The sequence below is a fragment of the Podarcis raffonei genome, chromosome 2 (genome assembly GCF_027172205.1).
Source record: "Podarcis raffonei isolate rPodRaf1 chromosome 2, rPodRaf1.pri, whole genome shotgun sequence".
NCBI lineage: Eukaryota > Metazoa > Chordata > Lepidosauria > Squamata > Lacertidae > Podarcis > Podarcis raffonei.
The window spans coordinates 63,621,309-63,690,139 of NC_070603.1; the positions used below are offsets into that span (position 1 = coordinate 63,621,309).

At 44.0% G+C, this 68,831-nt stretch overlaps 1 protein-coding gene across 3 annotated transcripts; it reads left to right on the top strand.

Annotated features, from left to right (window-relative positions):
- Positions 1-30,505: 30,505 nt before the first annotated feature.
- On the top strand, positions 30,506-60,275 carry NDST1 (N-deacetylase and N-sulfotransferase 1). Of its 3 annotated transcripts, XM_053377027.1 has the most exons (14): positions 30,507-31,062; positions 35,649-36,131; positions 37,742-37,829; positions 38,157-38,311; positions 40,559-40,744; positions 40,988-41,116; positions 43,632-43,814; positions 44,432-44,528; positions 46,061-46,184; positions 48,792-48,966; positions 50,055-50,225; positions 52,611-52,720; positions 53,768-53,870; positions 55,539-60,275. In XM_053377027.1, exons 1-14 carry the CDS (start codon positions 30,556-30,558, stop codon positions 55,656-55,658), a joined length of 2,631 nt encoding a protein of 876 aa, XP_053233002.1. In that variant the 5' UTR covers positions 30,507-30,555; the 3' UTR covers positions 55,659-60,275. The 3 variants fall into 3 exon arrangements, with proteins under 3 accessions (XP_053233003.1, XP_053233004.1, XP_053233002.1); XM_053377028.1 differs by lacking the exon at positions 43,632-43,814 and having other exon boundaries at positions 30,506-31,062; XM_053377029.1 differs by lacking the exons at positions 50,055-50,225; positions 52,611-52,720; positions 53,768-53,870; positions 55,539-60,275 and adding an exon at positions 49,723-50,027 and having other exon boundaries at positions 30,506-31,062.
- Positions 60,276-68,831: the final 8,556 nt, after the last annotated feature.

A 68,831-nucleotide genomic window follows, 5' to 3' on the forward strand; every position in this document is an offset into this window, starting at 1 on the left:
TTCATGGTCCATTGGACGCCAGCCATTGTGTGTATTTTACCCTGCTCTAAACTTTAAAAGGGAGAATGACAGCCTGATTGTGTGACTATTTACTTGGAAGCAAGTCCCATAGAGTTCAAAGGGGCATACTCAAGTATGCATGCATAGGACTTTAGCCTGAAGATGTGTACATTTTGCTTGCCAAATCCGTTCTCTGCTTGCGGTAGCCCCAAGCAGCAATCTTTAGCCATTTAGAAGCTTTACAGATGAAGCTTTCTTCTTTTATATTCTCTGTATTGGTCTTCATCATCTGAGCATCACTGTGAGATGGAAGGGAAATGTAATATGTATTCACAGGGAACCTGTGACTTATCTTCAGATAGGGGTCACTTAGTTGCCCCCCCCCAAGGGAAAGAGGGGAAGTAGTTACAGAGGGGAAGAGCACCTCTTAGGCTTCAGGCTTGGGGGCCTGTGAAAGAGCAGTGCCAGTTGACCGATCTCTTCCCTCTGCTCACATCCAGTTACTGGTTTGTGTCAAGCTGGTGATGGAGCATGCAGCCAAAGGCAAAGGTTGGCTCGAATCTGCCAGGGAAAGAACCTGCCATGGGGAAACAGTGAGTCATGCTCAGAAAAGACCCTGGACAAGGGACAATAACTGCCATGCGTAACAGACTTGGAAGTAAATGGTCAGCGCGCAGGTGACAAGTTGGACCTGAAACAGAATGCTGCAGTTATTCTGATTTCTGAATAGGAGTGGTCCAGTTCAGGATGCCAGCCCTTACCTTCCTTTGACACACTATGAGCCAGGATGGTTTCTATGGTTAATGCTTGGAGAGATGGCCGTGGGTGGGGAGCCTTAGGAAAACAGAGAGAAACTGTGCTACTGCTAATGGTGAGCCCCACCCCTGAGAAACTGTTGGAGAAATGACCCCCCAATTTCTCTTCCTGTAATGAAGGTGGAAGTTTTGTGATGTTACCTGGACACAGTTCTAGTCCATACAGTGGCTTTGTTTGCACATTACAGTTAGCCAAACTAGGAGCTCAGTGTGAAAAAGTGTGCTGATGCTCATTTAGAAAACCATGGTCACTTGGCTCCTCTCCTGTTTCTGCTGCTGCCATACTACCAGGACCGAAGCAATGGTTTATTTCATTCCAAACGCATCAAGCATAGTAGGCCAAGAACAGCTTGTGGTTTGTTCAGAGAGAAGCAAGTCATGGTTCACATATAACACTAAGCCAAACCATTGCTTAGCACAGCAGCAAAATGTCCAAGGGAATAGTGCAGCAGGCACAATTTTCACAGCAGCAGCATATCACCCTTAAACCAGAGATTTCAGGGTGGTTCACAAAATAAAAATACAGGATAAAATCACAAAATAGGTAAAACAAAACAAAAAAGATTTTAAAAAACCACTCCCACAAACTAGCATGCTTGCTGGTTCACGCTGAGCCATAGTTGTGCTTCACATGTCATGCAAACCAAGCAGCTGCCTTGTAGGGGGCTACTTTCTTTTCCTTTGCAGGGATTCAAACACTAACATGATGTGGAAGTGAAAATTTGCATTGTAATTCATTTATATATATTCTGAATGGTTTTCCTTTCCAGTTTTTGAAAGCTTGTTTTGCAAGCACTTAGTTTTGGGTCAAATTAGCCTCCCCACATCCTCTTACAAAAGAATTAATGATGTCCCATTGCTTAATGGATAGTGATAAATTGCTGGCTAAAGCTAAGCCTGCTGCAATGTCGATCTGATATTATTCTAATCTATGAAATTGTTCAGAATGATGTAGGAGAGAATACTCTGTTTATTCTTTGACATGATTAACTGAGACTTCCAATATGACTCTCTTGTGCGCGCACACATACAGACACGCAACACAATCCCTTTTAATGAGAAACTGTCAGGGAAAATGAAGTACAAAAAAACAGTTAGTGAATCCCCTGTGCACTGTGCCTCTTGTCATGGTGTCTGCAAGTCAAGTACTGTGAGCGGTATTCTGCATTGTTGTAATAACCTTAATGCTGCTTGTATTGCTCATAATGTTCCACCACTCAAGGTTGTTGAGATGATTTGGAAAATTTTGATAAATGAAGCACCGCAGCAAGGGGACCCAGCTTTATTATCTGTGTATTACTGATGGGTTTCCCCCTCTCTGAGACTGCATTTGTTTCCCCATTATGTCTGCTTGCACTCATGAAGGAAGTCCAAGCTGTCTTAAAAATGCAAGCTGTGTCTACCTTGCAAAAATGTGGGCAAGCAGTTATAAAATGAGACTAAAATCCAAGTTTATTAAGAAGCCAAATAGTAATTGCATTTGAATTAATTCAGTCATTCTTCAGATATAAATGTTATAATAATGGTATGTGTTGAGTCTCACTTTTCTTGAGTATAGAGACCCAAACACCAAATACATGAGTGTTGAATTAGTTGTGACTGAAGCAAGCATGTGTTAAAAGAGTAATTTTCCTTGCAAGCTAGGGATCTCTAGCCTTTCCTGATTGCTCTTTCTATGTAGCTTGCGGCGGGAAGTGACCATTTAAAGGGCTTGCATGAAATCCACAACAAGCTTAGATCACTCACAGGCAGAGAGGTGTGCCTCTGATTTGGCTAAGAAATTGTTCAATAACAAGAAAAGAGGCAAAATTTGACACAACTGATGCTTCTGATGGAGAGAATAAATAAAAAACATATAGTAAAAATGAGGCATACACAAAATCAGAATGCATTTCAAACGGACAACTTTTTTGAGAAGGAGAGAGTTCCTGTTCAAGTTACTGGGCAATGCGAAGCGTGAAGCTTCCTGAATTGTATTTAGTATGAGATACAGAAATGATTTGAATTCCTGCTTACATTTTAAAGAAGATGATGTCTGAGACCCCTTTATCCACAATGATAAAAACATTTATCAATAATTTGCCAAGCTCACTGAGTAATTGATACAGGGAACTATAACTCATTGTATCTGTGACTTATTCTGACTCCAGACGATTTGAGTGGCAACCAACCTTATGTAGGCACAGTTCCATACACACAAGACTTCTGCTTCTTATATCCTTGTAGACCCCTGTGTGCTCCAAAAATCTGCTCAGGGGTGTCCCCCAGCCCTCTGAAGCAGATTCTCTTGTGTGGTGAATACAGAATACTGCCTCTTGGCCCTCATAGTTTTATATTTTAAAGCCCTAAACGGCCTTGGCCCAGTATACCTGAAGGAGCATCTCCACCCCCATCGTTCTGCCCGGACACTGAGGTCCAGCTCTGAGGGCCTTCTGGCAGTTCCCTCACTGCAAGAAGCGAAGTTACAGGGAACCAGGCAGAGGGCCTTCTTGGTAGTGGCACCTGCCCTGTGGAATGCCCTCCTATTAGATGTCAAAGAAATAAACAACTATATGACATTTAGAAGACATCTGAAGGCAGCCCTGTTTAGGGAAGTTTTTAATGACTGATGTTTTAATGTATTTTTAATCTTTTGTTGGAAGCCGCCCAGAGTGGCTGGGGAAACCCAGCCAGTTGGGCAGGGTAGAAATATAATAATAATAATAATAATAATAATAATAATAATAATAATAATAATAATATTTTGTACCATTACAAGCATCTTTTTTCATCCTCGTCTCTTATCTCATCACTTTTTCTTTTGCTCTGCTTTCTTTATCTCTACACCTACATGTGTATGGTGGTAGCAGCAGCACACAAGGCTTTCACTCTACCAGCAATTCATACCAGTGGAGGAGTCTTTGACTCAGGCAGATTATGCAGTTTGCCTAGATGCCCCCCCACCCCGGAAAAACTGGGCCACTATCACCATGCATCTCTAAATCCAGAAAAGAAGCAATGCAGATGCAATGCTGTAAAGGCATTCCATCTCCCCTTTTGGATGAGCCTGTGTGAACCATAGATGTTCCTACAGAGGGCTACAACAACAGCTCTTTGGAAGTCACTGTATGTGTGTGTGTTGCAGCTGCATTCAAATGGGGAGGGAGTGTGTGTGGGGGGGCTTTCTATTTTGCAGGCCTGTGTTGTTGTCATATGGATTGCCAGGTGACTAGGAAGGAGGCAAGGTCTAACATGTACACCTAGCACAAAGAATTTGTCTCAGGGCCACAGACAGGTGAAGTGTGGGATTTTCCCCAGCAGCAGCTGAGAGGAGTCTGAAGAATCAGAATGTTAATTATTCTAAAGTAATTCTTGTCCTCCTTTATTCTAAAAACTTTGGAGAGGGTCTTCTCTACATACCTAAAATTGAGTTTGACTTTGCTGCACGACATCTTGTCCTCCATTCTGCTTCTTTCACGTGGATTTCAGAAAATGAGGGAGGAAGCAGGAAAGCGAATAATAAGTACCATGCCACAGTTCCTCATTATTATTTTTTGGCTTTGGCTGTGGTTGGGAGTGACTGTGAATGCTATAGATCTCAAATTCTCTAACAAGAGTAGAATGGTCAGATTTGTATCACATAACGTGCTGCTTTGCATGCTCATTTTATTTGAAGCATTTGGCTTTTTCTTCTTAAAGAAAAAAGAAAAAAAATAAAGAAAAAAATTCTAATTTTAGTGGGCATTTGTGGGAGGGAGGAATAAGGTAGGAAGTCATTAATTGGAAAGGATGTGGTAAATTTCTAATAGTTGTACTACATTGTGGGATAGCATATAAGAATTGCGTAACTAAAATTCCTGGTGATTTCAGGATACAGGTAAAAAAGGCAATTACTGTGATATCTTTTAAAGAATAAGTTTTAGTCAAATGCATCATGTGAATTAAGGAGTGAAAATCAAAAGATTTACTCTTTGTTTTTCTTTATTTGAGAACATTTTCAAAATTGCTAGAATAACCTTTCATCAGTGTTTACTGAAAGGAGGGGAATGATAATGTGTGAGACCATGCCCTTTTCTGAACGGAAAGAAGATGACAATATTTTGGTAATCAATTTCAGGGGGAGATTTTATTATAATTTTTCTTTTTGTCTCCTCCATTAAAACAACAAAGTTATTTGGAAGGTTGGGGGCTAGATCTGTTATGGAAATAATTAAGCTAAAAATGCAGAGCACGAGGCACGCCAAAACGACCATCTGCTGCAAAATGCTTTTCTACAGTTGTGCAGACTGTGGCATTTTTGATAAGATTTGATGCAACGGCACTATCAAGTCACATGTGTAATCTTATTACAGTAGTAATAAATACTTCCTGGGTACGATATTTAATAAATGAGATTTGGCATTAGAATGTGTAGAGGCAAAGGTCAATTGCAGATTTAAAGTACTCAAGATGTATCCAGCTTGAAATCACCCATTGGTGACACTCAAAAATCTGGAATACACACTCAACAAGAATATGTAGAAATTCACATCATGTTTTTCTGCCTGGAATTCACAACTGTAAAGGGGTGTGGTATATAGCCTGTAGATAACTTGTTGGCAAAGAAGTTTCTTACAATTGGCTTGGAATTAGAAGTCATGGTATTTAACATTTCTGTATGGGTTTTTAATATGAAGCATTTCACACACATTAAGGTAAAAAGGTAAAGGACCCCTGGGCAGTTACCGATAAGTCCAGTCAAAGGCAACTATGGGGTTGCAGTGCTTATCTTGCTTCAGGCCGAGGGAGCTGGTGTTTGTCCACAGACAGGTTTCCGGGTCATGTGGCCAGCATGACTAAACCACTTCTGGCGCAACAGAACACCATGACGGAAACCAGAGCGCACAGAAACACCATTTACCTTCCCGCCACAGCAATACCTTTTTATCTACTTGCACTGGTGTGCTTTCGAACTGCTAGGTTGGCAGGAGCTGGGACAGAGCAACGGGAGCTCACCCTGTTGCAGGGATTCGAACTGCCAACCTTCTGATCAGCAAGCCCAAGAGGCTCAGTGGTTTAGATAACAAGCTCCTTGTCTGGGGCTAGTGCTACCTCTATTTATTGACGCTGAATTCAGGATGAGTGTCTTGCATAAGACCACCTGAAGAGTTTGTAGCTGGAAGAGATTTAAACTGTATATATGTGGAATGAGCCGATCATACTTTCAGCTCCTCTGTTAGAGGCTCTAAAAGTCTCTTTCCCCAAGTTCCTTTAGTGATGATGCATTGCAGACAATTCCACAGAATCGTTGCCACCGCTGGAGGCAGTATGCCTTAAAATACCAGTTGTTGGGGGAACAGGAGTGCTGTTGCGCTCAGGTCCTGATTGCATGCTTCCCATGGGCATCTGTGAGAACAGGATTTTTTGTTTATTTACTTAGTAAAATTTATATATCACCTTATTGCAGAAAAACTCAAACTGCTTTACTGGCCTAGGTGGGCCAAGTCCTTATTCTGTGCCTGAATCCTGGTTAGCAACCTTTGCTGGATTTACATATTTGTCCAGGAGCTAAATGGGGTGGGGTAAATTGCCAACCCATAGTGAGATTAGCCTTAATATTTAAGCGCTTGCTCTGTGCTTGTCTGGCTGCCTTGCAATCTTCTAAATGTGCTTTCCAAATGTTAATCCTTAAATAGGCTGTCTTGTAAGGAATTCCTCGGCTTCCCATTAAGCAGTTAGGAAAACCCGTGTTTTTCTAAACTGATAGATTCAGAAGCTACCTATGTTTCTTGTGTATTGCAAGAATCTAGCAAGACTAAGTTGGTGTAGTTAGTGCTTTCTGAATGGGAGTAATCATGTTTACTATTTAAAATATTTGAAAACCAAGGCCAGCTTTCAAATTAACTCCATTGTTGTTTGTGAACATACAGTACTGCCCAGTATTTTTTGCTTCAGTACAGTGTGCTCCATTTTAGTGTTGCTGTTTGCCCTTCCTACATCTTCATTAGACCAATGAGATTGAGGGTAGAGGGAAAAGAAGAGAGGGAGAGAGAGACAGGGAACCGGAAAGTCACTTGGATGTCTTTGTTTAAACACAAGCATTTCTCCCCTGCCCTTTCCTGGCTGGATGTTGTTTGTTTTATCCCCTGAACCCTGTAACTACTGTTTGCTAAGCACTTAAGCGGGCTGTGTAATCTATTGCTAAGATGTTCCTTATCTGCCTTTTATAAAACTCCTCTGACAGACTGCCGGAAGCGTTCTTATTGCTGTGGGAAGAGTTAGGGTGCTGGAAAAGATGGTTCTGTTTGCCTGCCAAGTATTTTCAGAAATGACAAGCCTGGTGACCCTAGCTGCTGTCTTTAGAAATGGTAGGATTACACATGCAATTAACAAGGCTTTGCAAATATTGGTCACCTCATATAGTATTTACAAGCAGCAGCATGAATGAATGTTTTATGGCAACAGCTGACTTTACCTGCCATAGGCTACTGCTTTTATGTATCAAAATGTGACGATGGTGAGATTTAGTGGTAGGTGGGCCAGAACTTTAATTGAGTAGCTTTTTCCCTTGACCTTGCAGATCAGTTCCTAAGATTAAATGTTTACCTGAAAGCGGCTGGCGAGAATGCCCATAAGCTCTTAAATTCATGTCTCTGAAACACGAGTCTCTCATTCAAAGCCCAACTGAATGATAGAAAATATGGGAGCAGAGTAACAGAACATTAGCTATATGCAGCTACCTAAAGAGGTGATTTCTGTAAAAAGAAAGCGCCATCTCTTTTCCTCTCCCGCTGTTCATACAGAGGATATGCCTCTGTTGGGCAGTATACATTGATCAAAGAAATGTGTTTTATTAATGAAGGCAAACAAACCTTCCTTGCCTTGAAGGGATGGGTACCAGTGAGAGAGGTGCTGCTCATGTCTCATCCAGCAGCTACTGCGCTCTCCACAAAGGCTGAACGCACCTTGGCTATAGGGATCCTATTAGTGTGCCTTCTTGTTATGTCTCTTCAGTGGCCTAATTCTAGGAAGGCACCTTGATCCTTTGCATATCCAAAAGATATCTCCCCTGCCTTTTCCTGCCACCTGCAGCTCTGTTCTGTAAAAGGAAATCACACAACCTGTGAAAATCCGCCAGTACCACACCTGTCCCTTTTATGCCTCTGTGAGAAAGGGGAATAGCTCCAGAATCTTGGAGGCTGATGGTTTTGAGGCATCCAAGCTGATTTAACATAACGATGGCAAATGATCTATGTGGCCTAGCTTAGGAGGAAGGATAAATTCTGAAGCCTCACGTGGAGTTTTATCTTCACAGTGCCCCCAAATCCCCAGGTTTTTGTTATCCAGATCTGGAGAAAAAACACCCCCAAAAACTTTCTTCTTTATTGGCTTCCCTGGTTGTCTTGAGGCTGTGTAATTTCGCTTTCTATTGATGCCTGACTGCTGGATTCAGCTGCAACCCAGGATGTGAAATGCAGCCAGCAGCCGGGGAAGGAGGGGGAACACCTGAATTATTTATTAAGAACAACTTACAGGCTTGTGGCCTAGCTGTTAACGATCAGCAGAGAGAGTGCAGAACAGGGATGGGTTGCGGGGTCTCTATCTCTCATTCTGTCTGGGAGGATGTTATTGTCTTGCCCGGATCAGTGTCAGTCGGGCATTGTGAAATGCTCACTCAGAATTTGCAGAGACTGCAACATTCTAGGGCCAAGGGGGCTTCGTTCTCAGGGGTGTAACACCAGCTATTCAAACTCCTTCCCATCCCACCCCCACCCCCACCCTCGCCCTGGATTTGCTTTCACTCCCCACTGGCCTGCCTGGAACGCACTTCTCAATTTCTGCATTTTCAAAACGAGAGGTAAATCCCCAGTATGGTGTGTTTAAAGGGATCTATGCAGATGTCAACAACAAGCAGGAAAACACCCTGCCATCGTGCGGAGAACAGCCAGTTAGAAGCTGAGCGTGTGGCACAACAAATGCTTCTTTTTTGTTCCATTTGGGAACATTTAGGAGCTGGGTAGCAATTAGTTTTTCAGCAAAGCGGGCAGCTGACTTCCTGAGGCTCAGATGCTCTGCTCCTAAAAGTTATTTTCCATGTCATACTGATTTCAGCGGAGCTTGCTTTCAGGTAAGAGCTCAGGAATGGAATTCCAGCAACCGGCATCAGGCTTGCTGTGTGTGGACGGACATCTTGACTGTGAACCAGTGTGAATGCAAGCAATAACGCACTGGGGTTAAGGGAGACATTGATCACGCACCTTTCTGCTTAATTAGAAATGACAAAACTTGTTAAATACTGACTCAGAGCCCTTTTATGCATTTTGATTGCAGTTGGCTTTCACCCTAAAGGTCTTTCTTCTTCTGCTCATCTTATCTGATCTTTGTGAGGTCTACCAATCAAGGGTGTTAGTAACTAGATCTCCCTATCTGCCATTAGCTCTTGAAGATGGAAGGGCTCTGATTGTATTATCCTTAAAGGTAAAGGTACAGGACCCCTGACAGTTAAGTCCAGCCGCAGATGACTCTGGGGTTGTGGTGCCGCTTTACAGGCTGAGGGAGCCGGCGTTGGTCTGCAGACAGTTTTTCCGGGTCATGTGGCCAGCATGATTAAGTCGCTTCTGGTGCAACGGAACACTGAAACCAGAGCAGCGCACAGAAATAGGAGCAGTACCTATTTATCTGTTTGCACTTTTTGGCATGCTTTCGAACTGCTAGGCTGGCAGGAGCTGGGACCTAGCAATGGGAGCTCACCCTGTCACGGGGATTCGAAATACATTATCCTTACCCAGTTGATATGCATAATATCTTCAGGCTCCTGGATTATGCTTGGATAATAATCCTGTAGCATTTGTGCAACACTTCAAAAGTACATTAGAAATGCACACCACACATAAGGAGCAACATTTTTTTTTATGAGGGTAAAAAGAGGTCTTGAACATCTGGGGCCAGGAGTGGATCCTATATTCCCTCCACACATCTGTATAGCATTTGCACTTTGTAATGGTTTTTCTTCTTAAAATGCTCGTGTTTTTCAATTTCTTACAATGTGTTTCCAAGTTGCTGATTTAACTCCCTTTTTTCCTAGGCCAGTTTCACACACCATTTGCTGTCTCCTCCTTACTAAGTAGAAACTCTGCACACTTTGTTTCTTTTCTATAGTTTCAGTTCATGCTTTCTTGGGTTTGAGCCCATGGCATCATTGAATAGATCCCCTCTCCAGCCCTAAGGATGCTTGCTACATTTTTCAATCATGTTGTCAATCCTCTGTAGCTTGTTGGGGAACATGCATCCTCTTTCTACATGGTGTTATCTCCTGAGGCTCTGAGTTGTTGACTTCCTCTCTCTTCTATACCTTATCAGTGTACTCTTTTATTTTTGTCTGAGAAGCATCATGGAAAATCTTTGAAATCCCTGGCAATGGAATAGGTCCCCCCCCTTTAAAGAATTGTATGCTATTTCATCTCCCAGACTTTCCTTATCCCACCCACTGTTCCATTTTTAAAATGATGCAGCAAGTTAGTTTCAGAGTTAGGAGGTATTATTCAATGTGGAAGGGAATACAGACATTTTGAAGTGTGTTTCAAGTGGAGTGCTCAACACTATACTCCCCACAATAAGCATTCATAAGGAAAATATGTGCTTTCAGGTTGGTAATTGTGGCATCAGAAGAGAAATAAAAGATGGAGAGGTATATTATTTATACATTGCTTCCTGGTGAAGCATCTTGAAGTGACTTCACAATACAATAAAATACATTAAAAATTGCATCATCGTCATTTTTAAATTGCACATATATTTTTAAAGTTCAAATCCAATGCAGGTAGCTGGTAGGAGAAAGCTCTCCACCTTTAAGGCTTGTCCCCCCCCCTTCAATTCTATACTGCTTTATATTTTTAAGCAGTTTAAAACAAATTAAAACATTAAATAAAACAATCCAGAATAGAATCATAGAATTGTAGAGTTGGAAGGAACCCTACATCTAATCCAACCCACTGCAATCCAGGAATCTCAACACTCAATCACACATGATGGCCCATCCAGTTTGAAACCATACCCAACCCTGCTTAACTTTTCAAATGTTCTAGGAGTTTTATTGTTGCGCCACTAGGAGGGAGTTCCAAAGGGTAGGTACAGTCACCGTAAAGGCTGATTCCATCATTGGGTGAAACAGTCTTCCTGACAAGATAGTATCAATCTCAGCCCTCCAGCTGTTTTGGGACTACAGCTCCCAGCATCCCTAGCTTACAGGACTAATGATCAGGGATGATGGGAAATGTAGTCCCCAAAACAGCTGGAGGGCCGAGTTTGGCCACCACTGGACTAGGAGATCTGTGCACAGTGGAAATTAAAAGGAGGAACTTTGAAAGCAAATCATGGCTTCTCTCCTCTTCTCCTTGTAGGGCGCCTGGGTCTCCAAGGTTGTGAGACGTACAAGAGGAGTAGCATTAGGTTGGTTCCTCCGCCACAATGTCAAAAGCCTTTTCTGCTTCATGAAAGTTCATGTGTGCTGCTGCTTTCCCTGTCAGTTGTTGTGCTAATTTTAGATAGGGAAGAGTTGAGGCACGTTCACACTTGCCTTGGAGCTGCTGAGAGAGAGACAGAGTCGGCTAACCCAAAGGATGGAGAGATGGCAAATGCATTAAGTAATTTATAATATATTTTATTTATTCTTGGCATTGCTATACCTCCTATTCAACAAAGAAGACACACCCTCAAAAATAGTAGTTTCAGAAAAGACAGATCACACTGGCTTTAAAAGGAGATTGTCCAGTCCGGGAGGATGAGTATCAATGACTCACTGGTCATGATGGAACCTTTATGGGACCTTCCTGTTCAGGGTAATATGCCTCTGAATACAAATTGTGGAGGAATAACAACAGGAGAAGGTTTACTGCCTCCCTGGCACACCTGGCTGGCCACTGTAGGAAACTGGATACTTGACTAAATGGCTGTTTGGCACAAGAATGTTGCGAAAGATGTTTTTGAATGTTTTTGCCAGGGATATGTCTGCGGAGGAGAAAAACAATAAATTCTTCACCCTGTTTAAATTAGGGAAGCTGGTGCACGTTTCCTTATTTTGTCTATGTTACTGTACTTGTTCTGGAAAAACGCTTGGAACTATGCAGGGTGCCGAAGCCACCCTTTCTAGCTTCTGAGGCTTCCAGGCATTTGGCAGTCATTGCTAATGGGTGTAGAATTCTGGTGTTAAAAACAAGGCCGAGGCTGTAAGGATATATGTGACTGTGTCTTTAAGGGCATCACTCAGGCCTAGTTGAGCAGGTTACGCCCAAGCAGGAGGCAAGGCAAGAAGCCAGAATGAGAAAGTAGCTAAAGGAGAGAAGACCTGTTGCATGTAATTCTTGTTCAACTCCTCTGACCTGCTCGAAATTAATCAGAGAACATTATAGAGGCTGACAAGTTCCAGAATCCTGTGGTTGGAACCCCAAAATACATTTGTGCAGAAATCTAAAATACACACAACCTTGGTTGCTGGTGAAATTTTTGCAGACTTTTACACAAGCAGATTTTTCCTTTTGTATCAGAGAAGCTGCTTTGCCGTTTTTAGGAAGGTGGTTCTGTATGCTATGTTCTTTTCCAAATTTATATTCATTATGTTATTAAAAAAACCTGGTTCAATTAAAATAAATGAAAATAAATGGTCTCAAGGTACCACAGCACGCTTGGTTTCTTTGATAGCTGGATATCACTCTGTGGGAAGAGACATTAAGTCAAACTCAAGAGTGCACCTGCTGGAATTAATATTTATTTTATTTTTATTTATTAAATTTGTAAACTGCCCTTCGTCTGAAGATCACAGGGTGGTTCACAACATAAAAATGCAAAATGAGAACGCAAAAGGCATAATAAAACCAATAACAAAAGCAAACCAATAACCCCCTCCCACAAGCATATTTAAAAGGACATAGTATCATTTATTTATTAAATTTTGTATAATAGAATTGAGTCTATGGCTAGCAATAATATTTGGGTGCCATATGCTTCTGCTGCGCAGGATTCATCTGCCAGAAATGGTGGGTAGTTATGTTCATCCACTCAAAAAAAGAAGAATCTATTCTAGCCTAGCTTAATACCACCTTCACTCCTTCCTAAAACTGTTATAAACTGCAGATGTTATGGGCTTCAACATCTCCCCACCCTACTTTCTGTCGCTTGCTTAATAATGTCCAGCCTAAAAGAGTTCTTAAAAGCCTCAGTGGCTTGCTCAATGCCATGATGTTTTACCTTATCGTAATAAAGGTATTGCCCTACTGTGGATTTTGAATTTTGTCAGCCATCGCTGAAAGCCAAATCGTTACGCACTGTGGCAGTGTGCACCTAGCTTGTCAGGGTCTGGGGGAGCAACATGTGCACATTTTTCAAGAGGCTGCCAGACAGAGGCCCTAACATTGCAATTTCCACCAAATAAAGAATGCCGAAGCTCTCTGTGCACTGCTATATATAAACTGCAAGCTTTTTGGATGTTGCTACTGCAGTTGCCAAGTGGGATTCATTGACCTTTCCCCTCAAAACTTTTGCTTTGCTTGTTAAATTCTTCTTCAGGCAAGTAATCCGGGTATAAAACGCAATGGATTTGTGGAAAGGAGAAGCATAAACGGAAGGTGGGGAGGGGAAGGGTTATGCATCTCTTTTTTTATTTGTTCTCTTTTTTAAAACAACAGCATACTTTTGAGAATCTGAAGTTAGCTTAACAGTAGTCTGATTGGAAGCTCTGAATTGGGGAAACTAGCCAATATGTCACCTTTTCTCATCTCTGCAGCGGACCCCCTTCAGTCATGTTATGTGTGAGAAACCAATCCCAGGTGCCCAATTAACTGTTGAGCATCCTTTTCTGGCACAGCTGTTTGGATAAGCTACCTGAATGTGCAGAAGAAGTCCAGGCTACCTGCTTGATGGCTGCCTTTGGGATTTAGCTGAAGTGGAGTAAACTGCGCTAGGTAAAAACGGTGCTGCTTCTGGTGGCTTCCCTTGACAAACGGTGACTAATGGATTGGGGCAAGGAGGTTATTTGGCTGTTGTAGACAGTGGTGTTATCAAGCTATTTTTAGTGCAACCTCTCTCTTATTGTGTGTGGGGGAATGATGGATCTTACAATGTGTGACGGGGAGGGAGGGAATAAAGTAGCACTGTGGCGTTGTAGGTTGAAACTACCTTGGCAGGCAAACAAGCTGATAGAGGAAGCCAAAGGCTGAATTTGACAGTGTTATTTAGCGGTAGCCGAAAAACGTGTTCTATCTTTTCCTCCCTTGCAAGATTTCAAGCAGGTAAGCACCACTGCTAAATAAGCAAAAAGCACATGTTCTGCTGGCCTGAATCTTTCTGAGCACAGCATCCAATTCTGCCATTGGGGCCAAGTAGCTATTTGTGGGTGACCAGAGAGACATGGCACAATGTGCATCATCTGATGTTCACATGGACCCCATTTTGTAGCTTGTTCTCCTGTGTAACCTTGCTGGGATTTTTATTTTTATTTGTTGTGGGGAGGGTGTCTGTGGGCCATCTCAAACAAACAGTATAGTTTCATAAAGTGGGGTATGTCATCTCTCACCAGACCTTAGATGGAAAATAGCTAGTATAACACCTATTTGCCCTTTTATTTTCTTATTTAGAAAAAAGGCACAGGCTTCAGACCCTGGAGTTGCTACTGACAGCAGGCCAAACTACAGTGGTACCTCGGGTTAAGTACTTAATTCGTTCCAGAGGTCTGTACTTAACCTGAAACTGCTCTTAACCTGAAGCACCACTTTAACTAATGGGGCCTCCTGCTGCCGCCGCGCCGCCAGAGCACGATTTCTGTTCTCATCCTGAAGCAAAGTTCTTAACCCGAGGTACTATTTCTGGTTTAGCGGAGTCTGTAACCTGAAGCGTATGTAACCTGAAGCGTATGTAACCCGAGGTACCACTGTAGATGTGAGGCTGAGCTAGTCTTTCAATAGAAAATGCATACTCTTTTAAATAAGAATTGGGACCGAGGCCTGTGCTGTTTAACATCATTGTAAACAAATAAACCTGCGATAAGAGGTTGAAAAGGCAGAGGTTCTGGATGATGGAAAGTACGATAGATTTTAGATAGGATAGCTAAATATAACCTGTACTGAAAGGTAGCCTAATGCTGGGAGAATGGGTGTCAAATTGACCAGGGAAATGAACAAACAAGAGTGTGCTTGTATGAGAAATTCCAGAATATGTACAATTAGCTACTTCCCCTTGAGAAGGGCTTCAAGGGTGCTATGAGATACTCCTCATTAACATGTTTTCTCCTACAGTTTTTTCTTTGTGTAAAAAAAATTAGTGTGGCTGTGGAGAGGAATTTCCGAATCCATGTGGTTGAATTATTTGGTGGAGTCTTGCTTATTTTCAGCCAGTGGTAGTCATTTTGAGATATTGCATAGTTGTTACCTCCAGTTATCAAAACTGGTGCACAAAAGGAAGTGTAGAGCAGCCTTCCCCAACCCAGTGTCCTCTCACTGTTCTGGACTACATTTCCCTTCAGCTGCAGTGTGGCTTTCCTGGCTCCGACTCATGGGAGTTGTAGTCCAAAACTTTGGGAGGGCAGCAAGTTAAGAGAATTGTTAGGGTGGATTAACTGAAATCCTTTGACTGACATTTCCCATGTTGAAATTCATAGGTTTCCTGTGTACTTAAATATTTGCTATAGCAATTTAGACATATCGGGTGGTATTATGTTAAACTGTACTCAGAGTAGACCCACTGAAATTAATGACCATGACTAAGATAGGTCCCTTAGTTTCAGCCGATTACTTCCCAACGCTTTGCAGATAAATAAAGGAGCATAATCAAAAACCTTTGGTCCTGCAGCCTTTTGCATTGGAGATAAATATCTGCTTAGTCAGGGAATGAATTTTTCTGTTCATATGCAAGCATGCTATGCAGAGGCAGTTGTTTATAAGGCCAGAGTCTTATCCATATATTTGGAAATAAGCCCCATTTAACAAAATGAGGCTTTTGAGCTGATATGATTAATTGATATGCTTAGTGATGTGCTGCAAGTGTCAACAATTTTCTACAAGCAAAGTCTGGTAGCAATTTGACAAAATATTGCTCTCCTCCGCTCCCAGGAAATGTCCATGCTGTCTGTTTGGTAAGAATCATAAGTATCTGGAATTTGAGAACTGAACACATTGCTGAGATAGCAGGAGAGCATAAAACAGGTGTACCTAGCCTTCCATTTGACTTCTGTGGATGATTCTTTATAAAGGATATCATTGCCTTAATTCTAGCAATTGTGGTGACTTGCTGGTTCCTGGGTCTGGTAAGAAACCCACAGTACTAAATAGAATAAATTATGTATTGGATCACTTATCTGGCTTCTGAAGTTAAGCATTATATTCCTAGTTATGCCTCTCTTTAACATGGAAAGCCTGACTTTTGGTTCAGTCTATTTGATAGACGCTCAGCATTAAGTTTTAATAGACTGGTTGACATTGTGTTGCGTTCTTTACGTTTCATTTTAAAACAAGCCGTGTTTATAAACACTCTTGAAAATGTAAACTGCTTTTATTTTTATTTATTTTAATTAAGGAGCTGGAAAGAACAAGCAGTCTCATGTATATTAATGCTGAGGGCATATGCATGCATTCATTTGGCTTAAACTTTAAAAGATGATGGAGCCTTTTGGCTGTGTCAGTTGCCCATTAGCCGTGCTCAGTCTTCCTGACCTTAATATGGCATGTTAGTCACTCCCTTTGCCCCAAAACTTTCAAGGATCTGCTGCTTTCGTTCCCCTCTGAAAAGCTGGTGGCCTAGATTTGTGAGGGGAGGGGAGAGGAATTGAGTTTGGAACAAATGCTTCATGATGCCTAGCAAGCTGGAACTGGGGTGTGTGTGTGTGGTGTGGAGGTTGTGGAGAGTTTGCCTAGAAAGCTGGCTTGATTGTAATGCTGTTTGTCAGGGATCTCAGATTAGAAGAGGCTGCATTAAGTACAGAGGAGAGCCTGCCTTCGGGGGGACTGAGCTGGGACATTGTTAGAAGGTGAGCCTCTTTCGTCTGCATGCCAAGCACGGGGGCGGGGGGGGGGCGGGGAGAGGGAGGATAAAGTCTCCCCCTCTTCCCACCAGCATTTTGCTTTAGTGTTTTGGAGGCAAAACACACTTGACTGAATGCTTGAAGGAGTTATATCCGCTGTCTTTGAAGCTACAAAGATGAGAGATTTCCTGCACTCTCATGTTGTAATGTAGGTGGATTTTGTAAACGTATGACAGGTTCCACACCAAGCATGAGCTTGGCAGAGGATAAAGGGATGGGGGCAGAAGGGGGGGGAGTGGATATCAAAAGAACATTTGGACTCATCTGTTGGATAATGAAAGGCAGGCTAGAGATGGAAGGCAAATAGCCTTAATGGGTATTTCTGTCGCAGGCCACAAATATGCATCAAATCTGTGTTATGATTGAAGCTGGCCTGCCAGTTGTTTGTGAAACCTTGCTTCTTTTGGGTGGCGCTTCTTGTACAGAATGCAAACCTGGATTCTTGAAACTATTAGCCAAAATCTTCTCACCCCAAATTAGCCCAATGAAAAGTTCTGGAGAGCTTGAAAGTTTGCACACTATTCTGTGATAGTGTATTTTTATTGACTTAATAAAGGAATGGCTCCATAGGGATTTTGAAATGGAAAGATACATTATTTTAAGATTAGTGTTTTAAATTAGGGTATTTTGCTTTCTGATTTTGCTGCTTATGATAGCCTTGTTTGTGACTTTATGACTTTATAGGGAGCGGGTGGTGCTGTGGTCTAAACCACTGAGCATCTTGGGCTTGCTAATCAGAAGGTTGGCAGTTCGAATCCGCACGATGGGGTGAGCTCCTGTTGCTCTGTCCCAGCTTCTGCCAACCTAGCAGTTCAAAAGCATGCCAGTGCAAGTAGATAAACAGGTACCGCTGTGGTGGGAAGGTAAATGGCATTTCCGTGTGCTCTGGCACTCGTCATAGTGTCCCGTTGCCCCAGAAGTGGTTTAGTCATGCTGGCCACATGACCTGGAAAGCTATCTGCGGACAAATGCTGGCTCCCTTAGCCTGAAAGCAAGATGAGCGCTGCACTCCATAGTCATCTAGGGCTGGATTTCACCGGCCAGGGATCCTTTACCTTTCTTTCTTTGTGACTTTAGGAGTGAGATCGTAAGTGATAAAGAATCTGGATTGTGTCACTACTTTCATTGCAAATAAACATGCTCTAACACCACAAGGAAATTTGTAATCCAATGTCTTCCAGTTTGCGCAATAGATACTCTGAATGCTTCCAATAGCCAAGTAATGAGTCCTTTTGAATGCCATTGCAGAGTTTGGTCCTCCCAAATGTTTAAAAGCGGGAGCTGTGGAATCATTTGGACAGGAGTCTTATATATTGCAGAAACAAAAAATTTTTTTCCTTCCAGTAGCACCTTAAAGACCAACTAAGTTAGTTCTTGGTATGAGCTTTCGTGTGCATGCACACTTCTTCAGATACACACACAAAATGCAGATATGCACACTTCTTCAGATATGCACACGAAAGCTCATACCAAGAACTAACTTAGTTGGTCTTTAAGGTGCTACTGGAAGGAAAAAATTTTTTTGTTTTGACTATGGCAGACCAACACGGCTACCTATCTGTAACTGGAAATATTGCAGAAAGTTCATGATACACCTCTAACCAAAATTCTTGTTCAGGCAGGCACTCCCACAATAAATGGAAGAATGTACCTTGCACCCTACAGCCTCTCCAACCACATGATGTCATCTGTGAAGTTATATGTGAAAGCTGAACTGGTTTACGATGCCACCTGTGGGAGATTTTTTGATGAACAGTTCCCATATAAAGGGAGATACAGATTGGTGACATAAGAGTTCCATAGTTTCTTCCACTTACTTTCTGGTGTAATTGTACCCATATCTGTGTTCCAAAGCAACTTAATTCCTTTTAGGAATGCAGTAGACAGATCCAGAATGCTATAGTGGTGAATAGGTGTCCTGTGGTTTAACTGTTCTACAGAACAGAGAAAGAGGCTTCTGGGAAGGTGGTGGGCTTGCTTTTCTTTGATAGTCGGGGCACTTTTCGCAAGAAGCTTGAAACCAAAACTGAAACAGATGCAAGGAATAGCAAAAATCATTGAAGGGATGATTTCACTTCAGAGGTACTATTTCTAGCTTGGTATGTTTCTCTTGGGAATCACGGTACAGTTCTTTCCCCAAAGTCTTCAACCTTAGAAAGCATGTAGAAGGCTGCTTGTTCATTTTAAAAGACAAACCTCTGCAGAATTAAAAATCTGAAAAACGTTGTATTTCCGAAATAAACTCCCTTCCCATGTGCATTCTGAAGGACTCTACTCCCATCTGCTAATGTTCAACTGAAGCATCTCACAGTTAGGAGGAGCACAACTAAAGAGAATCTGGCCTGTTTCTGTGTGTTATGTTAAGCAGATCTTTGGTAAGGAACAGGATTATCCTCCACATAAACAGAGAGTGTAATCTGGTAGATTGGAAGCGGAAGTTAGGTAAAGGAAGACAGAGCATGGAAGATAAAGGCAATAAAATCGACTATTTAACACATGGCTGGATTTGAGAACAGAAAGCTTCTGTTTACCAGAGGCATACAATCCTAGATTAGTCTCCCTACATGGTTATGGTATTAAAGAGACTTTCTGCTCCTGAGTTAAGGCCCGGTCCCAAGGAATGGTGGGATGGACTTGTAGTGTATTAACACACTCTTTCTGTCTCTTTGTACATAGTCTGATTTCTTTTTTAAAAAATTATTTCATCCTTGGAATAGAACTGCCATATTGTTCTGGTGTCTGACTAGTGATCTTGTTCACTGCTTAAGTCCTCTGGATTTTGCCAACCTTGTCTGGTGCGGTTGGTCATATCTTCTTCCCCTGTGGCATGGCCTGCTGCCATTTGGTTTCCGTGCATTGCCTGCAACCTTTCAGACTCCTTGAAAATGATTACGAGATGGTTGTCAGTGCCCAAGCCATGCTTTGGAATGTGGAGTGTAAGCAGATAACGAAAGGTGCTGTGGTCACTCACGCTGAGTGTGTGTGTGTTCTAGTTCATTGCTTCTCGTACAGTTTGCATGCAGTAGAATTTGTTCTACAGGACTCCATGGGATGGAATTGCCTTGGTCTCAAGGAAAAGGGGCATCGAGCAATAGTGGTGTCTCGGCAGAAGGAAAACCACGCATTTCTGTTTGTCATGCTGAGCTAAATTCCATTCTGTACAGTATGCTGAACTAGAGTGTGCGTGTTGGGCAGTGACACGAGACGGCCAAAAGGTAAATTTAAGCTGCTACTTCAGCAAGCATCTAAAGTTGTAAGTGATTCCCCACCCTCACCCCCGTTTTCTTTTTGTGCCAGAGCCAATCCTGTACACTGGAATATTTCTTCTCCACCTTTTCTTTCTTCTTTCTTCGTTTTGCTGTTCGTTGAGAGCGGGTTGGTGAAAGGAGGAAGGGGAATTCCTGTAGCTGTTACTAAGTTAATGGACCTCAGATCTAACTCTGCCACCTCTAGCAGTTTCCCCTTAATATTCATCTGTTCCATTTGAATGCTTCACTGTCTGATACTTCATTTCAGCACTGCTCTGAATTTGGGAATAAAGCAGTCATAATGTTCCAGTGCCTGTGAACATGGGATTGGAGGAGCAACTATAATTCTGCATTGCTGTGATTAGGGTACTTATGCATACTTGTGCTGATAGGGCAGAATTCTGCTGCTTGTGTATGGGGATTATATGCATGGTTCCATAAAATAATTATTAAAGATTTGGAAGCTAGAAGGTGATTGGGCTTTTGTGATGGTTGGATGTATTCTGCACCAAACCAAACTCCTTGACTCAGTTTGCACCTCACAGAAAACCAGAGTTAATGATTTACCATGAAGATGCAGATTGCTCCTGCTTTGTTCTACTCCTAGTGTGAATGTAAACAACAAATCACAACCCCTGGCCCAGCGCCATGTCCAAACTGGGGGTATTTGTTTGTTTTGCTCCAAAATTGCTAAGCCAAGGACAAACCTTTGCTTCACACTGTGTGGAGCAAAAACAAACCATGATTTCTTGTTGGGAGGTAAAACTACGTGTGGGTTTGTGGTTTGTTGTTCTGCTTCTACAAGGGAAGGAGTGAAGTAGTACATGTTCACAGCAAGTGATTTACCATGAAATGCGAACACAGCCTGAGTAGAAAATTCTGTAAAACCCATAGAGCCAGGTATTGAACACAGGTTTTGTTATGTTTCCTAGTTTGTGCTTGCATGCCCAGATCAGCAATTCATGCCAGGCAATTCTTGCTCTTTCACGGTCTAGCTATGAAGCCTTCCCCTACTTAGTGATTAAAAAATGCCCATTGCTTATGAAAAGTTTAGGAAACACTGTCCTAATAGCTTTATTTCCTTTATAAGCTGTTTAGATCTCGTTAGCAACCTCTTTATTTCCCTTCCCATGACTCTGGGAAGTAAGTACAAATTATATGAAGTGAAGGAAATGCATTATTTCCATATATTCTTCGAAGTCCTGTTGCTACTACTTCACCCTTGCATCCCTTTCCCCTCTGGATTGGCAACTGGGAGCTGTTTGGAACTGGGTTTGGATTGGGGAATCAGCACATGGAGGTCCCAAACATCAGCTCTGAATTGCACAGAACTTTTTTACTAGGGTGGACCCTATTAACCTTGCTGCATAAGTAGCAGGAACAGCAGCATCGCTCACTGTTATTATTACTATGAACAAAACCAGCACAATATGATGAGAGCACCTTATTAGAGCAAAAGTTGATTTGCGGGTTGTGTGTGCATATGCACCGTCACCCAAGCCCCTTTCTTGTTGGTGATTAAAGATGAATGCCTAATCTTTTCCTGTCAGTAACTATTGCCTATCCTGCCTCTCCATGCATTGACATTAAATCTGTTGGCTGTCAGTTCTCTGTGTGTAGCCATGGGAACTCTGATGTCACTAACGAGAGCTTGTGACTTTCCTTCCATGCAGGAAAGATGACTAGTGAAGGCAGCAGGCGGCAGGTTGGCGGGATGTTAATTATTGTAAATGGTAGAAACGGAGTAAAAAAAACCCATCTGGTGGTTCCAAGGTGGGATTCTTGATTAGTTTTATCTCTTCCCCCCACCTCACACCCGCCTTTTATATTATAAATGCTAATTTTTCCTGCGGAGGAAGAAATGCTGGGGGTGTGCTCTCTTTGTGGGGAGGGGAAAGGGAGCTTAATGGTTAATGTCTAGTAAGCACTTTGGGAGATTAAAAGGGCTATTTATTCTTGCAGTTCCAGCAGAGGAACTTGTTGAAACGTGGCAGTGCTCCTGTCACTCAAAAGCAACTGCCTTTGGGGAAAACTTCTGATTGACAAACGAAGGTGCTGAGCTGGGTTTAGGAGAACAAAATGCTTCTTCTGGGGGAGAATCTGCTGGAAAAACATCTTTCTTAGGAAACTTTGAAATGATTTCTCTTGCTGATTTTTAATACAAAAAATGCACTCCTCTGGAGATTGGAGCCTTGCCTGCAAAGGTGTGTCTTACAGAGACAGGTTGCAGTTGAAACCAATGCTTAGTTAACCCTTTGCAAAATAATTGTTCAGTTCTTTCATTCTATATTTCTTACACAACAACCATATTCTTTTTTGAACTTTCATTTGAATTGAACATATACTCCCTGCCTCCGACCCTCAAATATACATTAAATAGCATGCTTGCAGTACTGGGTTTCTTTGTGGGGCAGTGGGGGTGGGTTTCAGAGAATTCGCAATACTGCTTCACTGCGCAAAAAGTCACCTTCTTGCCTAGCTATATTGTGTCTTAATTACAAAACCTAGGATGATCCATTCACACCATGCATTTCTAGATCTTTAAAATCCCAAATGGTTTGGGCCTATGCTTTTCTTTGGACTGCCTATACCCTTCTCTATTGTCGTTTCCTATGGTGGCCCCACAGCAATGCAGTTGTGGCCATTTCTACACTGGAGGCCTTTGCGGAAGCCCCTGAAGAATATTTCCCTTCTTTCCCCAAATGGCCTTTTGGGTGTGATGTTTCTTAGCTGGGCGCTGGTCCGGCTGAATTGTGTGCTTTTCAGTTCTGCTTTTAAAAACCCTTCTTTACGTGATGCGTTGAGTGGTAGTGTTAAGTATTTATTTTTAAATACGTATTACTTTTTTTTTATCCTTTTTGATGGGCACTTGCCCCAGAAAAGGGGCCTAATACAGTGGTGCCCCGCAAGACGAACGCCTCGCAAGACGAAAAACCCGCTAGATGAAAGGGTTTTCCGTTTTGGAGGCGCTTCGCAAAACGAATTTCCCCATGGGCTTCCTTCGCAAGACGAAAGCCCATAGGGAAATCTCTGGGACAGCGGGGAAGCGCAGCGCGTCTTCCCCACTGTCCTCGGACCTCCTCCGAAGGCTGCCGGCGGGGCGGAGAGACCTCCTCCCACCGCCAGCCTTCGGAAGGCTGCTCCGAAGGCTGGCGGCGGGAGGAGGTCTCTCCGCCCCACCGGCAGCCTTCGGAAGACTCCTCTGAAGGCTGCCGGTGGGGCGGAGAGACCTTTTCCCACCGCCAGCCTTCGGAAGGCTGTCCTGAAGACTTGCGGTGGGAGGAGGGTTTTCCTTCCCACCGCCAACATTCAGAATGCTGTTCTGAATGTTGGCGGTGGGGAGGAAAAACCCTCCTCCCACCGCAAGCCCCGGGAACAGAGGAGAAGCGCTGTGCGCCTTCCCCTCTGTTCCCGTACCTGTCCTGAAGGCTTGCGGTGGGGAGAAAAGCCCTTCTCCGCACCGCCAGCCTGGCAAGCGGTCTCCATAGGAACGCATTAATTGATTTTTAATGCATTCCTATGGGAAACCGTGCTTCGCAAGACGAAAAACTCGCAAGAAGAAAAAACTTGCGGAACGAATTAATTTCGTCTTGCAAGGCACCACTGTAATTACCATCATAATACTAAATAAAAAAAATATATCGTAGGAATGCTCTGTGGCGGGGAGCATATTGTGGAATTTCATTCATTTCCGTGGTAGTTTTGCCCTTTTGAGGGCCAAACGACGCGTTACACTGAACAAATTATGTGCAGCAATCTCTCCTTTTTTTACTTTGATGAATTACAGGTACAAACAAGGTGATCCTTACTGGGAAGGCCACATGCAGAGAGGGGAAATTTATCTCTTCTCCCCAGCATTGTTGGAACTGAAACTGAACATGAGCACCCACCCCTCATGCTACTATAATGTTTGGGGGTGTGTGTCTTTCCTGTTGTGGCAGTGAGAAGTTACTTCCTAAGTGTTCTAGCTGTGGGGAAGGGCAAGAGATGTTAGTTCCGATTGTGCTGTGGAGGGAAGAGAGAAGTCTTCCCACACCCACACAACATATGCCGCATTTCCAAGTTAAGGATTGCCTCCTGTGCGCATGCAATTAATAAAAATAAAAGTGGAAAGGAACCTACACGCTACACACTATGTGTAGTTTCGCCCCTAGATCCATTGATTTGTAGGGCAGGCAGGGTGGGGGAAGAAAATAAACATCCAAAAGCAACCTTCAAATACAAATTTGGTTCAGTTTCCACAGTCTCTTCCAGCTCGTTGCCCACAGAATTTCAAGTAGTAGTACATTGGTTTTATTTGGCTGTAAGAATGTAACCAAGTTTCAAGTTGTGGGCTCACTTACTCTTTTTGCCGTTTCATGAGCTCAGAAATAAAGTCTTTGCATTCAAAACATACGTACACAGTATCTGGAATTCAGCTAACTTTCACTCAGAGCAGACGCACGGAAATTAACAGACCTAAGTTGGTCATGGCCATTAATTTCAATAGGACTACTCCGAGTAAAGCTCACTCACCTATAAGTGCTAGTTTATCAAGGGAAAACTTCTCATTTAATAACCTACTTTACTGTATGACGTATCTATTTATGTGATATAAATGTTAATCTGTGATGTCTTTTTTTAAAAGCATTTATTAATTTTCCAATAAGAACATCCAATTAACATATCAGATCAAATCCAATAAAAATAAAAAACTAAAATAAAAAAAGTCCAATTGTCTTCCAAATTGTAATAATTTTTTGTTTTGGCTTCCCACTGTCTGAATTCCAAAGCGTTTTCAACATCATAGCCCTGCCTCTCATCATCATCAGTGTTTTTCATAATTCCATATCGTGATTTTGTGATGTCTTGTCTACATCCAGTTGGCTAATGTAGTTGTGCCAGACAGCTCAGATTTGGTCTATAGCTGAGGGTCGTTTTAAAGTTGCCCAGATAGTATCATACAGATAATAAATTATTGTTAATAATCGCTTGTAAAGCACCTAATGCTTACTAAGTGCTGTGCAGACATTAAAAACCAAGGTGGTTTGATTTATGAACGATCAGTAAGGAATATGGGCTGCTTTAGCTCAGCATTATGGGTAGTATTATGAAATATGGCTAGAAATCCTAGTACTGTAAATGGATGACGTATAGTTAGAGATTCTAGTAATTATGGTGGTTCCAGGACAGTATTATAGTCAGGAAATTCCTTTGGACAATAGGCAAACGCTATGCTTCATGCTAGGAAATAATAATAATAATAATAACAACAACAATAACAACAACAATAACAACAACAACAGCAACTATCATCATCATCACTGTTACTACTACTGCCACCATTTGCAGTAGGGAGTTGCCAGTGCCTCTTTATTCCAGTGGTTTGATGTGATGCCACAGAGAGAGTATTGGCAGAGAGGTCATGGCCTTTCTGACTGCCATGGATAGGCTTAGCTGCTCTGATGTCACCCTCAGTGCTTAGAAGGATTGTTGGAAATGTTAGTCTGAATTCTGAAGATCCAAACATTATTGAAATTAAATCCTTTCATATGGCACTACTTCAGTGGGTTTTGAATGAGCTCTTTGTAGAAAAAGTGGCATATAAATGTAGTAATAAATTTAATGAATCATTGATTCTGTGATCTCATGGCATTTTACTAGAAGAGCATGATTCTGCTTACCTTCTATGGCAGGATAGTTAGCATAATGCAAAGAGTTGTGTCAAATGCTGTAATTTGTGTAAACTGTGTGTTTGGAGCTATGTAAAACTTCCTAAATCCTCAGGAATATCACACCTTGGCCTGCCTGAGACACCTTATGTGTGATGCGATTTCCTCCTTCCCCACACCAAAATCCAAACTCTTAAAAGAGATGTTTCTTCTTGTTTCTGGGTCTCTCTTGCCTCCTTGCTAGGAAGGGAGGGAACTCTGTTGCAACAGAAAAAATAAAGACCTGTCTTGCTTTCACTGCCGCCTGCCTCCATCCATTCATCTCTGACCGATCATGGACTTAGGGGACTCAGTCCCTTGGGGAGTTGGGCAGCAAAAGCCAACCATCCCTATTTTTTCTATATCAGATGGATTCTGTCCAGGATCTTAGTCATGGCTGAGCTAGAGATCTAGCTATACAGTATGGGGGTTACCTGTGTCATATTGGCATAGCTGCTTTGCCCTGGCTTTCTAGTAGTATGGACATTTTTCTGTGATTTCTAGGGTGATAATTGTGATCTTTTCAAATATTGAGATGGTTCTATTTCACTCTCTCTCTGCCTTGCATAAACATAAAGAAAACCTTGATTTTGATGTTTTACACCCACTTGAGACAGATCAGGCATTTCTAAGGAACAGAAAAGGAGTGAAGGTAAGAAATCGATAGTCTAGGAGATCTGGCTTCAGGCCTTTTTTGTGACACTTCAGAGGCCTGGTGGGCAAATCTTTCCTACTCTTGGAATTAAACCTGTCCCCAGTTCCATTATCTCCTCGCTTCAGGCAGGAGGGGAAATGACTGGATTAAGCCTGGCATTAATCCAAACTACTTTTCAACCAGCTTCCTTTTTAATCGCACTGTTGTTGATTTTACTTGATACTTCCCCCCCCCTTTTAAAGTCATCTCCATCCTTCTGCTCGCAGCGTCTCACACCACATCCACTTTAGGGGTTGGCTGCTTGCTTCTTCCACTGCAATAAGGCGGCAACTGTCCTCTTGCATGATGCACAAATGTGTTAAAGTTCTGAAAGGGGGCAGACAAAATTGGAAACAGCCCTGGCCAGAAGCCTCCAAGCTACGATTCAGTAGGGCACCCGAGAGCTGGGAGGTTCTCTGTGGTGGCCTTTAGAAAAGCCTCCCCTGGATTGCTGGTTGATTCATGCTGGAGTCTATTAATAGCTTTGCTCCACCTGCTAAGGTGCGAAAGTCCAAGGCAGCAGGCCATTGGCTGCTACTCCCCTTCAGTCCAGAGGGTGCTGCCGTTGGTGACCTTCCAGCTGTCCCTGGGCAACTCTTCGAACACAGCAGAGCTGGGCTTAAAAGGAGGAGAGCAGAAGAACAATTGGGAGGAGAGGCTGGCAAGTAACAAGAGATCAGTGTAACTAAACACAGCAACTAAACCAGGACGTGCAGGCTCTGTCTTTCCAGATTTTGCAGATGTTAAACATTGGTGGGATACTTATTGGACTGCTTATTGTACATGTGCCTCGCCGTTAAGCCTGTTACATAGAAAACTAGGAGGCTGGGTTTCAAACGATAGGAGAACTTGAGTGGAATACCAAAGGTCAGTATCTGAATCACTCATCCAAAGGTCACTGCGTTTCAGGCTGTTTTGTCTTCGGAACAGACAGATGGCCCTTGCTCTCTTCCTGCGCTGCGTGGCTGTTTACAGCTCACCATGCCCTTTCCCTCGGTGGAGTGGAAGGCTTACCCTCATGATGTTTAGATAAGGGTTTCCTCTTTGCTGTTGTGTCAAACACCCGCAGCCAGTTGGCTTGAGCACTGCTTGTGTTGCATGTTAGAGTTGTTTTTCCGGGATGCACTTGAACACTTGATGCCCTTGAAAGGTGGCTTCAGGAGGCCACATGTTTGGATTTTGGTGGCCAGCCATCGTGTCTGGTAGAGCTGTCTTTGCTGTACAGGGACAGGCAGATGCACCCCTTTTTGAACCTGCTGTGCTCAGGGGGCAGTGGTGATGAGGAGCGGTGTGTGTAAAAACCCTTTCTCTCATACCTGCGGCATTGATGGGGGTGCATCCCAATGTGCTGGGCACCATTTTCCAAAGAGCCACTCTGCTTCCTTGTGCTTCTGAATACTTTAAAAAGAAGGTTTCTGCTTCAGGAAGGCGCGCAGGAGCCTTTTTCTTCTGGTTGATGGAACTGAACGTTTCTGGTAGTTGGTGGCAACCATATTGGTGGACCATGAGTATTGCTGTTCTGCAAAGGGGTTGTTAACATATAATGATGCTATAGAGGCTGAGTGAGTGTGTGTGTGTGTGTGTATGTATAGGAAGATCTGTTGCACAACACAACAAAAAGGGTTCTAGGATTTGGAGGAGTGTGTATCCCATGACTTATCGGCCGTCTGACTTGTGAACTTTAGCTGAAAGAATAAGGAATCCTCGTCACTTTTTTGTTTTGTTTTGTTTGTTTCTACTAACCCTTTTCTAAGTAGGGAAGCAGAAGAAAAATGGTATTGAATTGTCGGCACAAGTCTAAACATGCCTGGATCAGGTATTGGAAGCTTTGCCAGATGCTTAGCTCTGACTTGCACCTGAACATTGACTGTGGATGTGCATCTTTGAAAGTTTCAGGTGCTTATTCACAGATGCCTTTTAAGGGGAGTAGCATAATCGTGTTGTAGAACCCTGGGGGCCAAATGAAATGTGACCCGTTGAATGTGCCTTTCCATTTAACTGGAGGTTTTCGTAGAATTGTAGAATTGGAAGGGACCACAAGGATCATTTAACAATGCAAATTGTAACAGCTAGTCTAAACTGAGGTTGTCCATACTGCAACAAGCGCGGAGGGAGATTTTAATCAATTTTTCGCTGTGGAAAGTCCCTCCTCCGATGCTGGCAATTGTATTGGGAAGAAATCCCCACTGCTGCCAATGTGGGATATTTCCTTCTCCCAATGCAAGTGTCAGCTTCAGATGTGTCCTGAATGCTAAATATGCTGCTGGCCTTAAAAAAACCCCACCTCACCCCAAACCATACGCTTCAGGTTACATACGCTTCAGGTTACAGACTCTATTAACCCAGAAATATTGCTTCAGGTTAAGAACTTTGCTTCAGGATGAGAACAGAAATTGTGCTCCGGTGGCGTGGCAGCAGCAGGAGGCCCCATTAGCTAAAGTGGTGCTTCAGGTTATGAACAGTTTCAGGTTAGTACGGAACTCCGGAACGAATTAAGTACATAACCCGAGGTACCACTGTATCTTATAAGATACAAAACTTCCTTGCCCTGTACTGCAAATTGGTTATATAGAAGTAGATGGCCGGGTTTGCTCTTTTTAGGGGAAAAAGTAAATCTGGAAAAGAATCAAATGGGAAGTTTTGCCTCTGTGTGCATTGTTGAGGCTGTTTCTTGACAGCAGGACATCTTGTAGTTGTTTAGGAGTTGCAGGTGAAACGTGGCTTGAATCTGTAGTCTTTCCCTGGGTGCTGGCCTTGGAATGGCTGTTCCAAACTCTATGAGCGAAATCAGAATTGTTTCACTTTTTTTGGGTTTTTTGTGGGCAACGGGCCCCCGCTCTGGCTTTTCTTAAGTGTACAAAGAAACAGCAGTATTCTTACGGTTCTCTGCACTGTTGAACTATTAAGTATTAAAGGCTTCTTGTGGTGTGTTGGCAAGTGATTGACACTAAGCTGAAGCAGGTGCAGAGTGTGTGGCGGCTTCCTCAAAGCTATGTGGGGGTGAACAACTACGCTGGGAAAGCAAACTGCGGGCTCTCCCTGTGCCCACTGGGTGTTTAGGCCTCTGGATTGTATGGCAGCTGGCCCTTTGACTGGTACACCAAGAATGAGCTTGCGGGAGGAGGGGCTGTAGACCTACATATCTAGCCTAATAATGAAAGCTGAGCTTGAGGGCTGAAGCTGGCCTGTAATGCACTATCTGCCTTATGCAGACTAAAGGCCCCGGGAGGACCCAGCAAGCTACATTTGCATTTAAACACCACACATGCAAAACACCTATCTTGAATTTCCTTAGCTTTTTCTTCCAAAAAGCTTCTGTGACACAGAAAAGCCTTAGAAGCCTAGAGACACCCCCCTCCCATAAAAATAGTTTTAGTTAAAAGGGAGGTAGGATTCATATAGGGGTTCAGGCAGGGAGAACGCTACTGCTCACAATAATCAATTTGACACAATCCAACTCTTGTCATGCCTGGAGATAAAAACAAGTGCACTCCCTTGGATAAGTGGCATAGCGCCTGAACGTGTGCAAAGTTTATTTCCTTACCCTTTTATCGATCCAGGCCAACTTCAGCTGTGGCAACTTCTTTCATCAAAGGCATGGACCATAAATAAAGGTTTCTCTGTGGGAATATGCTGTGTTTGGGAGGCGGCTTGAGTTTGTGGGATCTTCCAGGTTGTGAGACTATGTTCTTCCCAGAGGAAATTTGCTAATACCTTGTTTGCCCTTTTTCTGTTAAACGCAGAACAGCGCTTCTGGTACACGCCCAAGGATTCACCATGCGTCTCCACCTGTTGAGAGATGTTCCGGAACCCCAAGACTGCCCAATTTCCGTCCTGATGATGCGTCAGTGATGATGCAAAGCTCTTGGTTTTTCTGCCTCAGAAAGGAACTCTGAATGGATTTGCCATGGTGACATGAAAAAAGACCAGGAGGGATAACGGACTTCCACGGGGGCGACTGTGCACACACACACGCTGCCTCTTAAGGAAATTGTCCTTTCCTGCATCAAGATCTGGAGGGAGGGAGGGGGGCTGGGTGGGGTGGGGTGGGGAAGGAACCTGAACACACTCTATCAAAGCAAGGATGACTTTGGTAAGGATTCGGAGGAGTTTCCGGCAGGTGTCTCCTCAGGTGGTGCTGTTCTTGCTGTTTGCCTTCTGCCTCCTCAGCGTTTTTGTCTCGGCCTATTATTTATATGGGTGGAAGAGGGGACTGGAGCCCTCGGGGGACATCCCAAGCCCGGACTGTGATGAACCGAAGGTCGCCCCTTCTCGCCTGCTTCCGCTGAAGCCCATCAAAGTGGTGGATTCTTCTCGCACAGACCCTTTGGTCCTTGTGTTTGTGGAAAGTCTCTACTCCCAGTTGGGCCAGGAGATAGTGGCCATCTTGGAGTCCAGCCGCTTCAAATACCTGACTGAGATTGCTCCAGGGAAGGGGGACATGCCCACACTGACGGACAAGGACCGAGGGCGCTTTGCACTGATCATCTACGAGAACATTCTGAAGTATGTGAACCTGGACGCCTGGAACCGCGAGCTCTTGGACAAGTACTGTGTTGAGTACGGTGTAGGAATCATTGGCTTCTTCAAGGTACTGGCTTTGGTTTGGGCAAAGCTTTTGTGGGAGCAGGTGGGGAAGAATCAGGCCACCTCCCGTGATGGGGTGCGAATTTCCTGCAGGAAATTTTTCTAGTGCTTTATTTTTCTGTGGGGGGAAAAATCGGTTTCATATACGGTTGTTGAATGGATGCCAATGGCAAGTACAGTATTAGGCAGACCTGGGCAGTTTCAAAGAATGTAGCTGTGTTTATTTAATACAAGTAAAATAAACATACTGAATTAAATCACATTTTCTGACGCAAGCTTAAAAAACACGGGGTTTTTTGGGGGGGGTAAAGTGTTTTATTATTGTTTCGTTTTATAATGTATATAAAACAGGGAACAATTATAGCAACAGATGAAAATTAAAAGATGAAAATCAACTATAGGCAACCCCCCGTTTACACGTGTTCAATATGTGTACAATTATGCGTGCACATGCTGCGCCAAACCCAGAAGTGACCAGAAATGTCACAAAAATGTTTTGAAAAGGGGTGGACCGGGGCACGGTGGGATGGAACAGGGTGTTTGCAGGCTTTTTCAATGGTGTTTCAGATAGACACAATTTCACTGATGTGTGCAAATGGTGGGTTGCCTGTATAAAATAGACATGTAGAATGAGTAGTTGCACTGTAGTTACAATTACATGAGCTGAATTTTTTTGATGCTAATTTTCATAAGAATCTTATATTTTTAAAAATATGTGTATTCTGCTGTATCATAAAAAAAATCAAAGCAGTTTACAGCAATAAAAGCATCAAAACTTCTCCCCCAGACCAACATCATTTCATGGGGACAAGGTTAGTCCAACTATGGAGCACAGATCACTCTCTGCATGAACACATGGCCTAGTCCTACAGCAAGGTTAGGATCGTCTGTGTTAAACTCCCTACAAATAGAAAATAAACACAGGAGTCACAAGGGTGGCCTAGCATCTCCCCCGCCAAATATTGCACTAGTTATGCCCTCAGATTTTGCTGCTCCAATGCCACCTTATTTTGTTGCAGTGTAAATCCAGTCTGTTTTAAAGAGGATGGATGAAGAGCTTCAAAGAGTGACATAAACCTTGGACTCAGGTCCAAGACCTAAGGGGGAAGGCCAGAAGCTTGCATCATAATGTTATAATCAAACACGTGTAACTGCGAACACTCCCGCAGTTACTTTTCAGATTGCTGTATTAGGTTCTTCCATGTATGTGGTGGGAGGAATGCATAATTATATTTGTATATAATTATGCCCATACCTTTCTATATACACCACAGATTCAGATACCCAAACAGCTGGAGTTTGCCCACTTCCTTCCTTCCTTCCTTGCTTGTTTGTGCTTTGCTGGTTGGTGGCAGCCATTTTCGGGCAGACACATCAGAGAGCAGGACAAATCAGGGAGCAGGAGAGACTGGAAAAATCAGTTTTTCCTTTCTCTCTCTTTTGCTGGTTGGCTGCAGCCATTTCAATAAGAAACCATTGAAAAAGTGGGAAGAAAGATTGGAAAAATCCCAGATTAGGAATGTTCCCTTGGGCATCCACGTAAATCGTGGACTCGTTATGTGAATGCTCACCAAACGAACGATTGTCAGGGAACACATTGCGTTTGGGAAGCAGGACCTGTGTGTACTTCTGAACCAGTCCTAAATAAAAATAATTTTAACAATGCGACAGTCCTTAGCTGGTGAAGAGGGCTGTAAAGTAGATCCTTAGTTGTGTACTTCTCAGGACAGAAGTTTGCTTTACTCTTTTTTTCTTTTTTTTAAAAGCACTTCAGTTTCCTCCCCTTTTTTCCTTGGACCCAATACTGTCTATACACATTTAAAGTACTCTCCCCCAAGAAAATTGGGAACTGTAGTTTACTTCCCACATTTCCCAGCACCCTTAACAAACTATAGGTCCCAAGATTCTTTGGTGGGGAAAGTTCTTAAAATGTATGGTATGTACACAGGTCTTCCTGAGGGAACATTCTTCCATCTCATTCCTTCTGCAGTTAGTGGTACAACAGTGCTGAGAGTGAATGCAGCTTTGAGGGCTTGGCTTGATAGCATGCTTCTCTGAAATTCATTACTGTTGGCTATTGCTGATACGATAGATTGCCTAGACTCTTAAGCAATAGCCCACCCGTATTACAATAGCACAGGTGCTTTCTGAAGGCATCTGTATCTGCCACATGCTGGCTCATGCTTGAACAGTAGGGACCTGGAAGAGCTTCAGCTTGCAAAATGTCAGCCTTTCTTGGACACCTTCTCACAGTCACTCCTCGCTATTGAATGGCTTGATGTCTTGCCAGCATCGAGCCTGATAAGTAAAAGGGCTGTGTATTTTAACTGATGCCAAGAGCGGATTTACAAATCTGCGCCTTTTGAGATGAGGCTGCAGCGCCTTTAGTTCTGCTGGTGACAGTAAAAAAGATAACAGTAATGGTCCTCTTGGGAACTGGTTAATGTGTGAAGAGAACAGATTGTAACAGGGATTTGGGGGCCATCCGGGTGTCTCTGCCTAGCATTATGACTTGACAAGGCCACCCCATCCTGTGTCCCTGCTTCCCCTAGTGATTCTTGGATTTGGTTTCCAAGAAGTCAAGTAGGAGGGGATGCAGGCTAACACAAACCGTATGGCATTTGCCACAGGTCTATTGCGTTATTCCCTGCTTGAATGGGTAAGCCAAGAAGGTTAAGAATCCAGGGCAGAAATGAAGCGTGTAAATGAGGCTTTATCCTGAGACCAAGAGCTGTCCTGCTGCTTTTGACAGACATTTTTTGCACAGCAGTCTGTTTTCTCTTCCATTCTGATTTCTCTTGCTTCCTTGGCTCGAACCCACGAAAGCAGTACTATATTAAATTGGTTTAAATTTTCAGAGTGGCAAAGAAGAATCAGTCTCCCTCCCTTGCTTCCTAACCCTCTGGCTTTCTGTCCATTTACATAGTTATATCTTTGAAAGATAATTTGATTGGGTGCTAAGTAGTATGGCTACACTGCATGTTGATCCCTTTCCAGACATACAGTTGGATAAAGCCTGTCCTTGAAAAATCCTTGGTTCATCACACAAAGTATATTCTGTGTGTATTTCAGTGAACTTTACTGGTGGAAAGTACACAGACCACACAACATGCACATTGCAATAATAAAACAGTGGCTTTCCTTTCTATTGACATAAATGAGAGAAGCAGAAGGGTCCAGAATATATGACGGGAAGAGCCCATCACAGTACTAAAACATATAGCCTAAATATAAGACTACAACCAAAATATAAGAGCCCAACCGCAAAGGCTGCTGACCTAACCATTTCTTTGCAGCTGTTTCAGAGAGGTACTCTGGTCCAGAGAGGCTCTCTAAGCCACAGAATTCAGCTTGGCTTGGTTTGTATATAAAAAGGCTGTATCTGATCTCTTCACCTCCGCGTCCTTCCCCAAGCAGCAGCCTCTTCATCCTCGTCAGAGTTTCCTCCCTCCAATCTAATGCAGTGGAACCTCTGTTGTCGAACATAATCTGTTCTGGAAGACTGTTCGACTTCTAAAACGTTCGACAACCGAGGCTCAGTGGGCGGTCAGCAAATCGAGAAAATTGAGAAATGTGCCTCATAAGCTGTTTGAGGCGTGTTCGAAAACTGAAGCAATTACTTCTGGGTTTTTGGCGTTTGAAAACTGAAACGTTTGGCTTCCGAGACGCTCGAAAACCGAGGTTCCACTGTAATCCTGTAGGGCTTCCCTTGTGAACCATCCACGCCCATCACATTTAAGCAAAGTTTTCTAGCAGCTGTGTATACCACCTTCCAACCCTCTCTGGCTTAGGTCTGCCCCCCTCACTTTCCTCCTCTTACATCTTCTTTGGTATGAGTGGAAATTTCAAAAATGAATGGCCTTAAATGAAGATTAGACAAATTCATGAAGAATAAGCTACCAGGGTTAGTGGCCACATGTAGCCTATGTTCTACCTCCGCTCTTGGAGGCAGTATGTTTCTGAATACCAGTTGCTGGAAGCCACAGGAGGACAGAGTGCTGTTGCACTTGGGTCCTGTTTGCAGGCTCCCCAAGAGCATCTTCTGATTGGCCACTGTGAGGATGGGGATGCTGTACTGGATGGTGCACCAGCCTTAACTTATGTTCTTAACCACCAGAGCTGCTCTTGGAGCCAACAGAACACCCATGTTTAGTAGTTTATAGTAGCAAGGAAACGCTTGAATTCCATAGACTGTTCCCCTGCTCTTGAAAGCCTGAAGTGACACACTCAGTACCACGTGTGCTTTCAGGAATTCAGTTAACATGTACACCAATCACCTTGTGCCATTATATTGCCTCTTAAGCATTGTTAATAAATAAATCTGAGACAAATAGGGTTCTAGTTCTTCACCCACTTTCATACTCTGCTTCCCCTCTGTTCTTTTCCTTATTGTTGGCAGCTACAAGAAATTTTTCTTATGTGACACAACTTGCAAATAAATACTTCACACAGCAGAACCAAAGAGGTAACCCCTCAAATTCTCTGATCCTTCCTCCTATATGGAAAATCATAAAGCCTCGCAAATGATGTCATCCTGTATACACGCAACACAAATGGGGTATAAATTCAGTTCATGTGATCTCCCTACAGGCCAATGAGAACAGCTTGCTGAGTGCTCAGCTGAAAGGCTTCCCCCTTTTTCTCCACTCCAACCTTGCGCTGAAGGACTGCAGCATCAACCCCAAATCACCACTCCTGTACATCACACGGCCCAGTGAAGTAGAGAAGGGACTCCTTCCAGGCGAGGACTGGACAGTCTTCCAGTCAAACCATTCCACCTACGAACCCATCCTCCTGGCCAAAACCAAGTCGGCAGAATCCATCCCACACATGAGCATTGATGCAGCACTCCATACCACTGTGGTTCAGGATCTGGGCCTCCACGATGGCATCCAGAGAGTCCTCTTTGGCAACAACCTCAACTTTTGGCTGCACAAACTGGTCTTTGTCGACGCTGTTTCTTTCCTCACTGGCAAGAGGCTTTCCCTCCCCCTGGACCGCTACGTCTTGGTGGACATTGATGATATTTTTGTTGGCAAGGAAGGCACACGGATGAAAGTGGATGATGTAAAGGTAATGACACACATAGCCAGGTTTTGCTTTTGAGGTTGGGATTTGGGGGAGATGTGGGGCTAGCTGTCCTGTGGATCCATTTCTTTGGGCTGAAAGCTACATGATGCTAGGATCTGTGCCCTGGATCCCTGAATCCTTCCTGCTGTTCTGCTGTTCTTCTACCTCTACCACACTGGATCTAGTGTGGTGTTTGTGCTTCTGTCATTCCCAGAATGTGTGAGCCTGGGATGGTGACATTTGAAATGCAGGAAGCGTAATCAGGTGTCCCAGCCTCATGGAATTTTAATGTAGACTCAGTAACCATTTCTTTTTTAAAAAACCTGTTGTTCACAGCCAACATATTATTGCTTTAGTTGAAAGCCCTTTAAATCAGGATTGCTGTGAATAGTTACACAAGTGCAAAAATGTAGAGATGGATTTCCTTGCGATTAAATTGGGAAGCACTAAAATTAAAAATCTTAACTTAGCCCAACATCACTTGTTTTTCAACATCTGATAAAGAGAACTGTAGGCTGTGAAAGTTTGTCTTTAAGGTGCTACAAAAACTATTTTTAGTAAGATCAAAGAAACAAGAACAAACTAAGAAAGCTCAGAACTTGGAACAAACTTTTGTTGTCTAGGGATAAAATGAACCTTTTACTACATAATGGTATATTACCAGAAATAGGTGAGAATAATGTGTGTGTGTAGGAATCAGTTAATGACCACTCTTCCTAATATTTCTATATCTTAGGGAGAGGGATCATTAACTGATTCCTTTGAGAAGAGCAAGAAGAAAGTTAGACTGATGTTAACAACCACGCTTTATTTTGTTTGGCTTAGGGAAACGATGGTTTAAGGCTTGAACACTTTCCTTTAAAAAAAAAAGGAAAAAGCACAATGTGCAACAGATTTATCACTAGGTCTCTTAAGCACATGTCTGTCTCAGCTTTGTTTCCCATAGAATTATTGTTAAACCTTTGCCTTTTCTCTGCTTTCTTAACAAAAATAGAGAGTGTAGCTCTCCAAACAAAGTCCCAGAAGAGTAATTAAGCAGGATTTATTTGTGCCTGATGAGGAACATCTGAACCCTTACTTGCCCCCACTTCTACTCCAGACACCTCCACTTCTAAATAACTAGTATTTATCTAACAAAGGCTAATCTAGTCACTATACTATTTGCTCACGTGAACTATCAAGTGCTTGCTTATGGTGGCAAAGGTGTTGTGGGAATCCCAAAACTGGGTTATTAGCAGATGGTGACCTTTGAGGTCTAGGAGGCTGCGGAAAATGTAAGCTGCACCTTCCTGGTAAGAGTGATATTGCAGCTTGCATGTTAATGACTGAAATGTGTATATATAAGGGCATGTGAGGAAAACCGATGTTTTGAATTGGTACTAAGGCCTCCTTGCATTTATACTGGTGGGATGGAAGCTTATGCACTGTGCTCCTTCCCCCACCACTGCTGGGATAATGTAAAAAAAAAAAAAAAAGGCGTATGCTATGTGAGAAGACACCATGCTGCAGCTCCTTCTCATCCTCTTCCTCCAGAAGCTGGGACTTCTATTCCCCCTGCTTTCTAAAGCGAATAGGCTATGGTTTTAAATGTTGCTTTTCATCCCACTCTGTAGGCTCTCTTTGACACCCAGAATGAACTGCGCACCCATATCCCCAACTTCACCTTCAATCTGGGTTACTCAGGGAAATTCTTCCACACAGGTAAGAAGGATTTGTGGGGTGTGTGCGTGACCTTATTTGGGCTCTCGGGTCTTTCACATTGTGTTGAGGGCTAGGCTAGAAGATCTGCCTGGTAGGTGATGATAGCTTTGTGGATCAGATTCACCAGGAAAGCTTCCCTTCCCTTTCATATTTTTGCCCCTGGAGGTCCAAGGCTTGATCAGTCTGTGTGTTGTGTGCAGGGTGGTTAATGAGGTTTTCATGTTCTACTGGGCAAAGCACATGGTTGGTTTGAGCCTGTGGGAGGAATGGCATTCCATTGCATGTCTTCAGTTTTTAGTCGTGACACTAGTGGTTTGGGTCTGTCAGGTACGGACGCGGAAGACGAAGGAGATGACCTGCTGCTCTCGTACGTGAAGGAGTTTTGGTGGTTCCCCCACATGTGGAGTCACATGCAGCCTCACCTCTTCCATAACCAATCTGTGCTGGCTGACCAAATGACCATGAACAAGAAATTTGCAGTTGTAAGTAAGACGCTTTCTGGGGACAGAAGCAGAAGGCTGGGGCAAAACAAAAAGCGGGTTGTACCTCAAAAGATGGAAGCAAGGCACGAGTCGATCATTTGTTTATTGTTCAGAATGATGAGTTTGCAATTGCAAAATGAAAAACCTAGCACTGCTAGGACATTGCCACAATGCATTGCATCAGCGCAGCATTCTTAAAAATGTCTCGTTGGCTGCTGCAGAAAACAGAACAACCATTTTTTGGGCTCCTGTCTACTATTTATGCAAGGAGTGTGATTCAAGTCTCCCCAGGGGTCTTATAGAACCAGCTTCTCCTACTGTATTGTCGGTCTGAGGTGTTGCACCCTTCATAGCATGATAATGAATTGGACCCCCAGGAAGAAAGCATGGCCTGCTTTCCTCCTCTCCTCTCTTGTTGTCTTCTTATGTTCAACCACTGATCTGTAATCCCACCATTTCCTATCTCTTTCTGGAAGGGGGATCTTGGTTCCTGTGATCCCTTCCTACAGTACTCTGTCTGTGATCCTAGTCTTTCACAACTAGTGCCCATGAGCCTCTTTTCTTAAACCTAAAGTCCACCTTCAGATTTTGTTATCAAATTCAAAACGAAAATGTCCAGGAGAGCAAACCGATGGTTATGCTGAGTGTGGAATCTCAGCCTCTCTAACCTTGAGCGCATAGCATTCTCTGGCACAGGGACAAATAGTGTCCCTGGTAATCCTGCTTTGCTCCAGGGACGCGGGTGGCGCTGTGGTCTAAACCACAGAGCCTAGGGCTTGCCAATCAGAAGGTCGGTGGTTCAAATCCCCGCGACGGGGTGAGCTCCCGTTGCTCAGTCCCTGCTCCTGCCAACCTAGCAGTTCAAAAGCACGTCAAAGTGCAAGTAGATAAATAGGTACCACTCCGGCGGGAAGGTAAAAGGCGTTTCCGTGCGCTGCTCTGGTTCTCCAGAAGCTGCTTAGTCATGCTGGCCACATGACCTGGAAGCTGTACGCCGGCTCCCTTGGCCAGTAAAGCAAGATGAGCGCCACAACCCCAGAGTCGTCCACGACTGGACCTAATGGTCAGGGGCACCTTTTACCAGTTTTCAAGAATGGCATAAACTTTCCTTGTTTCCTTTCTACCCAACTTTTCTGTTGATGTGCTAACTTCTTTTGTCTGAGGAATTCTTGAAAATTCCTTCATTTCACCTAACCCCACAGTTTAGTTACAAGTCGGTTCTTCATCCTGTTGCAAATAGGTTTTTATTTATTCATTCACCCTCTTGGTTCCAGGTGTCAGATAGCATCCAACACCTTTCAGTACAGTTCTTTATCTGACCTTTTCAAAAGATGGGTGCTGCCAAGTAACCAGTTCTTGATAGTGCCGTCTGTGGGACGCACAGCTCACTTCTCTTTGTTACTCTTTCAGCACAGCAGAGAGTCTGCTTGAACAAGCCCACTCAAGGGAGAAGAGAACTCAAAGATTAAATCATTAATCCTTTTTTTAAGGAGTTTTGCCAAAGATGCCCTTCGGTGCATCATACACACACAAAAAAGAATTTGCAGGTTGCTCCTTTGCGAATACGTGAACAAATGAAAAGAACCTGATCAAAGGGGAGAAACTTAAACATAGCCATAAAATCTCACAGAAGATCTTTCTTAAAACAATGAAGCACGAAAGTAGTGCTGGATAACTTGGGTGGCAGTCTGTATTCTCTAGTGTTGTGTAAGCTGTGACTTCATAAAATGTGCTACTATAGGCTTCTCCGTGTCCCCATGGGAGAGTTGCTCAAACTTAACACGGAATGACTGTTGCCTGTAAAACAGGGCTGAAATGTAATGTTCCAGGTTTTGTTCTTCAGTTATCCTTCTTGTATCTGCTGGAGAGCACCCAGTCTTGTGCTAGGATCACTGGAGCACGTAAAAGCCTTGCTGGCAAAACTTGCTATAAGGCTACACATGTTGCCCATATCATCTGTGTGATAAGTTGAGTGGGGACTTGGTGTTGTCAGACCCATTCGCTACTCTCTCCTGTATCTCACAGAATTTACACCTTGAACCGTCTTTCCCAGTTCCTCGAAATAGGATGCTGACATCTCCGCTACTTTGGGATGATATAGACTGCAGTGGGGAGGGGAGGTAATAAGATCTTCTTTTTAAAAAGCCCCTAAAGGCTGGATTCCATTCACTTGCGGTGGGAGCCTTTCATTAAAAGTCCACTGGTTACTCCGGCTGATACATTTATGATCTCTCTCTCTCTTCTTAGGAGCATGGCATCCCCACTGATATGGGCTATGCAGTGGCACCTCATCATTCAGGGGTGTACCCAGTCCATGTGCAATTGTATGAGGCCTGGAAACAAGTGTGGGGGATCCGAGTCACCAGCACGGAAGAGTACCCTCACCTCAAACCAGCCCGCTTCAGACGAGGCTTCATCCACAATGGAATCATGGTAAGCTTATCTTTCTTGCTTCACCCTCTCTCCACTACGTGAATAAGCTCAAACTCTCCATATTGTTTAAGGGGGATCCACTAACTTAAGTGCAGGCAACTTGTGTGTTTGTTTCCTGGAGGGACGGCGAGTACATCTTCCACCATCTGCTCAGAGCACGGAGCACTGGAACGGGCTGATTCTCTTGCTCCTTTTCAAAAACACCTGTAACTTGTGATATGTTTTCTTTCTGCTTCGTTCCAGGTTCTCCCACGGCAAACATGCGGCTTGTTCACACATACCATATTCTATAATGAATACCCTGGTGGGTCCAATGAACTGGATAAGATCATCAACGGAGGCGAGCTTTTTCTGACCGTGCTACTTAACCCTGTAAGTGTTGCTTTGATGAAGAATGGAAGGTCTAATTGCAGTGTGTAGAACCACTTCTTCTCCTTCTCCTCCTCCTCCTCCTCCTCCTCCTCCTCCTCCTCCTCCTCCTCCTTCTTTTTCTTCTTCTTCTCCTTCTCCTCCTCCTCCTCCTCCTCCTCCTCCTCCTCCTCCTCCTCCTCCTCCTCCTCCTTCTTTTTCTTCTTCTTCTCCTTCTCCTCCTCCTCCTCCTCCTCCTCCTCCTCCTCCTCCTCCTCCTCCTTCTTCTTCTTCTTCTTCTTCTTCTTCTTCTTCTTCTTCTTCTTCTTCTATGGCATTTTGAAATAAAGTCTAAAACCACAAGCACCAAATAGAAGGAAAGCAACAAGATCACTGAGAAAATGGGGAAAAGGTAACTCCCTGAGTGACAGACCTTGGTGTGTTATGGGTGAGTTTGGGTGGTGGTAAAGCAGCCTGAGAAGAAGCTCCTGAATAGGTTGAAAGAACTTTTAAGGAAGACTGGAAAAGATTTGCAGAATATTAGAAAAATCACTGTAAACAGATTAAAATGCTAGCAAGGTTTGAAAAGGTTGGCAGTAGGACCCATGGAAGGGAAGGTGGGAAGTCTAGAGATTCGGAGTAATCTCTAAATATGGATATGTATTTGGTATTGTTGTAATTTTATACTTGCAAAATCAAATAAAAATATTACCCCCCCCAAAAAAAACACATTAGCAGGGTTAGAATAAATTCAGCAGTATGAAGTTTACTGAAATAAAACTGAAAAAGAGAGAGTACGGAATTATTGGAATATGCAGTGGTAAAGGGTTAAAAAACGAACCATGGAAGTGGGGGAAAGGAAGTTGATGATGCAATATTAAATTATTATTATTATGTACGGTTTGTACTTTGGTAAAATGTCAATGTGCAAATTTTTAAAATTCAAAATGATAAATAAAATTTAAAAGAAGAAGAAGAAGCTGCTGAGTTTGGATTTTTAAGCTATGTAGCCAAAATCATAGTGACAGAGAAATGCATTTGTATTTGTTTGGAGCATTGTTTGGTAAGTGGAAACCACATCCTGGGCCCCACAGCATCTCTTTAAAAGCTGAGATCCATTGCTTGCTTCACTTGCTAAGTAGGTTTGTGCATAAGCATGGTGTCCCAGATTTTAGAAGATTGCATGGGAGATTTCTATAGTTATGTGAGACACACAATTTCTCTGCTGTATAAAATTGCTTGAGAAGGTCTTGATGCAGGAATCCAGGGCCATCGGATTTGAAGTGATCAAATTGCATAGCTTTAGGTGTTTGCCAGCAGTTTGAAATGAATGTAAATGAATGTCTTTCTGCCTTTTATGATCCTAGAAAATGCACGTGATCCAACATTTTGAAGTAGTCTGGAAGTCTACTAAAGCTGCTATCTCTTCCAGGCTATCTGTTCAGAGAGGGAAAATGCCTCAAATCTGGTTTCCTCTCCAGATTTCTAGGGCTGCTTCTGTTCTCACTGACCCTTGCTCCCTTTGCATTTGCTTAGTTATCTTGTTGTTAATTTCTGTCTTGTCATGAGATAGGATGTTTGGTGGGGAAGGTCTGTGGGTTAGGCTGGGTCATATGCTGAGTTATCTGGGCCATGAATAAATTTGGTGGATGAATTTGTTTCTGTTGATCTGTGAGTCGGAGATAAGTTTATTTCTGGTGGATTGACCAGTGACTAGGAAAGAAGACACTTAAGTTGCCGAACAATTAATTCAGAGTGACCTGCTAAGCAAGTCAGCAAATTTATGCATGCGGAAATGGTGTACAATTTTTCACTATTCCTCTTTCTTTGTGGCACAATATGGCCTGCTTTGCATGTCACACTAAGGACTTTTCACACTGCCTCTTGTCCTCCTGGGGAAACCCGCTCTTTAGCACTCAATCAGAGCCAACAGCAATTCAGGTTTCCCCAGGATTGCCATTTGTTACGATCTATCCCTAAAGAGCAGGCTTTCCCTTGGAAAGAAGCAGGGCAAGGGGAAAGCCACTTGGATATGTGCCTAGAAAGTGTGGGTAAGGCAGAAAACTGCTTGGACCTGTGCTTTCTAAACGCAGCATAAGTGGAAGTTGTGTATGAGCCCTAAAACATTATGGTTTATTCTGAACAGGCAGTGCCAGTGTGCTGGTGCACATTGCTGAAATGGCGAGTTCTTCTGATTGCTGAGAATCACAGATGGGGAGAGCACAGGTCTTGTTTGTGGGCTTCCTATAGGCATCTGGTTGGCCACTGTGAAAACAGGATGAAGGACTAGAAGGGCCTTTGGCCTGATCCAGTAGGGTTCTTCCTGTGTTCTTATGTTCAAACTCTCTCCCCACCCCCTTTTCTGCTTCTGGTGAACACCATGGTCTGGCTGCTCATGCCAGCCACATTGCTTCTCTCCAAAACAAACCATGGGTTGAAAGCCAAGGTGGCACAATATTGTTTTGACTAACCACACCAATTAATTTCCTTGTCTCCTGTGCTATCCTTTCTCCCCTCCCCACCTTCCCCCGCCCCAAAGATCAGTATCTTCATGACTCACCTCTCCAATTATGGAAACGACCGCCTGGGTTTATACACCTTTAGACACCTGGTCCGCTTCCTCAACTCCTGGACTAACTTGAAGTTGCAGACACTGCCACCTGTGCAGCTGGCACAGAAGTATTTCCAGATATTCTCAGAGGAGAAAGACCCTCTATGGCAGGTATGGGTCAGCTGCCTTTCCAGGCCTGCATAGCCAAAGGCATTCAAGTAAATGCGCTCAGTGTTCTTTCTGTTTGATTGGCTTGTTTCTTTTGAAACCAGAGCTCCGTAGAGACTCTCTATCTGAATCAACAGCTGGTCCAACAATTATGAACATGAAACATCTTTGGAATAGATAGTAGTTGTGCATGTGCAGCAATATTCGTACGACGTGCCTATTTGTTGCTGCATTCTTCTCTCTCTCTAGAAACAGTGCACATCACACCAATCTGGTCCCAGATCTGAAAACCACAAGTGTGATATGATCTGTTTCTCATGGTTTGCTTTTACCCATCATTATGCTGCCTTTAGAGGTGAGCAGAGCACTGTGTGAAAGTTTTCTTCCACTTGTAAGATGCGAATCCACGATACTTAGACGTGACCTTGGAGGGCCAGGTATGAAGCAGGCCTAGCATGCTTGCTACGAAGACAGTGCATCCTTTTCCTGCTGGCTGCAATGGACACAACTCATTGCTGGCTTTTGAGGGACCCCCTCCAGTAAGAACGGATTATTTTGATTTGCGGCATGCAAGCCTCAATTTTCCACTTGTTTGATCCCAACACGTTCCCATGTTTCAGGATCCCTGTGAGGACAAACGCCACAAGGACATTTGGTCCAAAGAGAAGACCTGTGACCGGTTCCCCAAGCTGCTAATAATTGGTCCTCAGAAGACAGGTGAGCTCTAACCCAGGGATGCTGAACCTCAGCATCTTTATTTTGCCTTTGGTACTCTCGCACAGGCTATTCTTTTTTTGCCAGCTCTGCTCCACACCCTCCCTGAGCTCTTTTCCCTGGTGTGTCCTTGAACTGTCATTATTATGCCTCTTGCTTGCCTGGCTGTTGGACTGAAGGGTGTGTGTGTGTGGGGGGGGAACCCCTGGCTTTTGTCTGTCAGGAAACTTGCTCACTGGAGAAAGGTGAGCATCCTAACTGGCCACTGGTAAGTTGCCAGTGGGAGGTTCCCCAAGATGTAATGTAGTTTGGGGGTTGAAGAAGTCCCTCCTGCTGCTGTAGCATGTTGGTCTACACACCTGCCACTAAAATGGTGGGCATGCGTGCACACACACACACACACACACACACACACACACACAGAGTATTACAAAGCTTGGAGGAATCCCAAAGTTTGCTGAAGTCTTATAGCAGTGTTTCTCAGCTGTTGTTGGACTCCCATCATCCTTAGCTAGTAGGACCAATGATAAGTGTTTAAGAAACACTGTATATAGCAAGCAAGGAGGCCATGGCATGCTTTCTGGTAAGGCAAAACAGAAAAGTGGGAGAGGGGGAGTGGAGTGGAGTGGAGTGGCTGGACTCCTGAGTAGAGCAACCCACAGGGCAGCATTTTGTTGCAGCTCCAGCTTATATTAACTGCACAGCATATAGACCAGCCCATCATACGACGGTCTCATCATTTGTTTGCTTTTCTTCACAAACTTGGTGCAGGTGCCGCATTTTTGTTTTGCTGCAATCTGAGGCTAATGTAAGATTCCCCTTCCTGCACACCAGTACTTTCCCCCAGTGCCTTTTCAACCACTCATAGCTGCGGCGAAACCCCTCGGTATGCAGCAATAGCTAGGATTTTCCAACACAGGATTTTTGAATGGCTCCTTGGGTGTAAAAGTGCATTGCATGCCTTGAAGTTAGCTCAGGACTATACCTTGACAGGGGATGGCTGTAGCTCTGTGGCAGAGCATCCGTTTCACATACAGAAGACCCCAGGTGTCTTCCAATACAGCTGAGAGGCTTCCTATGTTTCTAACATCATATTGAACTGGTTCAAATGCAGCGCTAAGCTGTGGTTTATTAAGTCATGGTTCATTTGATCACGTGAACCCACCCCCAGTGGCTTAACCATGATTTATGAACAACAAACAAATTGCACCCATTAGCAGTGGAATTTTGTTTTCTTTAAAATAAAACTTGTTTTGCATTAACCATGGCTTAGCGATGCATGCAAGCCTGCCATTGTCTCGTCTTTAGCTATTCTCTGGTGTGAGAAACAACATTTGTGTATTGAGAGATAGGAGATGGAAAGGATTTAGGAGCACCTGGTAAACTTGCAGCACCTGTCCTGGGGAATAAATATATTAAACCTGCTGGTGTTTAGAGATCCAAGAAGGTCACACAAGCTGGAGAACAAACATCTGGCAGATGCTTGGTGGGAAAACAAGTTTCCAGCTCTGTTTTCTTTCCCCTTCTGTGAAAAGGTACCACAGCTCTCTACCTGTTCCTGGGAATGCATCCTGACCTGAGCAGTAATTATCCGAGCTCAGAGACCTTTGAGGAGATCCAGTTCTTCAATGGGCATAATTACCACAAAGGCATTGACTGGTAGGTTACAGCCCCAGTGCTGGGAGGGTGGCGAGCTGCATTTTGGGCTTACAAGGGTGGCTTGCAACATCAGCAATATGGAAGCGGAAGCCTTTTGGGGAGAGTCCATAGCTCTGTGGCGGAGCATCTCCTTTCATGCAGGCGATTTGAGGTTCAATCCATAGTTCAGTATCCAGGTAGGGCTGGCGAGCTGCTGCTACCAGTCTGTGTAGACCAGTCTTTCTCAACCTTGGGTCTCCTAACGTTCATGAACTACAATGCCCATGATCCCTGGCCATGCTGGCTAGGAATGATGGGACTTGTAGTCCAACAACATCAAGGAACTCAAGCTTGAGAAAGGCTGGTGTAGACAATACTGAGCTAAATGAACCAATAGGCTGACGAGGTGTATGTGTGTGTAATTTTTTTTTCAAAGTTTCAAAAAGAAAGAACAAATTTTTATATACACACACTTGTTTACATTAAACCGTAGTCCTTATCAGTACCTTTATGGGGTTCACTGAACCCCTGGACTTCCCCCCATCCCTTCCACGGCTTCTAAAAGTTATCTTCCTTTTTTAACTGCATCTAATTGAATTTATCCAAATTACTATACTTCAGTTTTATCCTTTGTCATGTTAAATTACAAGTGCTATGTCAATCCTGCTAACGTTTTTAGATTTTTGCAGTGTTCTTTAATATATTCTATAAAGTTATGCCATTCTCTATTAAATTTGTTATCTTGGTGCCTGATCTTCCCGGTCAGCCTTGCCATCTCCGCATAGTCCATCATCTTCATTATCCATTCTTCTTTCGATGGGGCACTTTCTTCTTTCCATCCCTGGGCAAAGAACATTCTTGCCGCTGTCGCCGCATACACAAACAGTACTTTCTACTGTAGGCAGCTTCTTAAGCGGGATTGCTGGGGTGCTGACCACCTGCTGTTTGCCCACCCAAAAACAAAGTCCCAGTAGTCTTACTCAGTGTAGGGAAACTTCCTAGGCTCACGTTGGCAGTCTGCTCAGCTGACGGGGGCTCCGAAAGGACAGGTGCAGGCAGTTTTTAAAAATTATTACCGTATTTTTCGCTCTATAGGACGCACCAGACGATAAGACGCACCTAATTTTGGGGGGAGGAAAACAAGGGAAAAAAAATCTGAATCCCAGAAGCCAGAACAATAAGAGCGATGTGGCTTCTGCGATAGCCTCTTGCTGTTCTGGCTTCTGGGATAGCCGCTGAAGCCTCTCCCGGGCAGCGGGATGAAGGCTCCCCCTGCCCAGAAGAGGCTGTGCACGGGTAAGCTGCCCTCTGTACCTTCCCCCATCTCCTGCAAGAGGTGTGTGCTCTTTAAAGGGAGCACGGCTCTTGGGGGGTTTTCTGGGAGGTGGGGGAAGGGACAGAGCATCCCACTTCCCTATGGAGGCTTTGTGGGGGCTATCCAAAAGCCAGAATAGCTAGAGGGAGCGCTGCGCAGCGCTCCGTCTCGCTGTTCTGGCTTCTGGGACAGCCCGCATTCACCCCATAAGACGCACATTCACCCCATAAGACGCACACACATTTCCCCTTACTTTTTAGGAGGGAAAAAGTGCATCTTATAGAGCGAAAAATATGGTACTTTGTGGCAGCAAGAATACGCTAAGCTCAGGAGGCTGCCTACACTGCTTTGTTTGCAGATCATCCAAGTAAGCATGAAATGCAGAACTGGGTGTGCATGTTTGATGCACTCTCCACACTCAGAACAAGCACCAGTGATTTCTGCTCTGTAAGCATGTTTTATTCGGCTGGGTTACGCTGTGAGAAACCACAAAAGAAAAGTACACTGTGTCTAATGTGTTTTGCACACACCTCGCAACCCCTCTTCTTTGCTGTCTGTTGCATGACCGGGACGGTAGTCAACAATTGACAACCCCCACCCTGTCCTGGCAATCTGTGGTAGTTAAAACTGCAGTTGACTGAGTGTTAGTCTTCTCTACAAATGTATTAAATCTCAGTCTGATAATCCTTTGATCTAGAAGAGCACATCTCTAATTGTACAATAATTGTTCGCATAAACAGTAATGAGCCAGATGTTTTAAAACGGATGAGATTCCACATGTGCATTAGTTTGGCTTGATAGATTTGTTCTTGGTCTGGAATATCTCTGAAAACAGGGCACCTTTCGGTATGTCCTAGTACTTCCTCTATTTTTTTTAAAGGACCTTGTAGAACAGTTAACAATGTCAGGCTTGCCAATCAGAAGGTTGGCGGTTCAAATCCCTGCGACGGGGTGAGCTCCTGTTGCTCTGTCCTACTCCTGCCAACCTAGCAGTTCAAAAGCAAATGCAAATAGATAAATAGGTGCCATGGAAGTACGAAGGTAAACGGCACTTGTCATGATGTCCCATTGTGCCAGAAGCTGTTTAGTCATGCTGGCCACATGACCCAGAAATCTGTCTGTGGACAAACACCAGCTCCCTCAGCCTAAAAGTGAGATGAGCGCCGCAACTCCATAGTTGCATTTGACTGGACTTAACCTTTCTTGGGTTCTTTGCCTTTTACCTTTAGAACAGTTGGCTGAAACCATTTCTGTCCTGCCTTCATCAAATGCCATCTATCTCTCCCTTTCTGCCACTGACATTTTTTTTAAAGGTATATGGAGTTTTTCCCCATCCCTTCCAACACCACTTCTGACTTCTACTTTGAGAAGAGTGCCAATTACTTTGACTCAGAGGTAGCACCCAGGCGGGCAGCTGCACTGCTTTCGAAGGCTAAAATAATCACCATCCTCATTAATCCAGCAGATCGGGCCTACTCTTGGTACCAGGTAAGCTGCTCTGTCCCATCCCCTCTGTCCTATATTTTTGAGTTTGGCTAGGGTATTGAATAGTTGGGCTGGAGTTAAGTTGTACATAAATTTCTAACTGGCAGGAAAAATATCTGCCGTATCCTGTTCAGGACAGAACAGTGTTTTGCATTGATTTAGATTGTTGACATTAGGGTTTTTTTTTTAATGAAACTTGTGCACACAAGCTGTCCTGCATATAGATGCCCATGGATGCACTCTTAAAAGTGTGTGTATCTGGTTGCCACATCCAAAACAGCATTTTAAAACAACTTCATAAAATTACCAATGGCAGATTTGTATGGGAAGTTCAGGTGAATTATTAGAGTTATTTTGATTTATATCTGTTTGTAGATTTTTTCAGTCCTCACTGAAATTTATTTTTTGGGAGTAACTCATACATTAGGTAGAGTGCTGGTAGAGTGCTATTTTGGGGTTGGATTCCTTCACATACCAGAAAATCCAGGTTGAACAAATAAAGTTGATTTTGAGCTGTTGTACAACGATCCCCCTCCCCATCCCTTTGACATTTTTGCGATAAGGAAAGTGTTTGGGAGATGCACTGGATAACACTTGCTTGGTGCAACATTGTCTTTTCTCCCCACAAACAAATCAAGATAAATGTTCAATAAACAGATCACCTGGAAGGGACTTTAGACTTCACAGATGCTCCTCCCAATAACCCCAAAACTTTATTGTGTCCATCAACATTGTGAAGATTAGTGCTTCTCATTTCAGAGACAAATTAAGAAGTTACAGTAACTGCACCCAGTACTCAGTTTTCCTTGTCTTCTTAATCTACTGCACCCTACAGGCAATATTGGATCAGAGATACGCTCTTGTGTCTTAAAGATTCCCCTTGCAAGAAGCCCCCTTATGGAGAGTATGATATCTTCTTTTACCCTAACACTGCTTATTCCTCTGCTTGCATTGGCACTGGAGTGTGACGGGGCTGTTAAAGGATTTCTTATTTGAAATGAGGTGTTCTGACTAGAGCCTCTGTGGCTTTTTTTCTTTTTTTTCTTTTGGTAAAACTAAAATGCTGTCCGCTTAAAAAAACAAAACAAAAGCATCAGCGAGCACATGATGACCCAGTTGCCCTGAAATATACCTTTCACGAGGTGATCACAGCTGGGCTTGAGGCCTCTCAGAAGCTCCGGACGTTGCAGAATCGTTGCCTAGTACCAGGCTGGTATGCTACCCACATTGAACGGTGGTTGAATAATTTCCATGCTAACCAGGTAGGAAAGACTCTAAATCTCTATATTATCAAAATGTAGTGACTGTGGTTGCTGTAACACATAGGGATTCTCCTTGGTTTTCATGACAAGAACGTATGAAACTGGAGTGTTTCAGAAACCACTTCTGCGTAGACTGTCGTGGAGTGTTTGGATGCAAGGGATTGGTGGGAGAAACCAGCTGTGGAACCACCAAAGGAAGACGGCTCAGAGCCCAGGGAGTGGTGGTGGGAGAACAATGAGTGGGCAGAGGGAGAAGACTGGGAAGAGGAGGTGTCGGAAGCTGGAGAGATAACAGGGCTCAGTGAGCTAGGACAGTCTGTGGCAGAGAGAAGTCAAGAGAGAAGTCAATTGGGCAGAAGCTGAAGCAGGCGAGTGGGAGGAGGGAGGCCAAGAGGCAGAGATAAATCAGACTGGTGAAGAGTCACAGGTGTCTCCCCCTCCTGCTATGACAAGCTCCCCTCTCCCTGCCCCTCTCCCAGAACCAGAAGAGGGCTGAAATGGGTGGAGCAGTGACAGACTGCATGCAGACACAGTCTCCGAATGCTTGGGAAAAGCCCTGGAAAAGAGGAAACTTAGATGGTTGTGGGGAGGCAGGGACTGGAGCAAGACCATTGGGAATTAGCTGCTGTGCTCATTGGTCCTGACACTCAGAAAAGTCTGTGGAGATCATGTTTTTGCTAATAAAAAGTTAACTCCAACTTTGAACTGCATGATTACTGACTGGCAGGCTCTGTAGCATAGGCTGACTTCCATGCTGTCCTGGTTAAAAAACTGTAATGAGGAGCCAGTTGAACTCAGATATGTGGCTCCATCCTGCACCAGTCCTTCCTCCCTCTGAGTTCAGCTGATAATGGGTGAAGAAAAGAGTTATCACATGGCCCCCACCCAGGTTGCTCTGCTGATCGTAAAAGAGCAAAAGATGGAAGTTATGCAGAAGGACTTCCTGTGCTGATCTGGCCCATTATACTTACGCCATTAAAAATGTAAGAGGGTGTGTAGGAAATTCTAGTTGCCTGCCCTCAAATCCCCTCCATGCATTTCCTTGGACAATAAAAAAGAAATCCATTTAACAGGAATGTGTTGAGAACTCGTCCAAAAATCCTTCTGCAGATGATAAAATGAGAAGACCTCTTTGGCTTGGTATGCCAAGCACTTAAGAAGAAGAAAAGAAACGGCAGACTTGGGATTTTGTGTACTGACTAGTTTAAGTTTGCATCTTGTTGGCAACTTATATATGTGCGCATAAGCATACGCTTATAGTTATGAGTATGCTGCTCTTGACTGTGAGGAAGGTCCTCCAGGCCCCCTCAAGGCAATGTTGTAGTCATTAAAGATTTCATGTCAAAGAAAAAGCCATGCAAATGAGCCACAGAGACGCTTATATTGAAAAGCCTGTGCTGTGGTCTGCATTTGAAAGCTCTTTTCGGTAGGCAGAGGTTCTTGTGCAGACTTAATGTGCTGGGAGAAAAAGTGGTGATTCCGTGCTCAGCCTCTTCGTAGCAATCTTATGCTCATTTACACTGAAAGTAAGCCTCGCCAAACTCCAAGGCAATGCAGATTTAGAAGCAGGCTTAAGGCTGTTGAAATCAGTGTTGGGTTTAGGCCAGATGGGTTTGTTTTGTGTAAATATATTTAGGAATGGGCCATAGGCCCAAAGGCAGGATATCGACTCTTCCTGTTTTGAGTGCATTAGGGTGTTAACCACCTAACACTTCTCCTCTCAAGCTCCCTAATATTTGGTGCTGGAAACCACCAATCACATCACTATTGACATATTGTTGCTGCCTGGTATATTGCAATAACTGGCTCTCGCTCTATGGAATGTGAGGCCTAGGTCTTCAAATCAACCTGGTACTGCTAGGAACACTGGCATATTTTATACTACTATTATATTTATATTGCATTTATAATTTCCCTATTAAATTATTTCCCTTTTGGCATTCAGCAGCCAGGGTTGAGCAAAAATGTGCGAGTCTTTAATATTTGTGTGTGCAGATGTGCAAAATATGTGTGCCTACTTGTGATTACTGTGGTTTTCCACCACTACTACTACTACTACTGCTGCTGCTACTACTACTACTACTACCTTATTTATACCCCACCCTTCTGGCTGGGTTACCTGCCCTGTGCCCTTGGGAAGGAGTAGAACAGAAATAGTAATCAGTAACATGTATTTGCATATTATCCATGCACAGCTTCCATCAGTCTCCAACGAAGAGAGAAGCTAGGTCACTCCAGTCTTCCACTTTGCTTCCCTTACCAGTGCTTGGGGGACAAACCACCTCTGGTTGCTCTGAGGCTCTGTACTTTGGAGTGGATTTGATTGTGCTTTGAAACAGAGTTGAACTCAAGGAGCCAAATTTACAGGGCTCATTTTCCTTTCAGATTCTTGTTCTGGATGGCAAGCTGCTACGCACAGAACCAGCCAAAGTGATGGAAACAGTCCAGAAATTTCTCGGAGTGACAAACATCATAGACTACCACAAAACTCTAGCGTGAGTCCTTCGCATTTCTTCACCTTGAGCCAGTCTGGGTCCTTAATATTCTTTTCTACCTGTTGGGATTGATTTCTTTGCACAGACTCAGTTGCATAGATCCTGGCTATTGAGGAATTGATTTGAGAGGCCACTTTAGGAGAACTGGGTTGTTGACCACATTCCCTTTTGCAGATGTAGAGGAGTCTGGAACATTGCAAGCCTGCCTTTCTAAGGAATACAGGGGCCTGCAGTGGCTACAGATAGGAGAGAAATAAATTAATTCTGCGCTTGTTTCAGTAACAATAAGGTTTGTATTCTGCCTGAATCTTCATTGCAGTACATTCAGAAGATGCAGCATCTTCCTGTGCTGCTCAGATTTTTCTGGCGCTCTGTGGCAGAGCTTTGTGTTAATTTATTTCTCTTTCCTTAATCTGAGACCCAGCACTTAATACACAAATGTGTGTAGTTGTAGCTTGAAAACCACATTGGATGAAGGGATTTCGAGAAGGGTCCTAGCTCAGCAGTATTTTGCATTGCCCAATATATATATAGCATTGTCATTTGAAATAATAGCTGATATGAAAAGAAAAATAAGCAAAACTTATAAGCGCAAGTGGCAGCAAATGCTTTAAAAAAATAACAACCGCTTCTAGTTTCAGTTTATCTAAATGAAGGAAGAGAGACAATTTAAGCAGAACTACAACTCCTGCACCAATGCTTAAAAAAAACCCCAAAAACATTGATACTGTATCATTAATATTTGCTTTGTCTATTAAAATACAGAAACCTCTCTGTGTTGTCCCCTGGCTATTGAGGCCTCCTTGGAGGTTTTCTCAAGTCAGAAATACTACTATGTCAAAAGTGATAATGGGATAATTTCACATAATCATGGCCTTGCAAAATGGGGCTTATATTGGACTTGGAAGATATTGTTTCCATATGTTAAAATAAGTGATGACTAGATTGGCGCACTTGTAAAAATGGCTAAACAAATTCAACCTGCAGTGCAAGAAGCTGAGGGCAGTTTGGGTAACGTCGTTCAGTCTTTGTGGTTTGCCTTTGCAGGTTTGATCCTAAAAAAGGATTCTGGTGCCAACTACTGGAAGGAGGGAAAACCAAGTGCTTGGGGAAAAGCAAAGGAAGGAAATATCCAGAGATGGATTTAGATGTAAGTATTTGAAATCCTCTCAAGGTTTCTGGACCTGCGGGCATCTTGATGGGGCAACTGCTGATCTTCAGAGTTCTACACAGCATGCAGGCCCCACCCACACTTGCCACTAGCGGTGTGAAAACCTATATGCCACTATTCTTCTTCTTCTTTGGCGATCACTCGTAGCCGAGTAAGATTGTCTTCCATAAACACAGTTTTAACAATGAGTCCCTAAGTGACTGTGGAGGCCAATTCTGGATCCACACATCCTTCCACAGTGGGGACATAGGTTTCTGGGCGGGAGTTGATCACGGTGTGGATTTGCCAAGCGTGCCTTCCTCTTAGCACTTTTCTCCCTTGCACCCTGAGTTTGAGTGTCTTCAAAGCCCACGACACCTTTGGTAAAGGCCCATTCTCCAATTGGAGCACTCGCAGGCAAGTGTTTCCCAATTGTTGGTGCTTCTACTACATTTTTAAAAATTTGCCTTGAGACATAGTAAGCATCTAAATATGGGAAATGTGGGCAGGGCCAGTTGCGTTGGTGCTTCTCACCTGATCATTGCTGGATAAAGAGAGACGGATTTGCCCATGGATTTCCCAGTCACACTTTCAGGTCTGGAAATACCTATGTGATCAGCCCCGTGCCAAAATGGTTCCCCCACACCCAGGCCTTCACTGCAGAAGTGTGGGATCTCACCATGGGGAAGTTAGCATGCTTGCTGGGAGGAGCTGGGTCGAGATGACATGCTGCTGCCACCCTTCTGTGTCCTCTTATCTGTCAGCAGTGCAGTTTGCTCCATGGGATTTAACTGTTGTTTCAGGGGGCCCTTTGCACAACTTTTTGTTAAAGGTCTAACCTTTTAAATGTAAACATGTAAACCATCTTTATAGGGAGCTGTAAAGATTAATGGCACCTGTTCTGTGAATACTTGATGGTAAATCTAGGCTGACCTCTGTGTGGTACCCTTGTGTCCCAGGGCATGGTCTGCAGACACTATTTTGCAGGGTCACCATTTTGTTTAAGCTGGTCTCTTTGTGATTTGTGCCTGGATGAGTGACTGGCTGGTGGGGTGGGGGGTGCTTAGAAAGACAGACAGCCCCACAGAATAGGAGTGGGAAAGTATGGCTCTCCCTGAGTGAACCACCCACCCTACTGCCACCTTAAATACCCCCCATCTGCCAGCCCTGCCTGGTCCCAGAAGCTTTCCTTAGGGGCAAGGGTAGCAGACGGTGGCAACTCCATCAGTGGTATTTGCCTTGAATGGGGATGAACTTGCCAGTGGCTTCTCCCTTCTTCCCCACCACTGCTTTGAAAGCCCCAGAAGATTCTTGCAGTGCATTGATCCTGTCTTCCTCCTGGCATATCCTCCCTCCTGGGTTGAACTGCAGTTCCTAGCACCCCAATCAATTGGCATCGTTTTGCTTGGAGTTTCAGTTCAGTCTCCATGAATCCCTGGCAGAAGAAGGCACTGCCATATGCTGGCAGTAGAGAGGCAGCTTCTGTTGTGTGGCCCAGTCAAGCACAGAAACCACACCCCTCTTTCAAGGGGTTTATATATTTGATGGGAGCCACCTGAGCAGGCTGCTTCTCAGCTGTCCCCTCTGATGCAGCACGTCCATCGCATAGTAACACAGTTTTTACACAGTGCCACTTAGTCATTATTCTTTGCTTTCCTCCCCTTGCAGTCGAGAGCGTTCCTGAGGGACTATTACAGGGACCACAACATAGAGCTATCCAAGCTACTGTACAAAATGGGCCAGACTCTGCCGACGTGGCTGAGGGAGGAACTCCAGAACACAAGATAGCCACTTCTTATCTCCTGTATTGAGCAATAGTAGAATGAGTCTGTGCGGAGGATCTCGGAACCTGTATGCCGAGCCAAAAGGATGTGATAATGGTGTGGGATGACATACACAACCAGGGAAGAAGCGTTTTGAGCAATATCCATTCAAGATCATCTGGGGGAAATGGGGCAGCGGAGGGAAATAGCAGGCCCATTCAGTTAAATGCTGTAGCTTGGAAGAAGATGGCCGCCTGAGACCAACCACCTGAGTTGAATGACTTCGCTACACACCTTGGCCGAAGCCAGCTCTACAGCAACCTCTTCCATCTTCCCCAGGAGTGCTGTGCTTTACTGCTAGTGTTGAGGTTGCCCCCTGTAGTCTGTAATGCCACTTCCTGGCGAAGAGGATCTGCTCAAGGATCTGCTCTTTCTCCGCATCTGAGTCCCATCACCTGAAATAGTATTACAGCAAGCCAGCTCCTTCTTAACAGATGATGGAGAAGGAAGAAACGAAGGACTGGCCGGCAGCCAGGGGGCTTTGCTTAGTAACAGCTCCCGCCCCCATGGAAGTTTGGAGAAGGGACCGCGAGGGCAGTATGACCTTGGAGCTGGATTGGGGAGTGCCCCTGCTGCAAGCATGGACCTACTTTATGCAATTTGGGATAAAGCCCAGACCGGACTGGGATGGTGTTACTCAGTAGAGTTCTTAGCTGAAAGAGGTGGTTTTTTTATATATATACATGGTGACTTTGAAAAAGACTACGGTGCTGGCAATACTTAGGTTATACAAGATGGATTTCCCACTCCGGTCTTCTTATTGGGGGATTTTTGAGAAGGGTGTGCACAGGGGATGGGAGGGGGATAAGGATGGGGAAGACGCACACATCTGTCCAAGCGAAATCACTCCAGAGGGTTATCTTAACACGCTCTCATCCTGCACCCCTGCCTGCAGCCACAAAATTTTTGTGTGAGTGGTGGTTCCTGTGGTTAAAAGACTGACGCCATTCAGTATCCTAGCTGCTCTTCGCGCACATGGCCCCCCTCCCAGATCATGAAAAGGAGGCCTGGGGTGTACACGACAGCCTTGGACTGGCAGCTGCCAAAAGAGGTTACTTAAGAACTTTGAACCACTTGAGCACTAAGATAAAACAGTATTTTAGTAACTTTCCTTTCCCAGCCAGAACTATGGATGCCGGAGTCTGCATTCCAGATTAGGTTCTTTACTATTATTATTATTATTATTTTGTCCCTTTTGTCGCTGCAGAGAAAGGCCATGGATTTGGCTGAGCAGCCTGATGTCCATGTTTTCTATTGCTGCCCCAGCTCAGTGGCCAGGGTTGATGGGAGTCCCAACAGGAGTCTGGAGGGTACTGGGGTGGGAAAGGTTGCCGCGGAGGCTGGAGACATTAACGGCATCATTTCCCTCAGCTTCCCTTTCACTGGTTTCCCCAGCCAGGTGCTTCTCCATCCTGCACACGGCCCACCTAGTGACTCCCAGTCACACAGGGCCTATTCTTCCCCCTGACACTGTGCCTGAGCCCCATCTAGTGGATGAGTCGAGAAACAGCAGATGCCTTTCAGCTCTACCTTTTTATTCAGTGTCTTTATTTAAACAACTGTAACCAGTAAGGAATATGCAACTGCTCGAGAAGGAAAAATGGAATTGGAGATGGTGACAGTGGAGGGTTACTCATGTTGAGATGATGCCTCTTCTTCTTCCTGATTAAATTGTTTCTCATGTGGCCTTCTACACTACGGAACTTTTGACAATGGACCCAAACTACGCTGACATTGAAGAGACCCTTCCTTCCCAGGAACACCTACCCCCCCCTTTCAAATAGGAAGAGCAGAGTAGTCAGTACGAAGGCGTCATACTTTGAGAAATGGCCCTCTTGGATCTGCCTGTTTCTCTCCCCCACCTCCCTGTTCAAGGAAGCTCCTTCTTCCGTGAAGCCATGTGCTAGGATATAAGCAAGAGAGCACTTTCTGTTTGTAGCAATATGGGCTGTGCCACATGAAGGTTGCGACCTCTGCCAGGTTATGCCACGAGCGATGGAGCCAAAGCAAGACACCTCTGCGTTCTAAATACTGATGACATAGAAAAAAGGGAGAGGATAAGAGAGTTCTTGCGAAAGGGGCACATGAACAAGGAGTGCAGAACCCCGTCTGCTGCAGGTTTTTGTCTCCTCAGCTGAGCCCTGATATCAAAAGTGTGCTTACCTGGGAGAAACGTGCTTTCAGTGAGAGGGACTGAAAGGAAGTGAACCGTGGCTGGGAAAGGGCGCTGTGCTCTTTTAAAACGCACATGCCCCTCTTCCTCAACTATTTCTTGCATGGTAGGAGCGGACCTGCATTCAAATAGCATATGCTATAGTCCTGTCTAGTCTAGCCCTGTGTCACCTGCATGTGTCCTATGTTGAAGGGTTTTGAAACCTGGAATTTGACCAAAAAATCCCCCCTCCCCTTAATCTGTGGATTTCTAGCTATTGGGCACTTTGTCGTTTTAAAGGGGAGCCTTCATGTTAGCAATAGATCTGGCAACAGGAGTTAGTATTTGGACAAGTAACCTTTATAAGCGTCGCCCCCCCCCTTGCCCAATACTGGTAGCAGTCTTAAAACCTGAAGCTCAGGGCCATCTTTCCTGCTCAATTAAATCTAGTGGTGATGTGCTTTGTGAGCACTACAGGTGAGAAGCCATAAATAAGCTTAGGAGTGCAGTTGAACTGGGGAAGTAGGCCTGTCACGGGAACTGTACTTTTAAACAACCAAACGAGTAAAGTAATCTGCATGTGGGACAAGTGCTCCTGCTGCTGCTGCTGCTGCTGCTGCAATTCAAGGCCCTGCTGAGTTAATTTTGGGCAGATGTCGGAGTGAATGAAAGTGACAAGACACAGGGAATCCTGTCGTAGCCTTTCCCAGTGTTTGCAGCCTAAGGCACAGGGCCAGAAACTGCTATCCTGTACAAATTTAATTGCTACTCAGATTGAAAAAGGACAAATCTATAAAGCAGCAGAAGCAAGGAAGGCTTGGCTGCAGAAATGTGGCAGTGGACAGGGGTGGGCAGTTGCTGGGGTCTACAGTCATACCTTGGTTTTCAAACCGAATGCATTCCGGAAATCCGTTCGACTTCCAAAACGTTCGGAAACCAAGCTGCGGCTTCCGATTGGTTCCAGGAGCATCCTGCAGCCAACCAGAAGCCACGCCAGATGTTCAGCTTCTGAGGCAAGGCTCGCATACCGAAGCACCTACTTCCGGGTTTGCGGCATTCAAGTTCCAAGTTGCTCATGAACTAAGCTGTTCGAAAACCAAGATACGACTACTTGGTTGGTTTTTCCACAACATGCACTGAACATTTGCAAAGTGGTTCAGTGGGGCTTTTAGAATTGGTTAAAAGGGGTGAGTACATGCTCAGCCCAGGAGTTTTTCCATTACCATAACTGATCTCTCGGCCTTTTCAGTAAACACACACACACACACACACACACACACACAGAGACAGAGACATAAAAGTTCTTACTATTACCATGTTGGAAGTTGGAAACCCTCACTGCAAGTCGCCCAGAGATCTGCCCTTGCATCCTGATCTACCTTTTGCTCACCCCTGCTCTAGGAGACTTGCTTTATGACAAGATAGCATCCTGGGCCTTTCTTTCTCTCATAGTTTCCACATAGTGTATTGACCTTGCTGCAGTTTTGATGCTTGTTTAAAATCAATCCTGTTGAAGGCAAAAACAAACAAACCTGTTTTAGTGTAAAAGTTTCTGCAAAATAGTACCTTTCCCTTTATAGGGGGGATATTCTTTACAGCTGAAGCCCAAGAGGCTGTGAAGTCTCCTGTCCGGTTCTTGACCCATGCCCGTCTCTCTAACGTCCAGTAAGGTCAAGTCACAGGTTTAGATGCTAAGTAACATGAAAAGCATGGCCTCATTTATCTGTATGAAGGATTCATATGGTGGCCCTCGCTAGATCTTCAGGAAATTGCTTTAACAGGTAATCTGCAGAGCAATGGTAGCTGCAGCCCAAAAGTTTGTCCCCATTGCGAATTTTGTGAGCACTGTGCACACAAAAAGCAGCGAAATGATGCAGAAGTTTTGCTTTTTTTACAAATGGATTTTGAATTTAGCTCCTGAAGGTAGCCGCTGTGTCAGGTTCAGGCATCACATGGCCAAAGCGGTAAATGCAAAAAAAGATGAAACCTTTATTACATGATCATTGTTCAAAAGTATTAATTTGTCCTGCTCCCAAAAGCTGGTGTGGTTTAGCCTATACAGTGTGAGGAGAAATCTGCCTTTCCACTGGTCAGCAACATTCATAAGGCTGAGCAAATGTCAGGCATCTTGTCAATATCTGGGTTTTTAATGAGGACAAGTGTTTTGTTACTGGGTTTGTTTGGTTTGTTCTTTATAAAAGGACGAGCGCTCTGAAGATTTTTATGTTTTGCATGAGATTCTGTATGGCTTCCCATGGGAAGGGGGGTATTTTCTTGGTGGGAAGGGAGGAAAGGGGAGGGAATACATTTAAGAGTCTTTCTCCCTTATTTTTAATCTGTACTTGAACTCATTTTGGGTTCAGAAAACTGTGTCACTAATGTAAGGTCCTGTTGAACTAACTGCTAATAAAATGGGGTTGTCTGTTTTTAGATCATTTGTGTGGGGTCTCTTCGTGTGTGTCTCCTCTCTCTGCTTTTGTGAAATGGAAATGGGGAACATAACTTTATTTTTAAGACTCAGCAAATCAATGTTTTGGTTTTTGGTTTTTACAAGGACTAGGACTCTCAGCTTCTGTTCTGCAAGTAACTTTCTGTGTTCACAAACAGGAACTTGAGCAAAGTCGTGGTTAATGGCACCTCAAAGCTACAGAAAGTATTACCACAGAGGCATTCTAAAATAGCATCAAATCCTTTTCAGTGATGTGCAGGCTACACAGCATACTGCAAATCAGAGAGATAATACAACGCAGTACTGCAGCTTCCCCCAACCTGGTGCCTTCCAGATATTTTGGACTACATGAACCATCATCCCTAACAATTGTCCATGCTGGCTGTGAATAATGGGAGTTGTGATCCAAAACTTCTGGAAGGCACTAGCTTGGGAAAGGCTGCTGTAGAGGAACAGTCTAGTTCATTCATTGGACCTGGTTTGTTGAGTGTGGTACCATATATATATATGAAGATTGATACTTCCCACTTCTGACATACTTTCATGGGAACTCTGATTAACATATCATGATCCAGTGCAAAAACTGCTAAAACCAGTGTTGACATAATGGCATAATAAACAACAGTTAAATAATTACCATCAATGAAATAGCCAAATAAATAGATCAGAGGTTTATTCTTTTAATTTTTTAAAAACTTTTTTAAAAGTTTCATTCCAACCCTTTAATCTTTAGTTTTCAGCTGAGAATTTGAACACCGATCAAGGTTTTCATCATGTGATCTCTGGATTACCTTGCAATGGATTATGAAGGTTTTTTTGTGTTATTTTTTTTTAAGTGAATCATTAGAATAGCTGAGGTTTTGTGAGCTGTTAATGGATGCATTCTGCCAGAAGGTGGCAGTATCAGCTTTGAAACTGGGATCCAGGTGGCAGGTAAAATAAAGCTTGTAGGCAAGTTATGCTTGCCGTGGATTCATGATAGATGCTGGCCGAAATATGACTGCAAGGGTGCAGCTGTGTCGCCATCAGTTTGTGCAAAGTGGTTCTCTACATACTTGCAGCAGTGTTAACTGCACCTTTGTAACACGCTGGTGATTATATTAGTCTGGCGGAAGTTTCCACAACAAGAGGCATCACTGCACACATGCTCCCTCACTATTACATTCCACACAGTTGCATTTCAACCAGCAATTCATATGACTGGTTGTGCAGGTGCAACTCCCTTGTACAGTGGTACCTTGGTTCTCAAATGCCTCGGTACTCAAACAACTTGGAACCCAAACACTGCAAACCCAGAAGTAAATGTTCCGGTTTGCCAACTTTTTCTGGAAACTGAACGTGCTCCGTTTTGAGTGTTACGCTGAGGTCTGTCTGTTTTTGCTACTCATTTTGCATTTTTGCGGCTCTTTTGTTCTGTTTTTGTGACTGTGTGGAACCCAGTTCAGCTACTGATTGATTGACTGTGTGACTGTAGTACATTGTTTATTGCTTTTATTTTATGGATCAATGGTCTTGTTAGTAAAATTTGTGTTAAATTGCTGTATTAGGATTTTTTTTAAAAAGTCTGGAACGAATTAATCCATCTTGCATTACTTTCTATGGGAAAGCACACCTTGGTTTTGGAACAGAATTCTGGAATGGATTAAGTTTGAGAACCAAAGTACCACTGTACTGTACTTTGTTTTACGTTTCAGCTGCATTCAGTTCTGAGCTGATGCTGCCATCTTGTGGGGACACCTTAATGAACGCACATAAGCACCATGCAATTCCCATTGTGCAGAAGTGCCCCCGTGGCATAGTTCTGCTAACAAGAGGTGGCAGAAGTAAGGAGGATATTGCTACCTGATCCATGTTACCTGATCCAGCACGGAAGCATCTACAGATGCAAAGGAATTGAGGGCACCCTGTTGCCAGAGGTGGGGAAGCTGTAAGCCAAAGGGCTGTGTCCTCTTGTGGACAACCTTCCAAGGGCCACATGCTGCTGCTGGTGGGCAGGGCCAGAGGCAGAGGTGGGCAGAGCAATGGATGTGAATTTCAACCTTTGTCCAGTAGGCTACTTTCTAAACACACACACTCACTCACACAGAGCCTCTCTTCTCCAGACAAGCCAGTGGCATTATCAGAGTTCAAAAACACATACCACCCAGGCAAAAACACTCAAGCTTGTGGAGCAATGTCAGTGAGGGACAGCCCCAAGGGTGGTTTGGAGGTCCATTGCTATTGCAGTGTTGTGCCTTACATACTGTATCCAGTGGAACTTTCTTTGTCCTCCGCAGAACTCTCTGCCGCCTCTGGACGATGGCTGCTGTTCCACCAGGGGACAATACCTCTGTGTTTGCTCATTGAACATCTAGTCCTTGAGAATTAAGGGCTTCCTATGAAACTGAGGTGGGGCGGGGAAGGAGTCTCTCATGTTTACAGAAGCAATGAGTCCCTCCAAAACCGATAACAGTTCCCCATGGAGTCACACAGTGCGGTAAGCAAAGAATTCCACAACAGGCGCTGAAGCTTTCCTGCTCAGAGGAAGGAAGTCCTTGCTTTGTGGGCTTTCGGGGCTGGTAATTACTACTTAAAGGATGAATGGTCTCCTAGTTATTGCCGCTATAAGGGCTAGACCCCAGGGTACCATCAAGTCACCATACTTCAAGAAAGAATAGCATATGTGGGAGATTGTTTCCTTTTCAAAACTTTAGAATGGATGTTATGCTCCTGAATAGCTAACGGGTGCCTTGAGCAGGGATGGAATTGAAAAGACAGATGCGTCTTCCCATTCAACCAGTATATCACTCAACTGACCACACCATCCTTTCTTGAGGACGTCTCAGCACGAAGGTTGTGTCAAAGCAGTGAGTGTACAATGGAGGCATCTTGTACACAACTCCGGTATACAAATTCTTTTTTAAAAATGAGAGGTATTGCGGCTTACTTTTGCTTGTAAGTTAACCCACTGCTGGTGGGGAAATGGGCAACAGTGTTTAGCATGTGATGCCCACTTAAAAATGTACTACTGGCTGAGATGGTTGTCCATGCTCTGCTACTCGCTGGGTAGATCATTATCACTCAATTTGAATAAAAATCTAGAGCTAGAAGAGAGAGCAGGAGTTGGCTGATAATGCAGAGGTGAGCAATGACAATCTCGACATGCTGTTAGAGCTCCATCTGGGAAGACTTCCCCATGGAATAAATAAAGGATTTCCACATGCAATAGAGGCTGAACCCTTGGGGTCCCAGGTACATGGGCTTTATCATCATGATCATTGTCTATAGTTAGCAAGCTGTAGTGAAATAATTTAATGGGAGAGAGCACTGACTTACAAAACAGATCCTTGGTCAAACAACCACACATAAAGCCCCTGAGATGTCTTGAAAGGTCACATAGCTAGCTAGAAAATTATGCTTGTTAGCTTGGGTGGAGCCAACCGGTTCTTATGGTCTAATATATCCTTGTAGAATAGGAGTTGAGAGTTTCCCCTCCCCACATAAGGCATACTACTAAGCAATATATATCCCAGTTCATGCCTTTTGAAGGCATGAGTTCTGGCTCAAATAAAACAACTCCAGGTGAATTTTGGTGAATTCACCCTGACGCAAAACAAAAGAATTATTGCAAACTGCCCAGCAATAAAGGGTAACTCATACATTCTCCACTGCATAAAGAGATTGGTTCTGTCAGTCAGTCAAAAAAGATTTTTGTGCTATTTTTTTTTAACATGGATCACAAGCTGCTGAGTTCCATGGTCTTGGAGATATCCTAAACCACAAAATTCAATCCAAAATTAAAAATCTATTCCATTTTCAGTAGAACCAGGAGAAACCGGTACAGAGCAATTTCTACATAGCCTAACGTGATCATGTTGCCAGTGTGCCACCCAACATCTGGTAGGAATTCCCCATGCTGACTGGAGATTGGGTTTGGTTTCTACTTGTTCTGGTGAATAAGGAACGGCTATACAGTGGTACCTTGGGTTAAGTACTTAATTCATTCCGGAGGTCCGTTCTTAACCTGAAACTGTTCTTAACCTGAAGCACCACTTTAGATAATGGGGCCTACCGCTGCCGCCACGCCGCCGGAGCACAATTTCTGTTCTCATACTGAAGCAAAGTTCTTAACCCGAGGTACTATTTCTGGGTTATTTCTGTAACCTGAAGCATATGTAACCTGAAGCGTATGTAACCCGAGGTACCACTGTACACAGAAACAGGATGCTATGCATTTTCTGACTACCCCCTTGGGATCAATGGGCTTTGCTTACTGTCAGCATTTGCTTGTAGTGACTGCCACTGTAAAGACAGTTACTGGGCCCCTGGAAGGGCACACTGTGCCCAGACCTTGGGGTATCTTTAATCCTTTCTCTCTGCTGGTCTCTGTGCTTTGAGAGGGAAGCAGAGTGTGTAGGTAAGGGCTAGGACAGACAGGGAAATGAAGCACACAGTTCACCACAGTGCAAAGGTCTCATTGCCTGAGCACAGTGGAATGTTGTATCCCGGCAGAGACAAAAGGGGCTATGCTTATTTCCACAGTGTACGACTTGGCTCATCTGCATGGGGCCTCTCGAGCTATTCTGCTGCAGGCTGCTCCTCCGACTATGACGCACGTGGCCTAAATAGCAGCATTTGGGGTCTGGGGTGGGTGTGCGATCCTCTTGGCTGACATCAGTGTGTCAACTGCAGGGTTCTTCAATTTATCCCGTCTCAACCAGGAAGCCAGACTTAGCATTAGTGTGTTGTAATTGCAGCTGAGTCCCACGTACAACACTTTACTTGCTTGGAGTATTAATTTACCCTCTCCCTCTTTGACAACACAACAAAGATCCTCTGGATGTCTTCTCTTCACCCTCATCCTGGCAAGAATGCTTTTGTCCCCTCACTCTCCTTGAAAAGGTGTTGGCTTGAAATAATACTTTCAGTATTTTTCTCCCTGTCACAGCTGAACCCTATAAAAATAAGAAAGTGCATGCTTTCTATACAGCCCTTGGAATTAGGAGTATGAAACGAAACTTCTTGCTCGATGCAAGCCTTTTAGAAATTAAGGGGGAAAGTCAACGCAAACAGGTGCCATTCTGGATTCCACCTTCCATCAGCTTCCGCCAGCATAGGCAATAGTCGGGGATGATGAGAGTTTTACTCCAAAAATTCTGGAGAGCTTCAAGTTGGGAAAAGCTGATGTATACTAGCAGCAAACTTAGGGATCTGTCTTGCCAAAGAGCTTCACCTATATACAGTGGTACCTCGGGTTACATATGCTGCAGGTTACATATGCTTCAGGTTACAGACTCCGCTAACCGAGAAATATTACCTTGGGTTAAGAACTTTGCTTCAGGATGAGAACAGAAATAGTTTTCCAGCAGTGCAGCAGCAGCAGCAGCAGGAGGCCCCATTAGCTAAAGTGGTCTTCAGGTTAAGAATGGACCTCCGGAACGAATTAAGTACTTAACCCGAGGTACCACTGTACAAGTTGGAAGATATCAGCGCGCTTGGTTCACAGGTGGGGGCAAGGTTTGCAGAAGTACCCATTTTTTTTAAGGGGGAGGAGAAAAACACAAAAATAGCTTCCTAAGGACTTGGCATGCTCAAGAATGCTGACTTATTGCTGGAGGGCGGGGCAGAGGAAAAGAAAATGAAAACAAGGAAGAGGGGAATGGACTAGGGCAGGGAGAGCCAATGTTGGGTGCTCCAGACATTGTTAGACAGGGCTCCCATGACTCCTGGACATTTCTGAGGCTAATGGAGTCCCACAACCTCTAGAGGACCCTGGAATGAGGCATTCTGAATAGAAGGCTCCATGCTACAATATTTTGTTGCAGGTCCCACATGTATTCTGTAAATGAACACCAGCTTTTGAAACCAATTCTAGGGAAAGAAAGAAAGAAACCCTGGTGCAGCAAAGAAGATCAGAGAGAGGGGAATGAGGTAGCCAAATTGTTCATTTGTACCGCTGTCTTGTTGACAAAACTCTGCGAGTTTATTAGAGGAAGCAGAAACATTACACAACAAGCAAGGCCAGAAAGCCCCAAAACACATTAGCTGAAACCACATCCCCCTCACAGGGTCTGGGAAATGTATTTGGCTTCTTGTCATCTGACCTCTTTGAGACAGCATTCCAGCAGGGAAACAACACAACCCACAAGCCCCAAAGCATTTTCAGAGCACCAGCGGCTTCCTCAGTGCCTGGTCTGAGGCTGGGAAAATAGGCCAAAGAACTGAGGGTGGCAATGGCTTGGAGTTGGGGGACACTATGGGCTCTGTGGACACCTCCTTGGGAACACTGAAGACATTTGCCACCCAAAACCTGAATGCAGTGTGTTCTGTTTCCCTCTGATTATGCTGATCACAGTGCCAAGCTAGTAAAAAGAAGGTCAGAAAGTCTATTTGTGGTGAGCTTTCCAAACAGCTCATAGATCCACCTTCCACTGCAGTAGTTTGCATGAAGGCTGAAGGTTAGTGAGCAGAAGGCAGACTGCTATTTTCAGGAGCTTGTCAGATTTCTGATACAATGAAAACAGCCTTTCGATGAGGTCTAGGACTAGCCTTTTTCTCATACCTGGTTTGTCCCAGCATAATCCTTCAGAGTTTGTCTGCACTGTATTTCTTTCCTTCTGCACAATCGTCCTGCAAGTCCCTTCATTCTGCTACATCCAGTACCCAAATCATAGAATTGCAGATTTTATGGAAGGGATCCTGAGGATCATCTAGTCCAAACCTTGCAATGCGGTAATTTGCAGCTGTCCCATGCAAGGATTGAACCTGCAACCTTGGCATTAACAGCACCATGCTCTAAACAACAGAGCTATGGAAAGGGGATATTTGTATTAATGCTGTGATGGTTACTTTCATGGAGGAGGAAGATGAAATTGGCACGCCTCTGCCAATGTGAAGAGCTGCTGTGAGCATGAACTTCAGGTTCCAGCAGTGCATTTCTGGCTGCCAACATTCTCAGTGGCTCTTGCTTTGTTGGCTAAGAGTTGCTTGTCACCCAGCAGCACCTTCCTGTGTGGGGTGGCTGCCCAGAATAAAAAGAGAGCATTGACCACAAAATATGTAACATTTATGCTCTGCTTTCCCTTCAGTTATGCCATTAAGAAATCGGTAGTGGAAGGGATGCAAAGAAGAAGAACCTCCCCCCCCCCGAGCCCCCTGGGGCTGCATATTTTGCACTTTCTATAGGGAAGACTGTGTTTTGCTCCCAGACACAGGCCCCTCTTAACATTTCTGAAGTTGGACCTGTCCTTCCAAAAAGGGCCCAGGGTTTAAAAAGCTTCAGGTGAGGCGTTTCCTAGTTTGTGCATGGAGGGCTCTAAATTGCTTAGGGCCCAGATTAGACTTCGCCTTCCCAAGGCAGTCTGGCATCCTAGTAAACACATTTTAAATTTAACCGCACTAAACGCAGCACTTTATATGCAATCAATCATTCTCTTAAGTGCTCTACAGAGTATTTAATTACAGGTCGCCCATGGCCTTCAAACCTCTGCCTCCTGCCTCCCTCTCCCATCTCCAGACACGGCACACTCACTGCCATTGCTGGCTGGAACAACATAGCTCTGCCCCTGGATCAGAGCCTAGATACATTTCCCTACTAGTGGTAACAGTAGGAAAAAGAGAAGCAGGACTCCTGGCTTTGTAGCCCAACCTTTTCTGCTCCACTGAAGCCTATAGATTTCAGAGGCGGGTGGAAACCAGATTGGACATCTCCTAGCCATGTGAGTGGTAGATAATATCTTCTGAAATCATACAGTGGTACCTCGGTTTAAGAACAGCTCTGTTTACAAACTATTCTGTTTGCGAACTCCACAAAACTAGAAGTAGTGCCCTGGTTTGTGAACTTTACCTCGGTCTAAGAACGGAAGCCAAATGGTGGAAGAGCACTGGTGGTGGGAGACCTCCTTAGGGAAAACACACCTCAGTTTAAGAACGGTTTCGGTTTAAGAACGGACTTCTGGAATGGATTAAGTTCGTAAACTGAGGTACCACTGTATTGTGAAAGAGAGATAATCAAGGTTTCATCAATCCTAGAAGTGTGCACTAGTCACAAGATTCAACTTTTATCTGTAGCTTTGGGAAGCAGTACTCTATTTTGCAGTATTCTGTGTCTTTCCAACTCATCTCAATATTCAGGACCAAATGAGATCTGGTAAAAACGATTCTCTCCCCGCCCCAACTCCATTTACTCTAACTGGGAATTGAAAAATGTCTGTAACTTTTCCTCTTCACAAAAGTGGATGGCATTTGTAGATGCAGGAGCCACTTGTAGATGCAGGTAGATGAGCCTGCCAAATTGGAGGCAGCTACATCCAGGGATTTCCGTGCAGGGCACCTTTAAAGTTTGATTTGAAACAACCATAACTTCTCCATTTTCTGCAGGGAAGAATAACGAGTGTGAGAGATTACAAAACAACCCAGCACTTTGCTATGTGTTTGCAGTTGTCTGTGTTCCCATTTAATTTGCTTGGTACACATGAAGTTACCCTCAAACAACACCAATCCTGATGCTTTCTCCCTGTAAATTTGGGTTTATTCGATATGGGGGTAATCTAATAATT

Coding starts and splice junctions, on each gene's coding strand:
- NDST1 (XM_053377027.1), top strand. CDS start 30,556: ATGACTTTGGTAAGGATTCGGAGGAGTTTCCGGCAGGTGTCTCCTCAG. Junction 41,117..43,631: donor TGACCGTGCTACTTAACCCT/GTAAGTGTTGCT, acceptor CCCGCCCCAAAG/ATCAGTATCTTCATGACTCA. Junction 48,967..50,054: donor GGGCCTACTCTTGGTACCAG/GTAAGCTGCTCT, acceptor ACAAAACAAAAG/CATCAGCGAGCACATGATGA.